Source organism: Abramis brama (assembly GCF_963993115.1).
Source record: "Abramis brama genome assembly, chromosome: 20".
Lineage (NCBI taxonomy): Eukaryota > Metazoa > Chordata > Actinopteri > Cypriniformes > Leuciscidae > Abramis > Abramis brama.
Window position 1 is genome coordinate 31,396,058 of NC_139982.1, and position 72,089 is coordinate 31,468,146.

At 39.0% G+C, this 72,089-nt stretch overlaps 3 protein-coding genes and 1 long non-coding RNA gene across 10 annotated transcripts; all 4 read left to right on the top strand.

The window, feature by feature from the left end:
* Positions 1 to 14,998: 14,998 nt before the first annotated feature.
* LOC311071551 (uncharacterized protein) lies at positions 14,999 to 20,166 on the top strand. Of its 4 annotated transcripts, none has more exons than XM_084095949.1 (4): positions 14,999 to 15,180; positions 15,360 to 15,446; positions 17,836 to 17,943; positions 18,632 to 20,160. In XM_084095949.1, the coding sequence occupies exons 2-4, from the start codon at positions 15,368 to 15,370 to the stop codon at positions 20,083 to 20,085; spliced, it is 1,641 nt and encodes a 546-aa protein (XP_083952075.1). In that variant the 5' UTR covers positions 14,999 to 15,180; positions 15,360 to 15,367; the 3' UTR covers positions 20,086 to 20,160. The 4 variants fall into 4 exon arrangements, 3 of the variants coding, with proteins under 3 accessions (XP_083952075.1, XP_083952074.1, XP_083952076.1); XM_084095948.1 differs by having other exon boundaries at positions 15,005 to 15,180; positions 15,336 to 15,446; positions 18,632 to 20,166; XR_014603891.1 differs by lacking the exon at positions 17,836 to 17,943 and having other exon boundaries at positions 15,019 to 15,180; positions 18,632 to 20,166.
* A 6,597-nt stretch (positions 20,167 to 26,763) lies between these two features.
* LOC311071552 (uncharacterized protein) lies at positions 26,764 to 34,274 on the top strand. 2 transcript variants are annotated; one of them, XM_084095951.1, is made up of 3 exons: positions 31,682 to 31,802; positions 31,891 to 31,977; positions 32,400 to 34,274. In XM_084095951.1, exons 2-3 carry the CDS (start codon positions 31,899 to 31,901, stop codon positions 33,926 to 33,928), a joined length of 1,608 nt encoding a protein of 535 aa, XP_083952077.1. In that variant the 5' UTR covers positions 31,682 to 31,802; positions 31,891 to 31,898; the 3' UTR covers positions 33,929 to 34,274. The 2 variants fall into 2 exon arrangements, with proteins under 2 accessions (XP_083952078.1, XP_083952077.1); XM_084095952.1 differs by lacking the exons at positions 31,682 to 31,802; positions 31,891 to 31,977 and adding an exon at positions 26,764 to 26,914.
* Positions 34,275 to 39,073: 4,799 nt separating this feature from the next.
* LOC311071549 (uncharacterized protein) lies at positions 39,074 to 50,287 on the top strand. Of its 3 annotated transcripts, none has more exons than XM_084095940.1 (3): positions 39,074 to 39,140; positions 39,229 to 39,315; positions 47,464 to 50,287. In XM_084095940.1, the coding sequence occupies exons 2-3, from the start codon at positions 39,237 to 39,239 to the stop codon at positions 48,882 to 48,884; spliced, it is 1,500 nt and encodes a 499-aa protein (XP_083952066.1). In that variant the 5' UTR covers positions 39,074 to 39,140; positions 39,229 to 39,236; the 3' UTR covers positions 48,885 to 50,287. The 3 variants fall into 3 exon arrangements, with proteins under 3 accessions (XP_083952066.1, XP_083952065.1, XP_083952067.1); XM_084095939.1 differs by lacking the exon at positions 47,464 to 50,287 and adding an exon at positions 39,740 to 41,711; XM_084095941.1 differs by lacking the exons at positions 39,074 to 39,140; positions 39,229 to 39,315 and adding an exon at positions 46,807 to 47,057.
* On the top strand, positions 42,188 to 44,751 carry LOC311071557. Its single transcript, XR_014603893.1, has 3 exons — positions 42,188 to 42,377; positions 42,515 to 42,601; positions 42,780 to 44,751. It is a non-coding gene; the product is annotated as an uncharacterized lncRNA (long non-coding RNA).
* Positions 50,288 to 72,089: the final 21,802 nt, after the last annotated feature.

Here is a 72,089-nt window from a genome sequence, read left to right on the forward strand (position 1 = left end):
CGTCAGGTCGTGGTCAGATGTGCTCATCGCGTGTCACGCGGCTCCTGGAGTCACAGCCGGGGCTTATGCATTCATATTTCACCATGGAAAGAAGAGTATTGAACCTCCAGTCTTTGTGCTCGGGTCATTTCTGTGTTGTATCATTGGGGCGACACTTTCAATGGGGTTTGTGACTGTGTTTGCTCTACTTGGTGAGAAGATGACAATAATGCTGCTAATATTAGGATTTTTAATGGCATATTGGCATTTAAAGCCTGAAACTCTAGAGAAAGTGATTGGTTTAACAGTTTTTGGTCTAACAGTAACACTGTTTTTTTCACGTGGTTGTGTGCTCATTGGTTCAGTCTTTCTTATTTTAGGGTGAATGATGAGTTTTCTCAAAGTACTTATTGAAAGCTTAGTCAGTTCTTGTTTTATGCAGCATTACTGTTAATAGTAATTTGTAGAAGGCAGACTGCATCACTTCAAGTCACAAACAGTGACTAAGTTATAATTGTTGCTAAAGCTCTGGATCAAAACATCTATTAAACATCTGAAAACATTGCTTTTGTATTATGTGTTTTTAATAAAATATCTAGTTTACATTTTAGCAAATAATAAGCTTAAGATTTTCTTTTATATAAATAAGCTTTAAAATATTTGATATAATATTTGAATATTAAGCCTTTGAAATCACTAGGATTACATGTTTTTTAAGTTTGTTGTGGACTTATACAAAATATCTACTATAGTGCATTTATATATTCAGATATTTTCTTTCAAACAGTCCTCTCATATTCCTTCTTGCTGAGTTAATGTATTTAAATCCTTCATATTTTTTCAAAATATCTCTAGATCTTCATCAGTGAACTGAAATAAGCTGAATTATGTTTTACCATCTCGATTGGCTGTTCTCTTTAAACATCACATCTTCATGTGAACACGATCCAGAGTTAGTCACACATTTGGAATATCAAACATGGAATTGACAGAATGTTTGAGATGAGCAAAATATGTGCAGAACCGATCACCCTTTTGCCCATACAAAACCTGTCACACTGGTTTAGTGTCTAGTCGAACATTTACATTATTGTCGAGTACAAGAGTCTTAGCAAAGCGAAAGACAATTACAGTGTTTCTAAATAAACTGACTGTAAGTAAATATATATATATATATATATCTGTCTTGCCATTTACAGTTTAGTCAATCTGGGTAATCTGAGTTACAGATGTTCAAAGTTACATTTGGTTACATGTATTCTTTAGGCTGTATGATTAAATTAACAAAACCCAAGTTGCTTTTTACACTGATTTTGGCATTTCACATCATATCTGCACAGGCAGAAGGTAATGTACCTGCTCTTTAATGTTTAAATTTTTTTAATAAATATCTATAATAACCCATGACTGTCTTCATTTGCTCACTCTAATGTCATTCCCAAACCTAAATGACTTTCCTTCTTCTGCATCAGAATATTGGTCTTGTTTTCCTGTATAAATCCCTAAAAAGAAAAGCAAAATTAAGTGCGATAAGGCTTGTTTTCAAAGAGCATATCTTTATTACCCCATTGTTCCTTCTTTGCATTTGCATTCCTTCTTTCACTTTGTTTTTTTGTTTGTTTTGTTTTTTGTCAAGTCGAAACCAACTCAATTACTTGCACACTTCAGAATCTCGCTGGAAGTAGTAAGTCATTTGGGTAATTTATGGCAGAGAGGACGCTGGCGCTGGCTGTTCGCCGCTTCTCTGCAAATTCGCGCAAATCCGTCCTACCGTACTATTCTTACTGTAGTTACTGAAATCGCTACAGCAATTACAGCAATTGACGGATATTGCAGTAGCCAACTGATTGCTACGTGAAGTGTTACCTGGCACATACCTGTTACTAAGCTGAATCCGGCAAAGTCAGAGTGTATTCTCCACTCTTTGGCTTCAAATCCCTGAGCCCTGGAACCAACTTTGGGTTCTGCATCGCCTCTGCCTTCAAGCGGATGTCTGCATGTGGAATACCATCCCTGTGGAAGCTGTGGATTACCTTGGCTTGTGTCGCTGTCTTTCACCGGTACTCGCCTGGATATCGGCTAGCCGCTAACACATCACGCATCATGTTGTGGTCCGACACCTCGATGCAACATCTCCAAGCTCTCAATAACAACAACCGAGCTCCCCTGCAGCAACTGGATCTTCCGTACCGACCTCGATATATCCATAGGGGATCAAGGCGCCGGTTTGTTGTGTCTAAATCCGGTGACCACAGCTCCATCTCATCCCTCTGGTCGGCATCGCGTCCCGTTGCGCAACTGACACGTCACCGTTTGCGTCATCAGAGTACCGCCACTCCTGGCATAGATAGTGCTGGGTGTAAACGGTGCACTGTAAAACCTGGAGTGGATCGCAGGGTTCTCCGCCCTGTCAATAAACTGGATTTTAGAGCTCAAATGACATTTGAGCTGCTGAATGTACAGTCCCTGTCAAACAAATCTGGACTTATATACGACCACATCCTGGATAAGGGGATAGACATTCTCTGTCTTACAGCTTGTGGATGCCCCCCGCACACAATAGGGGGCATACACTGGACCTTGTCATTACAGACTCCCTCTCAGTTTCAGGCCTTCAGGTGTATGATGTGGGTGTCTCCGATCACCTGGCGGTTACATTTGAAGTCCCAATATTAGTTCCTCCCACCAAACCAAAACGCCATATTACCTTCAGAAACATCAAGAACTTGGACGCCACCTCCCTCAGTCAACATCTCCAGCATCTCTCCCCCTCTCCTCACTCATCAGTTGACGACTTCATGGACTACAACAACACCAGCCTCACCTCTATTCTGGATTGTCTGGCGCCATTAAAAACCCGGACAGTCACGTTTACCCGCTTTGCCCCCTGGTTTACAAACGAGCTGAGAGGGATGAAGAGGTCTGGCCGTGTCCTGGAGCGTGCCTGCAAAACATCTGACCTGACGGTGCATAAGTTGGCCTACCGGGAACATCGTAGGGCTTATGCCAAAGCACTCTCCAAGGCTAGGTCAGAACACTACTCAACACTTATAAACAACAACCCAGGTAACTCCAAAAAATTGTTCTCCACAATAAATAACATCATCAAACCACAGATCTCCTCATTCTACAGTCCAACCGATATAAATTGCAACCGGTTTCTTGACTTTTTTACATCAAAAATTGACATTATTCGCTCCTCATTTCCACTTCTAAATAGCACCTCACTAGACCTGCCCGCAACACCCATCCCTCAAACCCAATCACAACTGTCCCCCACAACGCAGCAGGAGGTCGAGAACATCATTCGTAAATCCAAAACATCCACTTGCCGCCTTGATCCCCTCCCATCTCCTCTGCTTAAAACTCACACTAACTCTATCAGTTCCCTCATAACCAAAATAATAAACATGTCCGTAGAGACAGGCTATGTTCCCACCTCCCTCAAAACTGCTCTCATCAAACCCCTCCTCAAAAAACCCACCCTGGACCCTACACCACTGTCGAATTACAGACCAATTTCTAATCTCCCATTCATCTCCAAACTCCTGGAAAAAGTTGTTTCCACCCAGCTCCATAATCATCTCAAATCCAACAGGCTATATGAGAAATTTCAATCTGGTTTTCGTCCCTCCCACAGCACAGAAACAGCTCTTATCAGAGTCACCAGCGATTTGCTGATGGCTTCTGATTCCGGTTCCACATCCCTCCTCATTTTTCTCGACCTCTCTGCTGTGTTTGACACTGTAGACCATCATATTCTCCTGCACCGACTTCAGCACTACACAGGTCTCTCTGGTACTGCCCTGAATGGTTTCACTCCTATCTCACTGATAGAACCGAGTATGTAGCTCTGGGGGATATAAAATCTAGACCCCACACTGTCACCTGTGGGGTCCCCCAGGGCTCCGTACTCGGTCCAACCCTCTTCACCATTTACATGCTCCCCTTGGGTCGTGTCGTCATCAGGCATGGAGTTAATTTCCATTGCTATGCTGACGACACACAACTCTACCTTCAAGTCACTCCCTCTAGCTCCCCCTCTGCTACGGCTGCCCGCCTTAGCTCCTGCCTGGAGGAGATAGAGGCGTGGATGAGTCAAAACTTCCTGCAGCTGAATGGCTCCAAAACAGAGGCCATTCAAACTGGAACCATTCATCAACTCCGCTCCTCTCCAATCACCACTGTTTCACTCTTTGGACACACCACTCCCCTCTCTTCCTCTGTTACTAACCTAGGGGTAAAATTTGACCCCCACCTTTCCTTCGACAGTCATGTCACCTCCATCTGCAAAACTGCATTCTTTCACCTCCGCAATATTTCCAAACTGCGCCCCTCCCTCTCCCTTTCTGCTGCAGAGAAGCTCGTCCATGCTTTTTTCTCCTCCAGGCTGGACTACTGTAATGCACTGCTCATCGGGATTCCTGGCAGGAGCCTTCAAAAGCTCCAGTATGTTCAGAACAGCGCTGCCAGGGTCCTGATGAGGGTGCGAAAACATGAGCACATCACCCCCATCCTCTGTTCACTGCACTGGCTCCCCATTCAGTCCCGCATAGAATATAAGGTCCTCCTTCACACCCATCACTGTCTGCACGGTGCGGCCCCCACTTACCTCACTGAGTTGCTCACACCAAATTCATCAACCAAAACCCGGTCAGGCCAACAGCACCGTCTGGTCATGCCCAGGACACGGCTCAAAATAATGGGCGACAGGGCCTTTCAAGTTGCTGCTCCCTGCCTGTGGAACGCCCTCCCAGACCACCTCAGGGCCCCGCAGACAGTGGACACATTCAAAAAAGGACTAAAAACCCACCTTTTACACAGGCTTATTTTAACAGCTAATGCTTGTTTTTAGTCCCTCTTTTAACATGTTGTGTTTTTATTGTATACTGTATTGTTTTTAATTATGTTGTACTGTAGCACTTTGAGATTTGGTGTCAAATGTAAAGTGCTTTACAAATAAAATTTATTATTATTATTCATGAGACAAAGGATAAAAAAGATGAAATTATCCAAAGGAAAATTAAACTGGCTCCTCATATTGATTCTTGTGTTTCACATCTCATCTTCAGAAGGTTAGTATCTGCTCTCTTCTACAATTTAACCAAGAATTCAGATGTTTTTATTAATTTTACTATAATTTAAACTTCAGTTCCTGCATAGACGTCAATCACAATGCATTGACATTTATGCATTTGGCAGATACTTTCATCTAATATGACTTATTTTTATCAGTTTCTCTTGGATTTGAACTCACAATAATGGCATGATTGTTCCTCTGATCAAAATATACAGCCTTTAAGTCATTTAGAGCAAATATGTAAACAGAGATATTGTAAATCAACAATAGATGTGAGAAATATTGAGATATACAATTTATCTTTATATTGCCCAGCCCAAATTTACACAGATAGTTTCATTTCCCCTTTCAGCTTTTATCAAACTTGCCAAATCAGATTGTTGTTCATGAAACACAGTATACAAAGAATACAGCGTCTTTTTAAAGCCGATATACACGACAATATCAAGACAGTGTTAGAGTTCCTCCCAAACGCAGGAACATTTGGAGTATCAATTTATAATAAGTAGCATAGATACATAATGTAAATAATTACTTCACAAGTAATTAGATGTTTCTTGGTCTTTAGACATAAGAATAAACTATCCAATTACTGGAGAGATTCAACATTGTTCGATCATCTACTGCAGAATCAGTTCAAGATCTTTATTTTTTTACATCACCTGCTCATAACAATGACTGCACACTAACTTATCCGCTACGTAAAACAAATCTGAAAGCAATAAAATGCCTAATGAGATTTCTCTACTCTAAACTTTCTCTAAGTTTATGATCTTACCGTAAATATGTTTATCTTAGTCAACCATAAAAAATTGTAACTGTGGCTTTCTCTTCAGATTGTCAAATGAAATTAACCAAGACTAAACCAAACCGGTCTGCCTTCTAACAATCAATAGCTATCCTTAGAAAATCTTTGAACATCAGTGGAGAAAGGCATTTAGTTCATTATAACATCATAATTAGGGGTTGCACGACTACTGATTTCTGCTAGTCGACTTCTTATCAAAACAATACTCGAGTTACTCGACTACTCGTCGTTCATGCTACTGTAAATGAAAAGACATGAAATAGCTAGATCTTATCAATAAACATTTATTAATTCATAGCCTAATGCAACAATTACACAAGTAAACTCTCAAAACATTATAATTATGACATTTCATTTTTAAATTTTCATGTAACAGTCTAAAGCCAAATAAATAGCCGTTCTTGCCTTTCATTTCAGACGTCTGCTTCTAGGGGCCGTTCACATATCGCGTCTTTTCCGCGTTCAAGTCCGTTATTTCAAATGTAGGCGCGCGGCGAGCGCGCTCATTATGAAAGCAACGGACGTGGTGCGCTAGTTTTTCCAGGCGGGTTTTTCCTTCTCATCTCCAGAAATATATCTAGTAGTAAAGCTAATGCAAGGGCTAGAAATAAATGAATCCTTTGCTGAATGATACTTCTTCGTCGTCATCATGGAGAGCGCAGTTTGGTTGCATAGCAACGACAGACGCCACGGGAGCGCAAGCGCTTGTAGGAGACAGCGGCACGGCCGCGCGCTTACCACACGTTTTTAGACGCAATATGTGAACGGCCTCTTTCAGAGTTGGCCAATTACAATATTTTTGTCATCCTTGATGAAATACTTCCACACATCTGACGTGTGGTGTCTGTTGGTGACGTTCGCCATTTTTAATTCATTTATGGTTCAATTCAATTCATTTAAAATTCATTTATGGACGCTCGAGTAGTCGATTGTTTCCGACAGCGTCGACTAGTGGTTGAAGTAGTCGATCTATCGACTACTCGACTAGTCTATGCAAGCCCTAATCATAATATACATCATATAAATAATTAATTCGCTATATTCCGCTTCCGTTACGAGTGCACGCTGGCGTGTTTGTCTGCCGCTGCTCTTTCGGGTTCTCAAGCTGCATGTTTCCTTGTTAACATCAACGGAGGACGAGAGCGTGTGGAATTTAAATCCGAACCTCTCTGAAAGACGCGCTGAGAATGATTTGTCTCCTGCTGCTTCTTCTGGTTTTCTGGAATTTTGCCATCTGTCCTCGTCAATCTCAACAGAGAACTCCTTACTTGCCTGATATGGTCCTATTCTACTCTTCTTTGGAGTTATGGAGCTTGAACGCCTCGTATCGTCTGCCAGACGGAGTGTACAATCATTGCGCTGCACTTGGAATCGCACGCCGCCGTTATGTTCATCGAGGATCAAAGCGCCGATACCTTTACAAATCACAGTCTGGCTATCCTGATAACAACGAAATACCAGTCATCTGGTCTTCATACCGGCGCTCACAAACTGCCGAAAGTAATCTGAAGTGGGGCGGCGGCCTCTGCGCACTGAAGCGGACATCTCTTCCCCAGAACAACACGGAGAGCGTCAACATTAAAATGGCTCTCATTAATACGCGTTCAATATTGAACAAGTCCTTTATTCTCAATAACTTTTTTATTTCACAATCTCTGGACTTTTTATTCATAACTGAGACGTGGATAAATCACGGTGAACAAATGGCTTTCAGTGAATTGACCCCGCCGGGCTGCAACTTTCTGAACTCTCCACGGACCACAGGACGTTTATGGTCTTACATACCGTAAATATGTTTATCTTAGTCAACCATAAAAAATTGTAACTGTGGCTTTCTCTTCAGATTGTCAAATGAAATTAACCAAGACTAAACCAAACCGGTCTGCCTTCTAACAATCAGTAGCTATCCTTAGAAAATCTTTGAACATCAGTGGAGAAAGGCATTTAGTTCATTATAACATCATAATATACATCATATAAATAATTAATTCGCTATATTGTTAAAAGTACCCCATTTTTCATATCAACAGGGATAACCTGGCTACTCTTGAGACTCTCCTTCTTCGGAGAATAGTAATGATATGCTAAAGCTCCGCCCCCCTCATGATCTGATTGGTTACAAGGTAGTTTGTGACGTCAGAAACACCAGCGATTTCAAAGCGTGTTTTTGAGACTGTCTTTGGTTCACTGCAGTTTTAAGGAGAAAATACTCAGCAATGCTGTCGACTTATGAATTTACACATGGTTTGTCTTAAAGCATATTATAAACACCACATAGACATAACAACATTAAAAACTGGATTTTCACCACAGGAGGACTTAAATCTTTTAAATTGGGTTATGTAGCTTGATGTAAATTGTAGCTCTAATGCCACATTCGCGCCATGAGCTTTTCTATTCCATAAACTAATTTGTTCAAAGAATTCACATAAGGTCCCAAGAATATGCTTTTTTCCTAGAAATAAGTTATATTTAAGAAAAAATGTATAGTAGGATCAAAATGGTTTTTATGGGAAAACCATGTAATGCAAGAATAAATGCTAATAATGTCTAAATATAAAAATAAAAAAAAAGAATAATGAAGATTAGGTGAGAGGTGTGAAAGGTTTGTCGAGTGAGAACTCTAGAAACATGAATGGGGCAGTTCGCCTCACCAGACCTTAGATAATAGAGTGCAAGTGGGTTTACCGGACAATTAAATATTTGATTAGCATCTTATCAGCCTTCTCTAAAAACTCAAATGATATGGTCTTAGAAGATGTTTCATAAAATTCATAGTTTTAGAGATAACATCCTCAGATTTGAAATGGAGCATGACCACGCTTGTGACTTCAGTTTCATTGTGTTTATAAGTTGCTACATTACGGCCACATCACATTTTTATTTAAAATATACACTCACCTAAAGGATTATTAGGAACACCATACTAATACTGTGTTTGACCCCCTTTCGCCTTCAGAACTGCCTTAATTCTACGTGGCATTGATTCAACAAGGTGCTGAAAGCATTCTTTAGAAATGTTGGCCCATATTGATAGGATAGCATCTTGCAGTTGATGGAGATTTGTGGGATGCACATCCAGGGCACGAAGCTCCCGTTCCACCACATCCCAAAGATGCTCTATTGGGTTGAGATCTGGTGACTGTGGGGGCCATTTTAGTACAGTGAACTCATTGTCATGTTCAAGAAACCAATTTTAAATGATTCGAGCTTTGTGACATGGTGCATTATCCTGCTGGAAGTAGCCATCAGAGGATGGGTACATGGTGGTCATAAAGGGATGGACATGGTCAGAAACAATGCTCAGGTAGGCCGTGGCATTTAAACGATGCCCAATTGGCACTAAGGGGCCTAAAGTGTGCCAAGAAAACATCCCCCACACCATTACACCACCACCACCAGCCTGCACAGTGGTAACAAGGCATAATGGATCCATGTTCTCATTCTGTTTACGCCAAATTCTGACTCTACCATCTGAATGTCTCAACAGAAATCGAGACTCATCAGACCAGGCAACATTTTTCCTGTCTTCAACTGTCCAATTTTGGTGAGCTCGTGCAAATTGTAGCCTCTTTTTCCTATTTGTAGTGGAGATGAGTGGTACCCGGTGGGGTCTTCTGCTGTTGTAGCCCATCCGCCTCAAGGTTGTGTGTGTTGTGGCTTCACAAATGCTTTGCTGCATACCTCGGTTGTAACGAGTGGTTATTTCAGTCAAAGTTGCTCTTCTATCAGCTTGAAACAGTCGGCCCATTCTCCTCTGACCTCTAGCATCAACAAGGCATTTTCGCCCACAGGACTGCCGCATACTGGATGTTTTTCCCTTTTCACACCATTCTTTGTAAACCCTAGAAATGGTTGTGCGTGAAAATCCCAGTAACTGAGCAGATTGTGAAATACTCAGACCGGCCCGTCTGGCACCAACAACCATGCCACGCTCAAAATTGCTTAAATCACCTTTCTTTCCCATTCTGACATTCAGTTTGGAGTTCAGGAGGTTGTCTTGACCAGGACCACACCCCTAAATGCATTGAAGCAACTGCCATGTGATTGGTTGATTAGATAATTGCATTGATGAGAAATTGAACAGGTGTTCCTAATAATCCTTTAGGTGAGTGTATATTGTTATTATTGTAGTTTTTTTATGTTTGAGCTTCTCCATATTAATAACTGAGCAATTCTGAGTCTGTGGACTGTGAACTCTCAAGTGTTGGCTTTTTAAATATATGTTGGAATTGTGTCTATTCTGAATTATTTATAAACAGAAACATTTTTTATTTTGGGTCATTTATGCCCCACTTGACAACATGGGTGGTGCTGGAGAAGGGGTTAAGTTTGTGAAATGGACTGATGACATTCTTGTGATGTCATCAGCCAATCAATAGGCTCGTTTTAGATGAGCAAAATATGTGCAGAACAGATCACCCTTTGCCCATACAAAAACACCTGTCATACTGGTTTAGTGTCTAGTCGAACATTTAAATCTTTGTCGAGTACAAGAGTTTTAGCAAAGCAGGAGACAGGACAGAACTACATTTACAGCGTTTCTAAATAAACTGACTGTAAGTAAAAACTTTTTTTTTTAATCTGTCTTGCCATTTCCAGTTTTGTTGATGTGGGTAATCCGAGTCACAGATGTTTAAAGTTACATTTGGCTACATGTATTCTTTAGGTTGTACGATGAAATTAACCAAGATAAAACCCAAGTTGCTTTTTACAGTGATTCTGGCATTTCACATCATGTCTGTACAGGCAGAAGGTAATGTACCTGCTCTTTAATGTTTCTACATTTTTAAATAAATAGTATAATAACTCACGACTGTCTCCATTTGCTCACTCTGATTTCATTCCCAAACCTTTATGACTTTCCTTCTTCTGAATCAGAATATTGGTCTCGTTTTCCTGTATAAATCCCAAAAAAGAGAAGCAAAATTAAATGCGATAAGGCTTGTTTTCAAAGAGTATATCTTTCTTACCCCATTTTTCCTTCTTTGCATTTGCATTCCTTCTTTCTCTTCAGCTTCTCATGATGATGATGATGAAGTGAGGATCCTGATAGTGGGAATGCGAGGCGACTCCAGATTCAGCGCTGCAGATATTCTGTCAGGAAGGAAGGACGGTGGACAGGAGGACAGAGAGATTGTAAAGACTCCAGTAATTACAGACGAGGGGCGTAGAATGATGCTGGTCACTGGACCAAACCTCTGTGAGGACGACACAGCGAGACAGAGCTTCACAACAGCGCTGTTTCTCTCGTCTCCTGGACCTCACGCCGTTTTAATGCTCCTGAATCTGGAAGATCAAGAATCAGAAGAGTGTGATGTTGTGAAGCGAGTCCAGGAGCTGCTGGGAGCAGAAGTTCTTCAGTACTGCATTGTTCTTCTGCACCAAAATCACCAGGAGCGTTTGACAGGAGCGTCCAGAGGGATCGCTGGAGAAATGATCAACGCATGTGGAGGCAGATTTCACATGATCAGAGACTCTGAACCCAAACCTGCTCAAACAGCAGCTCTCGTAGCGGAAATAGACAAGCTAGTTCGGCTCAATGCTCACGGATTTTACTCAGAATTGACACAAACGTTAAAAACAGAAGAGACGAGTCAAGATGTGCATGAAGAAAATCAGCTCTTGTCTGTAATATGTGACACTTTAGGAGGAGCGGCTGGAATCATAGGATGGATTTCCCTTGTTTCATTTACAGCTCTTGTTGTTTACACTGAAGGAAATTACAAAATCTTGAATTTTGGGGCGAAATTTGCAGCGCTTGAATTGTTTATGGTCTATCTAAGACATCGTCTGAGTCCAGATATTGCTATACCGCTAAATTTGGCCTTGATAACATCAATTGCAACAATATTTACAAGAGACATTTACAAGAGACAGGAAAGTGAAGAATTTCAGCAAAAGTTTAGCAGCAGCACTCAAAACATCATAAATATCTTAGCGTATGCAATAGTAATTGGTTTAATTGAAATATTGTTTATGTGCATAGCAATTATGTCCATACCAATTGTTCTGGGTTCAGCTCTGGTCTTTGGGACAATCATCAGCGTCAGGTCGTGGTCAGATGTGCTCATCGCGTGTTACGCGGCTCCTGGAGTCACAGCCGGGGCTTATGCATTCATATTTCACACTGAAAAGAAGAATATTGAATCTCCAGACTTTGTGCTCGGGTCATTTCTGTGTTGTATCATTGGGGCGACACTTTCAATGGGGTTTGTGACTGTGTTTGCTCTACTTGGTGTGAAGATGACAATAATGCTGTTAATATTAGGATTTACAATGGCATACTGGCATTTAAAGACTGAAACTCTAGAGAAAGTGATTGGTTTAACAGTTTTTGGTCTAACAGTAACACTGTTTTTTTCATGTGGTTGTGTGCTCATTGGTTCAGTCTTTCTATTTCAGGGCAGATGATGAATGATGAGTTTTCTCGAAGTACTTCTTGAAAGATAAGTCAGTTCTTACTTGTTTTATGCAGCATTAATGTTAATAGTAGCCTAATTTGTAGAAGGCAGACTGCATCACTTCAAGTCACAAACAGTGACTAAATTATAATTGTTGCAAAAGCTCTGGATCAAAACATCTATTAAACATCTGAAAACAATGCTGTGTATTAATATATGCTTTATATATATATACTATAAATATATATATATATAGTCTACATTTTGGCAACAAACAAGCATAAGATATTTTTATTTAAATAAGCTTTATAATATATTAAGCCTTTGAAATCACTAGGATTACATGTTTTTTTAAGTTTGTTGTGGACTTATACAAACTATCTACTATAGTGCATTTATATGTTCAGATATTTTCTTTCAAACAGTCCTCTCATATTCCTTCTTGCTGAGTTAATGTGTTTAAATCCTTCATATTTTTTCAAAATATCTCTAGATCTTCATCAGTGAACTGAAGTAAGCTGAATTATGTTTCACCATCTCGATTGGCTGTTCTCTTTAAACATCACACCTTCATGTGAACATGATCCAGAGTTAGTCACAAATTCGGAATATCAAACATGGAATTGACAGAATGTTTGAGATGAGCAAAATATGTGCAGAACAGATCACCCTTTGCCCATACAAAACCTGTCATACTGGTTTAGTGTCTAGTTGAACATTTACATTATTGTCGAGTGACAATAGTAGCAAAGCGAAAGACAGAACAGAACTACAGTGTTTCTAAATAAACTCACTGTAAGTAAAATATATATATATATATATCTGTCTTGCCATTTACAGTTTTGTTGATCTGGGTAATCCGAGTTACAGGTGTTCAAAGTTACATTTGGTTACATGTATTCTTTAGGCTGTATGATTAAATTAATAAAACCCAAGTTGCTTTTTACACTGATTCTGGCATTTCACATCATGTCTGCACAGGCAGAAGGTTATGTACCTGCTCTTTACTGTTTAAATTTTTTTTTAATAAATAGTAATAACCCACGACTGTCTTCATTTGCTCACTCTAATGTCATTCCCAAACCTAAATGACTTTCCTTCTTCTGCATCAGAATATTGGTCTCGTTTTCCTGTATAAATCCCAAAAAAGAGAAGCAAAATTAAATGCGATAAGGTTTGTTTTCAAAGAGCATAATTTCTTACCCCATTTTTCCTTCTTTGCATTTGCGTTCCTTCTTTCTCTTCAGCCTCTCATGATGATGATGATAAACGAATTAGCAGTGATCCAAACTTCAGAGATTTCATAGGGGATTTAATAGCAAATATTTTCATTATTCTAATACTTATTTGCACAGCAATTATATCTTTACCATTTCTTAGGTTCAGCTCTGGTCTTTGGGACAATCATCAGCGTCAGGTCGTTGTCAGATGTGCTCATAGCGTGTCACGCGGCTCCTGGAGTCACAATAGGGGCTTATGTGTCTTCACTTTGCAATCTTCTTCACCAGTCGCCAGTCTTTGCCAGTTTTCTCAGGTCATTTCTGTGTTGTTCAGTGGGGGCGACACTCTCAGTGCGGTTTATGAATGAGTTATTTGCTCTGCTTGGTGTTAAGATGACAATAATTCTGTTAACATTAGGATTTACAATGGTACATTTCAATTTAAAAAACAAACCGCTGACTCAGTTCCTAATTGTTATTATACTGGTTTTACCAGTTGGTTGTGTGCTCATTGGTGCTCAATCTTTCTTATTTTATGGCTGATGCTTGTGTGTGTGTGTATGAGTGTTTGTGTGCTTGTATGCATGCGTGCGTGAGTGTTTACGTGTTGTATAATATACACAGAAATACATAGCCTATTATTTTACATTACTAATATGAAAGCTATTGACCACAAAATGGCTAATAATAGTGATGTGTTATAATTTTATGACGTCAGCAAAGACATTAAGCATAACTTCTTTTCATAAGTTCATAAGAAGCATAAGTTCTTTCAAAAAGACTGCTGTGGCAGTAATATGGAACAGAGATTGCAATACTGTGGTTTACCTAGATATAATTGATCACCTGGTTATTCTGGTAGCATGGTATTTATGTCTAAAACATGTCATGGTATTTTAAATGCTTTTGTGTACTTAAACTGTTCTGTTTGAAAATGTCTTTACATGCAGGAGTCATTCAAAGAGCCATGCATATGTTGAACTTGATAAAGACCTTCATCGCTGGCTTGGATTGTATTGGATTGTAGTAGGTAAATATTCCACTTCATCCAGGGATATTAGTGCCCTACAGTATCCCGTTAATGTTCCGAGTATGAACCTCTTACAAACGATTCAGCTCGTGAGTGAGCAATCCAAATGATTCAGACCGCATCAGCATCCGAAAGAGATCATTCTGATATTCAATAGAACCGACTCAAAAGAGTCATTCACTAGCGAATCGTCACCGCTAACTTAGTTCTGAAAACAAACATGCGTCAGAAAATACACGACAATACAGACAAAATATTGTAGATGACTGTGTTTCCCAGTCAGTATACAATAATATTGATCGTCAAACAAGGATATTTCCGTAATATTTTACCAGGGTACAGCAGTATTTTTCTGAGGCGCGCTCATTGAGTTCAGTTAGACTTGATTGACAGCGACACGTTCAAGTCCCGCCCATTTTGCTGAAACAGGAAATATGATTGGTTAGGAAACCGCCGCGAGGTTGAAATTAAAGTTCTGATTGGTTTTTGAGTAGGCTATACCGGTAGTATATAAAACTTGTCGTGCGTGCGTGCCGGTTCTGATATGCGTTGTATACTAAACTCACTGAAAATGCTGTTTCAAAACTCATCTCTTCCAATCTGTTCGACCTTGGTTGCATTATATGATTACTTATTATAAGTGGGCATACGACTCAATGGTAAATATGTCTGGGGAATCACTCGATCATTATCAAAAGTGAAAGCAAACAAATAGGATTCAACTTCACTGTCAGTGCTGTTAAATTAAACGATCATACTGTAAATATGCTTCAGAATTTTGGATATATGGTAAGATTACATTTTAAATTCACAGATTAACAGTGGCTTTACTCTCCAGTTTGAAAAATGAAACTAAACACGACAGAACCAAAAAGGCTCTTCACACTGATCCTTGCTCTTCACATCACATCTATACATGTTGAAGGTAATGTACAATGTAAAGCAAATGCAGAACTATACTGTTCTGATGCATGCATTACTGTCTTTTTACTTAAAACAACAGTATAATTAGTCTTGTACATAATGTTTTTAAAAATATTATCATATTTGTTGTAGTTTACTTTCAATAACTAAAAATAAATCTGACCCACTATAGTGGACACCATGCATTTAGGGATTTAAGTCAATAGAAATTTGTAAGCAAATATTTTCTTTAAAAAAATAAAATAAACATAATGTAATTAATTACCATGCATTAGAGTGTTAAGGCAAAAATGTTTTACATGAGCAATTATATCAGAGCGAGTCGAGACACTGTATATAGTTCACTTTAAAGGGTCATGAAACCCTAAACCAAATTTTCTGAGATTTTAGCAGAAGTATGTGTGTTGAACACCATTAAAGACAATGTTAGCATCTGTTAGATTTAATAGTAGGTGGAAAATGGTTAAATTGTTTTTTTCAGCTATTTTCATCTTCCGGGTTTAAAATCTTCATCGTGTCCACGTCACAGGCTATGACGTGGCAGAGCACTATAGTACTTTGATGACTCATCAGTGTCTCATAATTATTCATGTCCTGAGTCTTCTTATCCAATGAGAAGACACTTCTCTTAATTATTCATGACACCACGTGGAACTTTCCAATGACGGACATGTCAAACTGTGATATCGCGTATTAGATGAGAGAGGCAATGATGGGACGCGCGTTTGTTTTCGTGGTGCGAAAGTTCCAGTGCATCTTTCCCCGCGATGCTGCCAGGGCTGGACTCCATCAGCCACGGACACATCTAAACTATGTGTGTGTAGCAAGCAGTGGCGGATCTACGGGGTGGCAAAGGGTGGCAGCTGCCACCCCTGGGATACAGTCTTGCCACCCCTGTTGCCACCCCATTTATAAATCAGATGATATTTTTTAAGTATATTTTATGTTCATAGCTACACGTTGAAGGCCAAGGAGACCCGCAACAAACTCCTCTCAAACAGAAATCGCCGATTTAGAATCCCCTCCCCCTCACAATGGTTTCACCCATCACCAGCACGGCAGCGACCCCCGCGAAAATGAAATTTCACCAGTGGCAGCAGGGCAGCCTGGGCAGGCAGCAGAGTGCATCTGTCTGCAGTACGCAGTGTCTTGCAACCCGACTGGAGAGACTGAGCTGCCCCAGAGCCTCTGAAGGTGAAGTGAGTTTCCCCAGGTGTAGTTTAAATACACGTTTAACTTAAAGTTACATTTGTAATGACTGTATTGTATGCTAAAGACGATTCAGCATCAGCAAAAACAGCGAGTCTATTACGTTAGCCAAAATCAGCGGTCAAATCGCTCCCTCGTGATTTGTAAGAGCACTCTTCCCTTTGATTAGCCTAATTTTTATTTTAGTAACGACAAGAACAGCTTAATAAAAAATATAAAATATTGTTTGTATCCATAACATTTACTGATGGTCGCCGTTACGCCGACGTTACGTTACAACACACAATACAGTGCCAGTTAGGAGATCGATCATTTGATTAGCTAAGCAGTCCTATTAAATCCAATTCCTCTCAGATATCACAGCAATGAAACCAGGTTACAACTGGGGAAATAACAAATACAATAGGATTAAGTATGGGCGTTAATAGTTGGGAGAAAATATGATGCGTAATAATGATTAGATCTGCATTTGGTCTTAAAGAGACAGCAGTCTAATAATCCTGCTGACGATTGCTCCATTAATGTGAATCAAATAACAAAAGGCAAAGAAAAAATCAGTCGCAGCTCTTGAATGATATAAGCTTTAATCTATCTATGATAAACTATGCAGTGTTATTTTAAATCTGACTTTATTAGATGTCTTTTTAGCCCATATTACTCCTGAACAGTAATGTCAGTAGACATTACTGAAATTAAAGCACTGGATATACTGTATAATTTGTATATTTGTTTAATAGTATACTTTTGTTTTGTTTGACCATGTGTTTGTACTTTGTTTTTTGGTGTCCTATGTCTTCTGAATATAAAACACAAAAGCCTGCACCCTTCTGCATAACGTATGTTTTATTTGTTTTGTTAAAGCATTGCTTTTTCTTTTGCTATAGATCTTAATTTTACATTTCAAAATATAAAACAATATTAATTGTGTTCTAAATTCCCCCCCCCCCCCCCCTTTTTGATATAACAAAAAGAACCGATAAGAATACCGTTAAAGTACCGGATCGATAAGGAGTATTGGTAAGAGTAGTAATAACGAATGATACCCATCCCTATTGGCAGCAACAAATAAAAGTTATGGCCAATTTAACTGTGATTAAATTCAGTATATATACGTCTGCCATATTTTGCCACCCCTCAAAAATTCCTGCCTCCCTCTCGCCACCCCATAAATATTTTTCTAGATCCGCCCCTAGTAGCAACCATTCAACGGGAGAATATGGTGGACTTCGGCCTCGTACACCAATGCAGGTTGCGTCTGCGGTCCCGAGGACATTTCTATCGCTTCAGAGGTGTGTAGTGTGTGTGTGTGTGTGTGTGTGCGTGCGCATGCGTGCGTGTGTCTAAAATGGAACCCTGACCGTTTTACTTGCTTTTTATTAAATAATCATTCGTTATTAAAATTGAGATACTTCGATAATACCTCAATTGTATGGAACGTAGGCTATATGCTAAATTTCTATGTCACTGTTCATCTTTATTATGTGGGTTTAGGGGGCGCGTAGATGTAGATGTAGGCTATGTACCAAACGTTTTTTTTTTTTAAGCGGAAAATGTATTATTTTCAAACATATGCATTTATAGTGTGTATAGAAACAATTTATATGTTTTAAATACAATTATGATTACTGTAGGCTATATGTAGCAGGGCATTCAGTTACTTTTGAAAGGACAAAAAAAAAGGTGTCCGTGTATTTCATTAGACTTTAACTTTTTTTTTTTAAAAATCTAGCATTTCCTCACATTTTACCACTGATTTTTAGTGACAGTCTATATGCATGGGCCACTGCCGATGACAGTCCCCCCTGCCGTGCCATACCACACCCACGCCCCTCCCTTCTTCTCACAGTCACCACGCCCATTTAAGTTGCATTTTTCAAAAAGATTGTGAGCTAGACTTGAGCTGAAAGAGGGGGGTGTCATGACCCTTTAAATTCAAATAATATTTTCTGATATTTTCATCTCTAACTTTCTCTTCAGCTTCTCACGATGATGATGATGAAGTGAGGATCCTGATAGTGGGAATGCGAGGCGACTCCAGATTCAGCGCTGCAGATATTCTGTCAGGAAGGAAAGACGGTGGACAGGAGGACAGAGAGATTGTAAAGACTCCAGTAATTACAGACGAGGGTCGTAGAATGATGCTGGTCACTGGACCAAACCTCTGTGAGGACGACACAGCGAGACAGAGCTTCACAACAGCGCTGTTTCTCTCGTCTCCTGGACCTCACGCCGTTTTAATGCTCCTGAATCTGGAAGATCAAGAATCAGAAGAGTGTGATGTTGTGAAGCGAGTCCAGGAGCTGCTGGGAGCAGAAGTTCTTCAGTACTGCATTGTTCTTCTGCACCAAAATCACCAGGAACGTTTGACAGGAGCGTCCAGAGGGATCGCTGGAGAAATGATCAACGCATGTGGAGGCAGATTTCACATGATCAGAGACTCTGAACCCAAACCTGCTCAAACAGCAGCTCTCGTAGCGGAGATAGACAAGCTAGTTCGGCTCAATGCTCACCGATTTTACTCAGTATTGACACAAACGTTAAAAACAGAAGAGACAAGACAGCTCTTGTCTGTAAAATATGACACTTTAGGAGGAGCGGCAGGAATCATAGGATGGATTTCCCTTGTTTCATTTACAGCTCTTGTTGTTTACACTGAAGGAAATGACAAAATGTTGATTTTTGGGGCAAAATTTGCAGCGCTTGAATTGTTTATGGTCTATCTAAGACATGTTCTGAGTCCAGATGTTGCTATACCGCTAAATTTGGCCTTGATAACATCAATTGCAACTATATTTACAAGAAACAGCAGCGAAATAGAAGATTTTAATTTTAACAGAAGTAGCAGTGGTCCAAACTCCAGAAATATCATAGGGGATTTGATAGCATATATTTTTATTCTTCTATTGTCTACGTGGATAGCAATTATGTCCATACCATTTGTTCTGGGTTCATCTCTGGTCTTTGGGACAATCATCAGCGTCAGGTCGTGGTCAGATGTGCTCATCGCGTGTCACGCGGCTCCTGGAGTCACAGCCGGGGCTTATGCATTCATATTTCACAATGGAAAGAAGAGTCGTGAATCTCCAGTCTTTGTGCTCAGGTCATTTCTGTGTTGTATCATTGGGGCGACACTTTCAATGGGGTTTGTGACTGTGTTTGCTCTACTTAGTGTGAAGATTACAATAATGCTTTTAATATCAGGACTTACAATGGCATATTGGGATTTAAAGCCTGAAACTCTAGGGAAAGTGATCGGTTTAACAGTTCTTACACTGTTTCTTTCATGTGGTTGTGTGCTCATTGGTTCAGTCTTTCTTATTTTAGGGCTGATGATGAGCTTTCTCAAAGTACTTCTTGAAAGCTTAGTCAGTTCTTACTTGTTTTATGCAGTATTACTGTTAATAGTAATTTGTAGAAGGCAGACTGCATGACTTCAAGTCACAAACAGTGACTAAGTTATAATTGTTGCTAAAGCTCTGGATCAAAACATCTATTAAACATCTGAAAACATTGCTTTGTATTATGTGTTTTTAATAAAATATCTAGTTTACATTTTAGCAACTAATAAGCTTAAGATTTTCTTTTATATAAATAAGCTTTAAAATATTTGATATAATATTTGAATATTAAGCGTTTGAAATCACTATGATTACAAGTTTTTTAAGTTTGTTGTGAAATTAGACAAACTCTACTATAGTGCATTTATATATTCAGATATTTTCTTTCAAGCAGTCCTCTCATATTCCTTCTTGCTGAGTTAATGTATTTAAATCCTTCATATTTTTTCGAAATATCTCTAGATCTTCAGCAGTGAACTGAGTGAAGACAGCCTTCGCTCCAACCCTTCTTGCAGGAAGGAAAGCACGACACTGATCGGGCATTACGTGGGGTCTTCACAATGGGAAGAACCCCAGTTGATGAAGAGGTTCCACTTCAACGCATAGGCATATCTCGTGGACGATGCTCTAGCGGAAGTGATGGTAGTCACCACCGCTGGTGGTAGGGTACTCAAACCTGCCTCGTCCCATCCAGGAGCCACACGTGGAGGTTCCAAAGATCAGGACGAGGGTGCCACAGGGTGCCCCGTCCCTGAGAAAGAAGGTCCTTACTCAGGGGAATTGGCCAGGGAGCTGCTGTCGCGAGGAGTACAAGTTCGGAGAACCAGGTCCGGGTGGACCAGTGTGGCGCAACCAAAATGACCTGCTCCTCGTCCTCCCTGATCTTGCACAGGGTCTGTGCAAGAAGGCTCACTGGGGGAAACGCATACTTGCGGAGGCCCTGTGGCCAGCTGTGCGCCAGTGCATCCGTGCCGAGCGTGCCCTCGGTCAGGGAATAAAACAGGTCGCAATGGGACGAGTCATGGGAGGCAAACAGGTCTACCTGAGCTTCCCCGAACTGATCCCACATCAGCTGAACCGTCTGGGGATGAACCGTCTCCATTCTCCAGGGAGAGGCTGAAACCGTGAGAGCTCGTCGGCTGCACAGTTCAGGTCTCCTGGAATGTAAATGGCTCAAAGCGACCTCAGACGCTTCTGACTCCATATTAGGAGGTGGCGGGCAAGTTGCGACATACGGTGGGAGCGTAGACCACCTTGTCGGTTGATGTACGCTACTGTCGCGGTATTGTCTGATCGGACTAGTACGTGCTGGTTCTTGAGCAACGCACGGAAGCGGTGCAGAGCCAGACGTACTGCCAGGAACTCGAGGCAATTGACATGCCAAAGGCGCTGGGGTCCTCTCCAGGAGCTCGCGGCAGCATGTCCATTGCACATGGAGCCCCAGCCCGTGGTTGAGGCATCTGTTGATACAACAACATGCCTGGAAACTCGTTCTAAGGACACTCTGGCCCGTAGAAAGCTGAGGTTCGAGGTCTGATGGCAGGCTGGAGTCACTGGGACTCGGAGCGTGCCGTGTTGCCATGCCCACCTCGGGACTCGATCGCGAAGCCAGTGCTGAAGCAGTCTCATATGAAGCAATCCGAGCGGCGTTGCTGCGGCTGCGGATGCCATATTCCCCAGGAGCTTCTGAAATAGTTTCAGTGGAACCGCACTCTTGCCCTCGAATTGACGAAGGCAAGTCAGCAGTGACTGCGCGTGCTCGCTCGAAAGCTGCGCGCACATGGAACCCGAGTCGATTTCTATATCGAGAAAAGAGATCCTCTGCACGGGGCAGAGTTTGCTTTTCTCCCAATTGACCCGAAGGCCCAGACAAGCTAGGTGCCGGAGCACTAGGTCCCTGTGTTCGCAAACCTGGTCTCGAGAGTGAGCTAGGATCAGCCAATCGTCGAGATAGTTCAGGATGCGAAAACCCGTGTTCCTGTAGAGGAACAAGGGCTGCCTCGAAGGCCTTCGTGAAGACGCGAGGAGACAGGGCTAGCCCGAATGGGAGAACCGCATACTGGTATGCCTGCCCCTCGAAAACATACCGCCTGTGTTGAGGTAGAATGGAGACATGGAAGTAGGCGTCCTTCAGGTCGATCACTGCAAACCAATCTTGTGGCCGCACACATTCGAAAATGCGTTTGGCCGTGAGCATCTTGAACGGCATCCTGTGAAGGGAGCGGTTCAAGACGCGCAGGTCCAGGATTGGTCTTAACCCACCGGACTTCTTGGGTACAATGAAGTAGGGGCTGTAGAAGCGGGACTTCATATCGGCTAGAGGGACAGTCTCGATCGCACCCTTCGCCAGTAGGGTGGCGACCTCCGCTCTCATGACAGGGGCATTGCCACCGACCATAGTGAAGTGGACTCCCCTGAAGCGGGAAGGAGACCACGTGAACTGAATCGCGTAGCCGAGCCTGATGGTTCTCGCGAGCCTGATGGTTCTCGCGACCCAGCGTCTGGGAAGTTCTAGCCAGGCTCCCAAGAACTGTACCAGCGGGGTGTGAACCACAGACGTACCCTCGGTGGTGCAGCGAAGCGGAATGACCGGCCCGGACGTGGGCGGCATAGAGACCCGGTGTGGGGGCACGGTCATTAGCCGCGTCCTGTCAGAGGAGGCCAGGGAAGGACCAGCGTTCCACGGGGCGTGCTCTGGCAGGGGTCTGGCGACAGAGGGGAACGAGAGTGGCGAGGCTCGTGAGCGGCGCGCACTGTCATCCATGAACTCTGTGTGCTCTGAGATGGATGTGTCAGTTCTTTCTTTGACCAAATTAGGGTGCTGCTCGTCGTGAGAAAACCAAGGATTCTCCCCCGGCTCTCCACTGGGGGAAGGAGTGCCCCTGCTACCATCTCCTGGGAAGAACTGATCGCCATCTCTGAGCAGACCGTCTCAGGAGCAAGGACCGACCGTCTCAGGACCGTCCCCAGCAATCGACATTATATCGTCCTCTGGAGCGCCGAAAGAGACCCGCGGAACGCCAAAAGACGATGTCGCGGGCTCAGTCGGGACGCTCTCGGGTTGCATGGCTTGAGAGGAGGGTGTGGAGCACCGTCACCCTCAGGTCACCCTGGCCACCAGCCGAAGTACCAGTGTGGATGAGGGGACTATCCCTCGAAAGGGATCACTGAGTCTTGACCGAAGCAATGCACAAATGCTGCCTTAGCGTGGTCAACGCCCAGACACGCAAGACAGCGATTGTGCCCATCAGAGTCGGATACAACGCGACCGCAATCAGAAGTGCACGGGCGAGGCATCTTTAAAAAGACGTGCTATGTGCAAGCTCATTTGTGAGAGAATAAAGACTCCGCAGAGTGTTGAAGCGACTAGGGAGATGAACACACAAACACTAGCAGATCACTGCACAGATCAGCAGGGAATGTGCACTCGCTGTAACTCGCTGTCACACCAACACCTGGAGAGAAGCTCATTTCGAAGACTGAAGAGAAGATCTCAGACTTGGCTTGTGGAGTGAAGTGAATACTTGGCTCCGAAGCGAAAACATATCTGCATGTTGTCGGCGTACTTCCTTGTATACCCACAAGGTGGGGCGGAGTTACGCTATGCAAATTCCGCAGACCCATGGCATTTCTTTGCCATTGGCTCGTTTTATATACTCGAAGGTGATAGGCTTTCTAAGCGAAACCCCATTCGTCGTCACTGACGTAACTCGTAGTGACCAAGAAAGGGAACTACAATTACAGTGTTTCTAAATTGACTGCAAGTAAAAAAAAATATATATATAACTGTCTTACCATTTCCAGTTTCGTTTATCTGGGTAATCCGAGTTACAGATGTTCAAAGTTACATTTGGTTACATGTATTCTTTAGGCTGTGCGATTAAATGAACAAAACCCAAGTTGCTTTTTACACTGATTTTGCCATTTCACATCATGTCTGTACAGGCAGAAGGTAATGTATCTTCTCTTTAATGTTTCAAAAATTAAGATGCTAAGATGACAATAATTCTGTTAACATTAGGATTTACAATGGTACATTTCAATTTAAAAAACAAACCGCTGACTCAGTTCCTAATTGTTATCATACTGGTTTTACCATTTGGTTGTGTGCTCATTGGTTCAGTCTTTCTTGTCAGTTGTCTAACAAATACAACTTTTGATTTCAATAATGTTGGCTAGGCTAGCCTATTAGTAGCCTAAATATTAAAATTAACATTAACAATGCAGTAGAAATGCAGTTTATTAATAGTATGTTAATTAATGTAGTTAACTAGAGTTTAATAAATGTAACATTATTGTTAAGTATTAAGGGCCGTACACACCGGGACGAATATCGGCGCGTGTTATTCGCCGGCGTTTTTCAACGCGTTTTTTGTGTTCACACCCAAGGGATTTTTGCTGACGATGAGCCGAGTGAACATGCAAATTCATTCCCTGACATTAGATGGCGCTTAATGTAGAACAGAAATACCCCGGTACACAAGGTTTTTGTAGTCGCTGTGGCGTTTGTCATATAGTTCTTTATGTTCTGACACCAACGAGACCAGCAGCTCTACATTCATCTTGCCTTGCATCTTCCTCGTCTTGGCAGTGTAGACGCTACTTGGCGTATATCTTCTTCGCCGTTACGTATGTGTGCTCGGCAAGACCGTTTTGTGTTTGAGCGCCCCCAAGTTGTGTTTTACTGTAACTTCAGAAGCTCCAGACACGTGAGCAAAAGCGCCAATCTCATTGGTCGGATAGTTTTTGACGCGGTGCGTCAAACCAAAAAAACGAACCCGGGGCGTTTTTTTTTAAATGACGCTTTTACGGGTGGCGTTTTTCGTGTCGGTGTGCACACTCACATTGGCGTCCTTTGTTTAGTCACGAGGCGTTAAACGTCGTCCCGGTGTGAACAGGCCTTTACCCTACTGATTTTCTATACACCGATTCAGACGTCTCGTGAGCTCAGTGTTGGACAGAACAGTTGTTTTAACCATTCATTAAAGTGAATGGTTCAAAGGACTCATTCGTTTGCGTATCGAACGTGTCATTAGTGGACGTGTAGCCTACGCGTTGTGTGATTATCTTGGCAGATTAGGACATCACACAAGATTTGTGTCAACACAGAAAACATTTCATCACTGGATCGTTTTTTTCGTTTACTGAACCTGTGGTTTATGTCAGCTGAATGGGCGGAACGGTTTTTAGAGAAGATAAGGCAATTTTTTTTTTTTTTTGCACAATTCACACCTCACGGTAATTCAGGAAAAAAATCTTCAAATGCTCCACGTGAAACTGCGGTCTTCCGACCTTTTATTATCGTGTCAGTTGATTTTGATTAATATGCACGAGGAAGAAAGAGCAAGACAGCGCTCGACGTGGTGTTGTTTGAAGACGTGAGAGTGCGCGCGTGCGGCCGGGGCGCTCTCTCTGCTCGTAGTCCAGAATTCAGTTAGACGTGATTGACAGCGACACGTTCAAGTCCCGCCCATTTTGCTGAAACAGGAAATATGATTGGTTAGGAAACAAACCGCCGAGCGGTTGAAATTAAAGTTATTGTTGTTTTTTAAGTAAAGAATATAAAACTTGTCGTGCGTGCGTGCCTTTGGTTCTGATATGCGTTTTATAGCCTACTAAACTCACTGAAAATGCTGTATCAAAACTCATCTCTTCCAAGCTCGACCTTGGTTGCATTATATGATTACTTATGTTATAAGTGGACATACGACTCAATGGTAAATGGGGAATCACTCGATCAGTATCAAACCCCCCCCCCAAAAAATTTATTTTTCTTACCCCATTGGCAGATCATGTTTTGCTTGTTTTAAGCAAAAACTCAATTTTTATTTATTTCCCCAGAAAACAAGACTTAATATCTTATGTCATTTTACTACTTTAGTCAAATAACGTTACATCTTTATTTAAGAAATGTTTGATATTTGGACTGGAAACAAGACAAAAATACTAGGCTAAGTAAGAAAAGCATTTTTTGCAGTGTAATAACTGAACTTGTAACAGTTTTGTTGCAAAGCACAATATTATGGTGAAATTAGATCTCGTGTTTGAGTTAAAACCGAATTATTGTTAAGCATAGCAAGAATCATAGCAAAAAGGCTAACAAATAAGAGTTATACCCACCAATTAATATTGCCCCTTCATTCATGACATGGATACCGTAATCATACAGAGAAAACAGTTGCTTTATCTTTCGCTCGTTTCTAAATTGGGCATCTGATGGCTTTGACCTTTCTTGTCCATCTCTTATTTGGCACTCGACATCGACAATCAACAGATTTCCCCTGATCCCCCCCATAACAACTGTCACTCACGACGAGTCCACAAGTCAAGACTAAACCAATTCACCTTGGTGGTGGTGACCAAGTAATCGTTTTGTATTACCTATTTTTATTAGCCATTCAGACAATTCAGAAAAACAAAAATGTGCAGGAAATATAGAGGCCTGTATTTATAATATTATGAATGAAATGTGCGCTATTTGAAAGAAAGTCGAGGTGTGGCTTACTTAGATAACTATATGGATCCGCGCCTCCGCACCCCTCCCCTTTCCCCTTCTCAAACAAACAGCTTATGTGCACGGCATCTTCTCAGCAAGCAGGGGCGCAAATTTGCCAATTCCCCACACATTGAAATGATAGATAATATAATTTTTTTTTTTCTGCTCGTGCCGGCGGCGGCGCTACTGCAAAAGTGAAAACAAACAAAGAGGATTCAACTTCACTGTCAGTGCTGTTAAATTAAACGATCATACTGTAGGTAAATATGCTTCAGAATTTTGGATATATGGCAAGATTACATTTTAAATTCACAGATTAACGGTGGCTTTACTCTCCAGTTTGAAAAATGAAACTAAACAAGACAAAACCAAAAAGGCTCTTCACACTGATCCTTGCACTTCACATCACATCTATACATGGTGAAGGTAATGTACAATTTCAAGCAAATGCGGATCTATAGGCCTACTGTTCTGATGCATGCATTACTGTCTTTTTACTTAAAACAACAGTATAATTAGTCTTGTACATAATGCTTTTATATGCAAATTTTTAATATTTGTTGTAGTTTACTTTCAATAACTAAAAATAAATTTGACCACTGTAGTGGACACCATGCATTTGGGGATTTAATGTAAGTCAATAGAAATTTGTAAGCAAATATTTTCTTTAAAAAAATAAACATAATGTAATTAATTACCATGCATTAGAGTGTTAAACCAAAAATGTTTTACATGAGCAATTATATCAGAGTGAGTCAAGACACTGTATATAGTTAGTAGATCATTTAGGCTACTTTTTATTCAAATAGTATTATCTGATATTTTTATCTTTACCTTTTCTCTTTCAGCTACTCAAGATGTGCATGAAGAAAATCAGCTCTTGTCTTTAATATATGACACTTTAGGAGGAGCGGCTGGAATCATAGGATGGATTTCCCTTGTTTCATTTACAGCTCTTGTTATTTACACTGAAGGAAATGACAAAATCTTGATTTTTGGGGCAAAATTTGCAGCGCTTGAATTGTTTATGGTCTATCTAAGACATGTTCTGAGTCCAGATGTTGCTATACCGCTAAATTTGGCCTTAATAACATCAATTGCAACTATATTTACAATAGACAGCATAAGTAGCAGTTGTCCACCAAACGTCAGCAATACCATATGGGATCTGATAGCAGATATTATCATTCTTCTACGTACGTGGATAGCAATTATATCTTTACCATTTCATCTGGGTTCACCTCTGGTCTTTGGGACAATCATCAGCGTCAGGTCGTGGTCAGATGTGCTCATCGCGTGTTACGCGGCTCCTGGAGTCACAGTCGGGGCTCATGCATTCATATTTCACTATGAAAATATTAGTCGTGAATCTCCAGTCTTTGTGCTCGGGTCATTTCTGTGTTGTATCATCGGGGCGACACTTTCAATGGGGTTTGTGACTGTGTTTGCTGTACTTGGTGTGAAGATGACAACAATACTGCTAATATTAGGAGTTATAATGGCATATTGGCATTTAAAGCCTGAAACTCTGGGGAAAGTGATCGGTTTAACAGTTCTTACACTGTTTCTTTCATGTGGTTGTGTGCTCATTGGTTCAGTCTTTCTTATTTTAGGGTGAATGATGAGTTTTCTCAAAGTACTTCTTGAAAGCTTAGTCAGTTCTTACTTGTTTTATGCAGTATTACTGTTAATAGTAATTTGTAGAAGGCAGACTGCATCAGTTCAAGTGACAAACAGTGACTAAGTTATAATTGTTGCAAAAGCTCTGGATCAAAACATCTATTAAACATCTGAAAACATTGCTTTGTATTATGTGTTTGTAATAAAATATCTAGTTTACATTTTAGGAACTAATAAGCTTAAGATTTTCTTTTATATAAATAAGCTTTAAAATATTTGATATTATATTTGAATATTAAGCCTTTGAAATCACTAGGATTACAAGTTTTTTAAGTTTGTTGTGAAATTAGACAAACTATCTACTATAGTGCATTTATATATTCAAGATATTTCTTTCAAACAGTCCTCTCATATTCCTTCTTGCTGAGTTAATGTATTTAAATCCTTCATATTTTTTCAAAATATCTCTAGATCTTCATCAGTGAACTGAAATAAGCTGAATTATGTTTCACCATCTCGATCGGCTGTTCTCTTTAAACATCACACCTTCATGTGAACATGATATTTCACGAGTTAGTTAAACACGGAATTTACAGAATGTTCATAGAATTGTGAAACAATGGAATGATTTTAGCTCAACTTGCTTTATGAAACAGACCTCGAGTTACAAAATGAAATTAACCACGACAAAACCAAAAGCTGCTCCTTATATCAATTCTTGCATTTCATATGATATCTTCAGATGGTTAGTATCTGCTTACCTCTATGTAGTTTGGTGATTTTTATAAATTTTCCTTTCATTTAAAGTTTATATGACTAAATGTATGCTGTTAGATTCACATATTCAATGTGACATACATTCAGATTAAAGGATTAGTTCACTTCAGAATGAACCTCCACAACATCCAAGATATTCATGTCTTTCTTTCTTCAGTCGAAAAAAATTAAGATTTTAACAATCCAGGTTTTTTTCCACATATAGTGACTTCAATGGGGTCCAACGGGTCTCTACACGATCCCAGCCGAGGAATAAGGGTCTTATCTAGCCAAACCATCGGTCATTTTCTAAAAAAAATATTAACATTTATATACTTTTTAACCACTAATGCTCGTTTTGCACATCCACGACTTCACACACTGATTCACTGATTGTGAGAATCCTTCGAGTGTGGGAATCTCTCGTCTCCTGGACCTCACGGCATTTTAATCGTCTTGAATCTGGAAGATCAGGAATCAGAAGAGTGTGATGTTGTAGTTTACACTAAAGCAAGGCACAAATATTTGAATTCTGGGGCAAAATTAGCTGTACTTGTATTGTTTTTTGGTCTATCTCACACACATACACACACACACACACATATATATATATACTATATATATACACACCCACACACTTTAATTTACTAAAATGTCAAGCATTTATATACTGAGTGCCTCTAATAAATCTAGTCAGTCAGCAGTAATGACATTTCCTTTGAAAATGATCCTTTGATCATGTATTATCAGGACCCCTTCCAGACCCAGCTGTCCGTTGAAGATTAAGTATTTGCAAGATCTTGTGTGGCCTTTCAGACATGACTTTAGTGGATTTGAAATTTGGTTCAGTTCCTCATGGCTCAGTTTTCTCTTATCAGTGTAGTATCTCGAGAAATTTGCATCCATCCTGAAGCCCCCTTACTCCCTCAACTTCCATTATATGGCTATAAATTAGCAAGACACGTAAATTATGTCCCCAGTTATCATCATATTGAGAGTTTGGTGGTCGCTCGTGAATTATCATACCCTGGAAATCCAGAGTTCTCGTGAGAGCACAAGTTGAATTTGCTCAGCGAGTTTACTCTGGTGTCGAGTAATGATGCTCATTAAATATGCCCTCGTATCCGAGCTGCACCAATCGCATCGGGTTATCTGATATAGCCGGGGTGACGACAGTGCTGTGACGTTGAAGTCATTAGTAAACATTGCTGGCTATGGATGAACACCAGTTGTTTGAAACGGCTTTGGCCGCTACAATGAACGAGTTAGACTTGGCTTTTTCTCTAAAAGAGGAGCAGAAGACGGCGCTCGAATCGTTCCTTTGCAAGAAGGGCGTTTTTGCTGTTTTGCCGACCGGATACGGCAAGAGTCTAATCTACCAGTTATCTCTGCTGGTAGCTAAGCGTATGGGGCTTGTTGTGATTGGTCGTAGTGTTATCCAATTGCGTGCAGTGAGATTTTCAAAAGCATGCTTGGTGCCGCCCCTCGAGCTGGCCGATTTTCATTAGTCGATGCCAAACCGTTAATCTTTCAGATTTAGGTCTGGATTTCCAGGCTAGAATTATCATGCATCATTAAGAAGAACACAAGAGAGCAAATTAGAGAATCCACTCTGGAAGCAAATGCATTAGCCACGCTTAACTATGAGAAGTATACCAGCCAATCACAGCGCACTCCTTCTCCTGAATACTGATCACACACACCTGCACCTCATCACCACCCTCATCACTCCCACTATATATACACACACTTCACCCCAGCTCATTGTCTGGTCTTGTTTCTATACGAAGTGGACACTTACCTTGTTTCCTCCTGTGATCATACCGATATCTCCGGTGAACTTCTTCCAGTCTCCTCTCCAGTGTTTCCTCGTCTCTCTCTCCTGTATCCCTCTCCAGCGTTCCTCTGTGTCTCCGTTCTGTGTCTCCGGCATCAGCTCTGCCATCCATCTCTTCATCTACCTGTCATCACGCCTGTGAGAAGGAACATTCCCGTTCACCGCCAGTATCCCGCTCTGCAGATTATCATTAAACTTCTCACTTACTTGTATTCCGCTCATTGTCAATAAAGATCCTATTAACGTCCATCTTCCTCTCCTGAGTCCTGCTTTCATAACATCTGCCATGAAAATGGATATTGACCTTGAGCCAGAAGTCCTACACCAGTACAGTGACTTTTGTAGTGTAAATGCGTCAGCTTCTGGGTTTGTTACACACCCTGATGTGCCATACCTTGGTGCTAGCCCTGACACTAAAGTGTATGATCCAACTGAAGATCATCCCTTTGGGTTAGCTGACCCAAATGTCCCAATGTTGACAAACAGAAGCTACACACATTAAATTCAGAAATGGTCAGGCTAAACTGAGAAGAAATCATAAGTATTTCTGGCAAGTTCAATGCCAGTTGGCAACAACTGGTTTGCCTTGGTGTGATTTTATCACATCTACGCAAAGGGACATCACAGTTGAGAGAACGTGGCGAGATGACTCCCTGATCTTGGAAAACTTGACCTTTTCTTTTTTTAATACATATATTGAAACTTACCTTAAAAAACAATAAGTTCACACATGTAAACATGCACACACATATTGGTAATGTCCTCCACACTGAGTTTATTAAAAAGGGACATATCTATATACACTAAATGTCACTATTAAATTCATATATGTACATGTACAATCTATACTTATTTTATACTTGAAAAGACCATTTCACAAACATTCTTCAATAGAAAGAAGAACTGGAGCTGACGCACTCTCTAGTTGCCTCAGGATGGGCATTCCCAGATAAAGCAGAACTAGCTCTGACTGCGTTGCGATAGTATCGGAAGTAGCAATACACTGGTTCGATTACGGGAAATAAGTGTGATTTCAAAAGTGATAGCATAGAAACAGGATTCAACTTCATTGTCAGTGCTGTTAAATTAAACGATCATACTGTAAGTAAATATGCTTCATAGTTTTTGGTAGGATATATGGTAAGATTACATTTTAAATTCACAGATTAACAGTGGCTTTACTCTCCAGGTTGAAAAATGAAACTAAACACGACAGAACCAAAATGGCTCTTCACACTGATCCTTGCTCTTCACATCACAGCTATACATGTTGAAGGTAATGTACAATGCAAATGCAGAACTATACTGTTCTGATGCATGTGCATGCACTACTCTCTTTTTACTTAAAACAGCAATATAATTAGTCTTGTATATTATGCTTTTAAAAATAATGAACAGATTTGTTGTAGTTTACTTTCGATACCTAAAAATAAATCTGACCACTGTAGTGGACACCATGCATTTAGGGTTGTAATGTAATGTACAGTAAGTCAATGTAAATGCGTAGGCAACTAAATATTTTCTTTCCAAAAAATAAAAATTGTAATAAATTACATGCATTAGAGAGTGTTAAACCAAAAATGTTTTACATGAACCATTATATCAGAGTGAGTCCAAACACTGCGTATAGTTTGTAGATGGTTCGATTTGAATTCAAATAATATTTTCTTATATTTTCATCTTTGACTTTCTCTTCAGCTTCTCATGATGATGATGATGAAGTGAGGATCCTGATAGTGGGAATGCGAGGCGACTCCAGATTCAGCGCTGCAGATATTCTGTCAGGAAGGAAAGACGGTGGACAGGAGGACAGAGAGATTGTAAAGACTCCAGTAATTACAGACGAGGGTCGTAGAATGATGCTGGTCACTGGACCAAACCTCTGTGAGGACGACACAGCGAGACAGAGCTTCACAACAGCGCTGTTTCTCTCGTCTCCTGGACCTCACGCCGTTTTAATGCTCCTGAATCTGGAAGATCAAGAATCAGAAGAGTGTGATGTTGTGAAACGAGTCCAGGAGCTGCTGGGAGCAGAAGTTCTTCAGTACTGCATTGTTCTTCTGCACCAAAATCACCAGGAGCGTTTGACAGGAGCGTCCAGAGGGATCGCTGGAGAAATGATCAACGCATGTGGAGGCAGATTTCACATGATCAGAGACTCTGAACCCAAACCTGCTCAAACAGCAGCTCTCGTAGCGGAAATAGACAAGCTAGTTTGGCTCAATGCTCACGGATTTTACTCAGCATTGAATGAGAAAAAACAGTTAAATTCAGAAAGGCTGGAGCTTTTGAGAAAACTACAAGAAATAGAGAAACTCTTTACAGATCAAAATGTAAATGAGGAAAATCAGCTCTTGTCTGTAAAATATGACACTTTAGGAGGAGCGGCTGGAATCATAGGATGGATTTCACTTGTTTCATTTACAGCTCTTGTTGTTTACACTGAAGGAAATGACACAATTTTTTATTTGGGGGCAAAATTTGCAGCGCTTGAATTGTTTATGGTCTATCTAAGACATTTTCTGTGTCCAGATGTTGCTATACCGCTCAATTTGGCCTTGATAACATCACTTGCAACAATATTTAAAAGAAACCCCACAGTACTCGGAGATTTTGAGTGTAGCAAAAGTAGCAGCGGTCCAAAAATAGAAAATATCATAGGGGTTTTCATAGCAAGTATTGCAGTGTTTTTCATTTTATTTATGTCCATACCATTTGTTCTGGGTTCATCTCTGGTCTTTGGGACAATCATCAGCGTCAGGTCGTGGTCAGATGTGCTCATCGCGTGTCACGCGGCTCCTGGAGTCACAGCCGGTGCTTATGCATTCATATTTCACAATGAAAAGAAGAGTATTGAATCTCCAGTCTTTGTGCTCGGGTCATTTCTGTGTTGTATCATTGGGGCGACACTTTCAATGGAGTTTGTGACTGTGTTTTCTCTATATGGTGTGCAGAATACAATAATGCTGCTAATATTAGGATTTATAATGGCATATTGGCATTTAAAGCCTGAAACTGTAGGGAAAGTGATTGGTTTTACTGTTCTTACACTGTTTATTTCATGTGGTTGTGTGCTCATTGGTTCAGTCTTTCTTATTTTAGGGCCGATGATGAGTTTTCTCAAAGTACTTCTTAATAGCTTAGTCAGTTTTTTCTTGTTTTATGTAGCATTATCTTTAGGAGCATTAATAATTTGGAGAAGAAACAGCAACAAAAACAGCAAATGACACTGTGTGTGTTTATATAATATACACACAAATACATAAGCCTAAATATTTTACATTCGTATCTTATAACAGGAAAAAAGGAAAACTAGCTACTGTGCTACAATTTTATGATGTCAGCAAAGACTTTAAGCAAACAATTACTTTCAAAAAGACTGTGGCAGAGATGGCAATAATTGATCACCTGATTATTCTGGTAACATGGTATTTATGTATATGTCCAAAACATGGTAATGTCATGGAATTTTAAATGCTTTTGTGAACTGAAACTGTTTTGTTTAAAAATGTCTTTAGCCTACCTGCAAGAGTCATTCATAGTCATGTAGATGTTGAACTTAATAAAACAAGGACCTTCATCGCTGCTTGGATTGTATTCGGTAAATATTCTATTTGTCTATTCTATTTATTTAAGTAATATTTTACCAGGTTATCGCAGTATTTTTGTGACGCGTGTTCAACAGTCCAAAGTTCAGTTGGACGCCAGTGATTGACAGCGACTCTCAAGCCCCGCCCCTTGAGCTGAAACAGGAAATATGATTGGTTTGGAAATATGCCGCGCGGCTGAAATGAAAGTTCTGATTTGTTTTTGAGGATATAAAACTTGTCTATTTTGCCCGTGCCTTTCGGTTTTAATATGTTGTATAAACTCAGTAAAATACTGTTTCAAAACTCATCTCTCCCAAGCTGTTTGATCTTGGTTGCACTTTATCATTACTCATTATGAGTGGACATACGACTCGCTGCTAAATATGGCTGGGGAATCACGCGAGTATATCAACAGTGAAAGGCTTTCACTGAAAGCAAACAAACAGGATTCAACTTCACTGTCAGTGCAGTTAAATGAAACAATAGTACTGTAAGTAAATATACTTCATAGTTTGCGTTATTGGTTATACATTTTAAATTCCAAGATTAACAGTGGCTTTACTCTCCTCCAATTTAGTTTTCTATAATAGAAAATTAAGTTAATAAAATAAAAATAAAGTTAAATTAAGTAAATAAATTTATACAAGAAGTGTGTTTTCATGGCAGCTGTTTATAATTCAAGGTGCACCTTTTCAATATGCAAAAATACAGGTTATAAGCATTTTGGGTTTATAACTTTGCATTGGGAATATCATGATATTCTTAGCACAGTATTACAGAGCCACTAAAAGGGCCTTTGCAAAATTAAAAAATATACAGACTTTCGTGTATGCATGATAAACCATTAACTTAGCATAGGCAATGCACACTGAGTCACCTATTGCAACATCAGCCCAATTCGCGGTGTGGTTTCCTGGCCGCCACTGAGTATGCGTTCAAGCAGAACTAAGGCCTTGAAATATGATGTACTGCCCTAACGAAAGCCTTATTTTGACTACTTTTTTTAAAAGTACCAGTCTTTTTATAGCCATTTCGTGTGATGGTTTATCGATAGTTTATGATATTAGAGGTACTACCAAAGAAAGCCAAATTTTGAGCAAATAGGCCTAGATTTCTATTAATTCATGTGCATATGTTCTCTTTTTCTTCATAGTAAGATGGTAGGGATGCACCAAGGAAATACAGTAGGTTGTAGTATATATAAAACATATCGGTTACGTATGTAACCCTCGTTCCCTGAGTAGGGAACAGAGACGTTACGTCAGTGACGACGAATGGGGTTTCGATTAGAAAGCCTATCACCTTCGAGTATATAAAACGAGCCAATGGCAATGAAATGCCATGGGTCTGCGGAATTTGCATAGTGTAACTCCGCCCCACCTCGTGGGTAAGTAAGTACGCCGGCAACATGCAGATATGTTTCTTCGCTGAGGAGTCGAGACTGAACTAGGTGATCCCAGCGCTACAGCGGAAGTGGCAGGGAGACGTAACGTCTCCGTTCCCTACTCAGGGAACGAGGGTTACATACGTAACCGAGACGTTCCCTTTCATGGTCCCTACGAGTTACGTCGGATGACGACAAATGGGGTCCCCAGTCTAATCACGCCACCTCGGCTGTCTTCCAGTGCCCTGCGCAAGTCTGAGCTCCCTGTCGTGAGACTAGCTCGGACGAAGGACTCCTACTTAACACAGGAATACCAAGGTACACTGGGAAGCATATCTCAGTGGAAATATGCAATTATGCCCAGCCCGAAAGGGGGGGGGGGGGGACTTGGAATACACATATGACCCCAAGGGGCTGAATATGGAGTATTACTGGGGTGTCCAGCTGCAGGTGGAATATTTCAACCCCAGGGGTGGCAAGGTGGCTTGCCAAGAGAAAGACACATGTTCAGAGAGGCTTACAGTGGAAATACACACATGGGGGTCGCCCAGAGGGGGAACCATGCACATGGAGGCACCTAGCCAAGCGCGAAAGCTGCCAGTGGCATAACTCTGGCGTTGACGTCGACAGTGCTGGAGGAGACTCAGGGCTTAGGCTCACCTGAGGATATATCGCAGGTATCCCGTCCGTGGAGAGGAATGGCGAGCAAGCGAAGACACCTTAGCAGAATCTAGTACCGGCTAGGGTGAGAGGACACTGGCTCCACTCAGAGATTATAGAATCTCGCGAATGTGTTCGGTGTCGCCCAGCCTGAGGCTCTACAAATGTCTGTTAGCGAGGCGCCATGCACTAGAGCCCAAGAGGAGGCAACACTCCGAGTGGAGTGGGCCGTCACACCAAGGGGGCACGGTCGACCTTGCTGCTGGTATGCCAAAGCAATGCGTCCACTATCCAGTGAGACGACCTTTGCTTGGAGAGAGCCTTTCCCTTCAGCTTCCCATCATAACAGACAAAGAGCTGGTCTGAGGTCCTGAAACACTGCGTCCTGTCTACGTAAGCACAGAGGGCGCATACTGGACAGAGCAAAGCCAGGGCTGGGTCTGCCTCCTTCAAGGCTTGCAGGTTCACCACCTGATCTCGAAAGGGAGTGGTGGGAACCCGAATTCCAGGCACACTTCGTCAACCGAAAATGCCTGCAGGTCCCCTACCCTCTTGATGGAGGCCAATGCAACCAGGAGCGCTGTCTTCATTGACAGGAACTTAAGCTCCACTGATTGCAGAGGCTCAAAGGGAGCACTCTGCAGGGCCGTTAAAACCACTGAGAGGTCCCGAGAGGGTACGAGAGGAGGGCGAGGAGGATTCAGTCTCCTCGCTCCCCTCAGGAACCTGATGATCAGGTTGTGCTTTCCCAGAGACTTACCTTTAACTGCATCGTGATGTGCGGCAATGGCGGCAACATACACTTTCAGGGTGGAGGGAGACAGCCTTCGCATAGGAAGAGGAGGTGGCGAGCGAGTTGTGCCATACGGCGGGAACGTAGACCACCTTGACGGTTGATGTACGCTACTGTCGCGGTATTGTCTGATCGGACCAGTACGTGCTGACCCCTGAGCAACGCACAGAAGCGGTGCAGGGCAAGACGTACAGCCAGCAACTCGAGGCAATTGACATGCCAAAGGCACTGGGGTCTTGTCCAGGAGCCCGCGGCAGCATGTCCATTGCACATGGCGCCCCATCCCGTGGTAGAGGCATCTGTTGAAACAACAACATGCCGGGAAACTCGTTCTAAGGGCACTCCGGACACACACGAACGCCGTGCTACGTTAGATTTCACAAATGTAATTCCTATCGACCAGCTCACGTAGCACAGCATGCGTGGCTCGACTAGTCGAGACTGTTTTCCAAGATGACTCCTGCCTGTAAACGCGTAATGTACTGTCTTTATAAAGTATCTTCTTATTACACTTACAAAGTTCTCAATGCTTCGGTTTGCATGTAGGGACCCCTCATTATGCTACCGTGTTAGTGTGAGGGTATTTTGAGCCTTGTTAGTGGTATTAACTAGCGATTTACTAGTGAAAACATGAAAACACATCCAAGGGAACGATCGATTGGTAACCATGTGTTAATTACCCCTAGGTTCATTTTTCACCGGAATTGTCCTTTAAAGTCATATCCAAACATTTTTATGATTAACCCCGATATTTACATTTTTACCTTTCCCGTCCAGCTTCTCAAGATGATGATGTAAGAATCCTGATTAATTACATTTAATTAGTGCTTTTCTTGACACTCAAAGTGCTTTACATGGAAGGGGGAATCTCCTCAACCACACCAATGTGCAACTCCACCTGGATGATGCGACGGCAGCCATATTGTGCCAGAACGCCCACCACACACACACCAGCTTACTGGTGGAGGGAGATAGAGTGATGAAGCCAATCAGTATATGGGGATTATTAGGAGGCCATGATGGACAGGGGCCAATGGGCAAATTTGGCCAGGATGCCGGGGTTAAACCCCTACTCTTTTTCCAGAGGACATCCTGGGAATTGTAATGACCACAGAGAGTCAGGACCACGGTTTAACGTCAGAAGGACGGTGCTCATTAGACAGTATAGTGTCCCATTACTACACTGGGGTGTTAGGACCCACACAGACCACAGAGCGCCCCCTACTGGCCTCACTAACAACACCTCCAACTGCAACCTGGTTTTCCCAGGAGTCTTCCATCCAGGTACTGACCAGGCTCAGCCCTGCTTAGCTTCTGTGGGCAAACAGTCTTGGGCTACAGGGTGATCTCACGCCGTTTTAATGGTCCTGAATCTGGAAGATCAAGAATCAGAAGAGTTTGATGTTGTAGTTTACACTAAAGTGAGACACAAATATTTGAATTCTGGGGCAAAATTAGCTGTACTTGTATTGATTTTTGGTCTATCTATACACACACATACACACACACACATACATATATACACAGTGTCCTGCACTCACTAGTAAAAAAATATAAAAAAATATATCTGGTGTCTGAATAATTTTTGGTTTGACTGTATGGAAACCTACCTGAAAAAATAATAAGTTCAAACATGTACACATGCACACACTCATACTGGTAATGTCCTCCACACTGACTTTTTTTATTAATTATTTATTTAAAAAGGGACATATCTATATACACTTAATGTCACTTTAAATTCATATACGTACATGTACAATCTATACTTATTTATACGTGAAAAGACCATTTAACAAACATTCTTCACTAGAAAAAGAATTGGAGCTGATGTTGCCTCCGGATGGGCATCCCCAGATAAATCAGAACTAGTTCTGACTGCGTTGCGATAATATCGGAAGTAGCAATACACTGGTTTGATTGCAGGAAATAGGAAGTGTGATAACAAAAGTGAAAGCAAAGAAATAGGATTCAACTTCACTGTCAGTGCTGTTAAATGAAACAATCATACTGTAAGTAAATATGCTTCATAGTTTTTGTTAGGCTATATGGTAAAATTACATTTAAAATTCACAGATTAACGATGGCTTTATTCTCCAGGTTGAAAAATGAAACTAAACAGGACAAAACCAAAATGGCTCTTCACACTGATCCTTGCACTTCACATCACATCTATATATGTTGAAGGTAATGTACAATGTCATGCAAATGCGGAGCTATACTGTTCTGATGCATGCATTTATCTCTTTTTACTTAAAACAGCAATATAATTAGTCTTGCATATAATGTTTTTAAAAACAATAATCAGATTTGTTGTAGTTTACTTTCGATACCTAAAAATAAATCTGACCACTGGTGGAAACCATGCATTTGGGGATTTAATGTAATGTACAGTAAATCAATGTAAATGTGTAGGTAACTAAATATTTTCTTTAAAAAAATAAACATTGTAATAAATTACATGCATTAGAGAGTATTAAACCAAAAATGTTTTACATGAGCATGAGCAATTATATCAGAGCGAGTCAAAACACTGTGTATAGTTCGTAGATTGTTCAATTTTAATTCAAATAATATTTTCTGATATTTTCATCTTTAACTTTCTCTTCAGCTTCTCATGATGATGATGATGATGATGATGATGAAGTGAGGATCCTGATAGTGGGAATGCGAGGCGACTCCAGATTCAGCGCTGCAGATATTCTGTCAGGAAGGAAAGACGGTGGACAGGAGGACAGAGAGATTGTAAAGACTCCAGTAATTACAGACGAGGGTCGTAGAATGATGCTGGTCACTGGACCAAACCTCTGTGAGGACGACACAGCGAGACAGAGCTTCACAACAGCGCTGTTTCTCTCGTCTCCTGGACCTCACGCCGTTTTAATGCTCCTGAATCTGGAAGATCAAGAATCAGAAGAGTGTGATGTTGTGACGCGAGTCCAGGAGCTGCTGGGAGCAGAAGTTCTTCAGTACTGCATTGTTCTTCTGCACCAAAATCACCAGGAACGTTTGACAGGAGCATCCAGAGGGATCGCTGGAGAAATGATCAACGCATGTGGAGGCAGATTTCACATGATCAGAGACTCTGAACCCAAACCTGCTCAAACAGCAGCTCTCGTAGCGGAAATAGACAAGCTAGTTTGGCTCAATGCTCACCGATTTTACTCAGTATTGAATGAGAAACAACAGTTAAATTCAGAAAGGCTGGAGCTTTTGAAAAAACGACAAGAAATAGAGAAACTCCTTATAGAAAAGGCAGATCAAAATGTAAATGAGGAAAATCAGCTCTTGTCTGTAAAATATAACACTTTAGGAGGAGCGGCTGGAATCATAGGATGGATTTCCCTTGTTTCATTTACAGCTCTTGTTGTTTACACTGAAGGAAATAACAAAATGTTGAATTTTGGGGCAACATTAGCAGCGCTTGTATTGTTTATGGTCTATCTAAGACATTTTTTGAGTCCAGATGTTGCTATACCCCTAAATTTGGCCTTGATAACATCACTTGCAACAATATCTATTATAACAGACCACAGATTAGCAGAATATTTCGATTTTAGCAGAAGTAGCAGTGGTCAAAGCTTTAAAGAAACCATAGTAGTTTTAACATTATATATCTTTTCTCCAGTACTTTTTTGCATAGCAAAAATTATGTCCATACCATTTGTTCTGGGTTCATCTCTGGTCTTTGGGACAATCATCAGCGTCAGGTCGTGGTCAGATGTGCTCATCGCGTGTCACGCGGCTCCTGGAGTCACAGCCGGGGCTTATGCATTCATATTTCACAATGAAAATATTAGTCGTGAATCTCCAGTCTTTGTGCTCGGGTCATTTCTGTGTTGTATCATTGGGGCGACACTTTCAATGGGGTTTGAGACTGTGTTTGCTCTACTTGGTGTGAAGATGACAATAATGCTTCTAATATTAGGATTTACAATGGCATATTGGCGTTTAAAGCCTGAAACTCTAGAGAAAGGGATTGGTTTTACTGTTCTAACACTGTTTCTTTCATGTGGTTCTATGCTCATTGGTTCAGTCTTTCTTATTTTAGGGCTGATGATGAGTTTTCTCAAAGTACTTCTTGAAAGCTTAGTCAGTTCTTACTTGTTTTATATAGCATTATTTTTAGGAGCATTAATAATTTGGAAAAGAAACAGCAACAAAAACAGCAAATGACAACGTGTGTGTGTGTGTTTGTGTCTGTGTGTTTATAATATAGACACAACAAATACATATATATTTTACTTTCGTAAATATAACAAGTAAAAAGCTATTGACCACAAAATGTCTAATAATAGTGCTGTGTTATAATTTTATGACATCAGCAAAGACTTTAAGCTAATAAGTTCTTTTTAAAAAGACTGTGGCTGTAATATGGTACAGAGATGACAATATTGTGGTTTGGGAATAATTGATCACCTGATTATTCTGGTAGCATGGTATTTATGTATATTTCCAAAACATGGTAAAGTCATGGTATTTTAAATGCTTTTGTGTACTGAAACTGTTTTGTTTGAAAATGTCTTTACCTGCAAGAGTCATTCATAGTCATGTAGATGTTGAACTTAATAAAATAAAAAAAGACCTTCATTGCTGGCTCGGATTGTATTAGGTCAATATTATATTTGTGTCCTACAGTTGAGAACATGTTGCAAACGATTCGGTTCATAAGTGAGCAATCCGAATGATTCAGACTGAATCACCAACCATACAGATCATTTTACTACTCAAAAGAGTCATTAATTAGCGACTCTTCATCGCTAGTTCTGATTATAAACATGCATCACAAAATACACGACAACACTGGCAAAATATTGTAAGTGACGGTGTTCCCCAGTCAGAATACGCCAAAATCTACAGTCAAACAAAGGTATTTCAGTAATATTTTACCAGGTTATCACAGTATTTTTATGACGCGTGTTCAACAGTCCAGAGTTCAGTTGGACGCCAGTGATTGACAGCAACTCTCAAGCCCCGCCCCTTGAGCTGAAACAGGAAATATGATTGGTTAGGAAACATGCCGCGTGGCTGAAATTAATGTTCTGATTGGATTTTAAGAATATAAACCTAGTCTATTCTTCCCGTATCTTCGGTTCTGATATGTGTTGTATAATAAACTCAGTGAAAAATGCTGTTTCAAAACTCATCTCTCCCAAGCTGTTCGACCTTGGTTTCACTTTATCATTACTGATTATGAGTGGATATGACTTAGTGCTAAATATGGCTGGGGAATCACGCAAGTATCAAAGGTGAAGGCAAACAAACAGGATTCAACTTCACTGTCAGTGCTGTTAAATGAAACGATCATATGCTTCATAGTTTTGGTTAGGCTATATGGTAAGATTACATTTTAAATTCACAGATTAACAGTGGCTTTACTCTCCAGGTTGAAAAATGAAACTAAACACGACAGAACCAAAATGGCTCTTCACACTGATCCTTGCACTTCACATCACAGCTATACATGTTAAAGGTAATGTACAAATATCAATGTCATGTAGATGTGTATCTGCTCTGTACTGTTCTAATGCATGCATCAGAGGGTTAAACCAAAAATGGCTTACTTGACCAACCAATGTAAAGTTAGTAGATCAATCAACTTAAATTAAAAATAAATGTTCAGGTATTTTTATCTTTAACTTTCTCTTCAGCTTCTCATGATGAAGATGATGAAGTGAGGGTCCTGATAGTGGGAATGCGAGGCGACTCCAGATTCAGTGCTGCAGATATTCTGTCAGGAAGGAAAGACGGTGGACAGGAGGACAGAGAGATTGTAAAGACTCCAGTAATTACAGACGAGGGTCGTAGAATGATGCTGGTCACTGGACCAAACCTCTGTGAGGACGACACAGCGAGACAGAGCTTCACAACAGCGCTGTTTCTCTCGTCTCCTGGACCTCACGCCGTTTTAATGCTCCTGAATCTGGAAGATCAAGAATCAGAAGAGTGTGATGTTGTGAAACGAGTCCAGGAGCTGCTGGGAGCAGAAGTTCTTCAGCACTGCATTGTTCTTCTGCACCAAAATCACCAGGAACGTTTGACAGGAGCGTCCAGAGGGATCGCTGGAGAAATGATCAACGCATGTGGAGGCAGATTTCACATGATCAGAGACTCTGAACCCAAACCTGCTCAAACAGCAGCTCTCTTAGCAGAAATAGACAAGCTAGTTTGGCTCAATGCTGACGGATTTTACTCAGTATTGAATGAGAAACAACAGTTAAATTCAGAAAGGCTGGAGCTTTTGAAAAAACTACAAGAAATAGAGAAACTCCTTACAGAAAAGGCCGATCAAAATGTAAATGAGGAAAATCAGCTCTTGTCTGTAATATATGACACTTTAGGAGGAGCGGCTGGAATCATAGGATGGATTTCTCTTGTTTCATTTACAGCTCTTGTTGTTTACACTGAAGGAAATGACAAAATGTTGAATTTTGGGGGGAAATTAGCAGCGCTTGTGTTGTTTATGATCTATCTTAGACATTTTCTGAGTCCAGATGTTGCTATACCACTAAATTTTGCCTTGATAACATCACTTGCAACTATATTTACAATAGACCACAAATTAGTGGAATATTTTAATTTAGACAGAATTATCAGAAGTGTAAAATCCTCAGCGGTTTTAGCATTACTTATCTATTTACCAATACTTCTTAACATGGCAACAATTCTATTTTTACCAGTTGTTCTGGGTTCATCTCTGGTCTTTGGGACAATCATCAGCGTCAGGTCGTGGTCAGATGTGCTCATCGCGTGTCACGCGGCTCCTGGAGTCACAGCCGGTGCTTATGCATTCAAATTTCACCATGAAAAGATTAGTCGTGAATCTCCAGTCTTTGTGCTCGGGTCATTTCTGTGTTGTATCATTGGGGCGACACTTTCAATGGGGTTTGTGACTGTGTTTGCTCTACTTGGTGTGAAGACGACAATAATGCTGCTAATATCAGGGCTTACAATGGCATATTGGCGTTTAAAGAGTGAAACTCTAGGGGAAGTGATTCGTTTTACTGTTCTTATACTGTTTTTTCCATGTGGTTGTGTGCTCATTGGTTCAGTCTTTCTTATTTTTGGGCTGATGATGAGTTTTCTCAAAGTACTTCTTGAAAGCTTAGTCAGTTCTTACTTGTTTTATGCAGCATTATCTTTAGGAGCATTAATAATTTGGAGAAGAAACAGCAACAACAACACTAAATGACAACGTGTGTGTGTGTGTGTGTGTGTCTGTGTGTTTATAATATAGACACAACAAATGCATATATATTTTACATTCGTAAATATAACAAGAAAAAAGCTATTGACCACAAAATGGCTAATAATAGTGATGTGTTATAATTTTATGACATCAGCAAAGACATTAAGCAAATAGTTATTTTTAAAAAGACTAACTCACTGTGGCTGCATGAAACAGAGATGACAATACTGTGGTTTGGTAATAACTGATCACCTGATTATTCTGGTAACATGGTATTTATGTATATGTCCAAAACATGCTAATGTCATGGTATTTTAAATGCTTTTGTGTACTGAAACTGTTTGGTTTGAAAATGTCTTTACCTGCAAGAGTCATTCATAGTCATGTAGCTGCTAGATGTTGAACTTAATAAACAAAAGACCTTCATTGCTGGCTTGGATTGTATTAGGTCAATATTATATTTGTGTCCTACAGTTGAGAACATGTTGCAAACGATTCGGTTCATAAGTGAGCAATCCGAATGATTCAGACTGAATCACCAACCATACAGATCATTTTACTACTCAAAAGAGTCATTAATTAGCGACTCTTCATCGCTAGTTCTGATTATAAACATGCATCACAAAATACACGACAACACTGGCAAAATATTGTAAGTGACGGTGTTCCCCAGTCAGAATACGCCAAAATCTACAGTCAAACAAAGGTATTTCAGTAATATTTTACCAGGTTATCACAGTATTTTTATGACGCGTGTTCAACAGTCCAGAGTTCAGTTGGACGCCAGTGATTGACAGCAACTCTCAAGCCCCGCCCCTTGAGCTGAAACAGGAAATATGATTGGTTAGGAAACATGCCGCGCGGCTGAAATGAATGTTATAATTGGATTTTAAGAATATAAACCTAGTCTATTCTTCCCGTATCTTCGGTTCTGATATGTGTTGTATAATAAACTCAGTGAAAAATGCTGTTTCAAAACTCATCTCTCCCAAGCTGTTTGACCTTGGTTGCACTTTATCATTACTCATTATGAGTGGATATGACTTAGTGCTAAATATGGCTGGGGAATCACGCAAGTATCAAAGGTGAAGGCAAACCAATAGGATTCAACTTCACTGTTAGTGCTGTTAAATGAAACGGTCATACTGTAAGTATATATGCTTCAGAATTTTGGTTAGGTTATATGGTAAGATTACATTTTAAATTCACAGATTAACAGTGGCTTTACTCTCCAGGTTGAAAAATGAAACTAAACACGACAGAACCAAAATGGCTCTTCACACTGATCCTTGCACTTCACAGCTATACAAATACATACCCTCAATACATTTACCTTTTACATTACCGACACATACAAAAAAGAGGTACTTAAAAGAAAAATAAAGATTTAAACACTACGGGCAGCACTTGGGTCGTCAAAAGACACTAACAGGGAAAGAGAATCCTGCCCCGCCTCAAACGGTAATCACTCACTACAACCAACCACTCACACTGGTGTTGCACACTAGAAAGGGAATGAGAAACTCACTCAATTGTTAAACCTACACCCCAAAAAGAGAGGTGGGCAAAGTACCCTCTTTATCATTGGCCACAGGAGACCCGAGCGCTTACATTAATTACAAATAACAGAAAAAAAGAAAACTTTATAAATCAACAGTTGCTTATTCTTCAGTAGACTTCCTCAATGGGAAGCACTTCGTCTACAAAATACAAATTATATAAACAAAGAAAGAAAATCAAATCACACAGATTATAACAATTACTAATAAAAGAAAATACCACAAAACAAGAACATTAATGAAAATAAAACAACATGCAAAATAGAAACAAAACAGCAGCGTAATCCGGGGCCGTGCGTCTTGCCATTAAAGATAAGCTTACACCGCTCAGAGCTGGAAGCAAGCCTGTCATGCACGTTCCTTCCGACCTGCACGCACACACAGCGGTGAAATTTACTTTTTTTATAAACATGAAACGATCCACCAGAAAAGAGATCAGCGTTCACAATGATTCTAACACGACTGTACAGGTTCTCGCTGCACTCGAATAGTGTAGTGACTGCAGGACACAAGCTTTAAATTACACACTATTATAAAAATCACACTCCATATTCCACTCATTCACATACCTTATCAAACAATGAGCAGAATAAATGCCCCGAACCACACGACTCCACTAGGAACAGGCAACCATGATGCAAAAAGTAACACATCCCCAGCCATTTGAAGGCTGCATTTTTATTTGGAGTGCAATCATGGTAATTAGTCACCAGCCGGTTACCTGACACCGAATGTTCTGATTGGATTTTAAGTATATAAAACTAGTCTATTCTTCCCGTACCTTCGGTTTTGATGTGTTGTATAATAAACTCAGTGAAAAATGCTGTTTCAAAACTCATCTCTCCCAAGCTGTTCGACCTTGGTCGCATTATATCATTACTGATTATGAGTGGATATGACTCGGTGCTAAATATGTGTGGGGAATCACGCGAGAATCAAAAGTGAAAGCAAACAAACAGGATTCAGCTTCACTTTCAGTGCTGTTAAATGAAACGATCATATTGTAGGCCTAAGTAAATATGCTTCATATTTTTGGTAAGGCTATATGGTAAGACGTTTTAAATTCACAGATTAACAGTGGCTTTACTCTCCAGTTTGGAAAATGAAACTAAACACGACAGAATCAAAATGGCTCTTCACACTGATCCTTGCACTTCACATCACAGCTATACATGTTGAAGGTAATGTACAAATGATGTCATGTAAATGTATATCTGCTCTGTACTGTTCTAATGCATGCATTATTAAATCACATGTGTCTCTCTTTATTTGTTTTTCTGGGGGGGGGGGGGGGTATTGTGCATAATTTCTTAAATAATATCATAATTTGTTGTAGTTTACTTTTGATAACTAAAAATAAATCTGCCCACTGTATTCAGGGTTGTAATGTAGGCCTAATGTAAGTCAATGGCATTTTGTAAAAGCAAATATGTCCTTTTAACCACAAATACATGCATCAGAGGGTTAAACCACAAATAGCTTACTTAAGCAATTATATTAGAGACCAACCACTGTAAAGTTAGTAGATCATTCACTTTTAATTCATATAATATTTTCTGATATTTTCATCTCTAACTTTCTCTTCAGCTTCTCATGATGATGATGATGAAGTGAGGATCCTGATAGTGGGAATGCGAGGCGACTTCAGATTCAGTGCTGCAGATATTCTGTCAGGAAGGAAAGACGGTGGACAGGAGGACAGAGAGATTGTAAAGACTCCAGTAATTACAGACGAGGGTCGTAGAATGATGCTGGTCACTGGACCAAACCTCTGTGAGGACGACACAGCGAGACAGAGCTTCACAACAGCGCTGTTTCTCTCGTCTCCTGGACCTCACGCCGTTTTAATGCTCCTGAATCTGGAAGATCAAGAATCAGAAGAGTGTGATGTTGTGAAGCGAGTCCAGGAGCTGCTGGGAGCAGAAGTTCTTCAGTACTGCATTGTTCTTCTGCACCAAAATCACCAGGAACGTTTGACAGGAGCGTCCAGAGGGATCGCTGGAGAAATGATCAACGCATGTGGAGGCAGATTTCACATGATCAGAGACTCTGAACCCAAACCTGCTCAAACAGCAGCTCTCGTAGCGGAAATAGACAAGCTAGTCTGGCTCAATGCTGACGGATTTTACACAGCACTGAATGAGACACAACAGTTAGAAGCTGAAAGGCTGGAGCTTTTGAAAAGACTAAAAGAAATAGGGGGCAAACTTGAAGAAAATCAGGTTTTATCTGCAGTGTCTGATACTTTAGGAGTAGTCGGATGGAGTCTGATCATTTCACTGATTGTAGTTGTTCTGGCTACTGAAAGGAAGGTCAAAATGTTAATTTTTCAGGCTACTTTAGCTGGACTTGTGACATTTATGGCATCTACCAGAAATGCTTTGGGTCCACATGTTGCTTTTGCACTAAATTTGGCTCTGTGCTCCACAGTTGCGACTGTCTTTATTAAGTATCTACCGATGCGCAAGTTAAATAACATGGGAAATATCAGAACAGAGTTTTTATTTACAGTGGGTTTAGGAGTGACGCTTGGATCAATCGCTAGCATAAGGACTTTTTCTGATGTTTTCATAGCATGCTTTGCTTCTATTGGAGTCGCAATCGGCGCTTTTGCATTTTTAAAGTTATCATTTGAGCTAAAAGAAATGAACGTCCGAGAATTATTCCTGTTGTTCTTGTTTTGCGCAGTTGGCGCAGAACTCGCGATGTTGTGTGTGATTGTGATCACCGCTCTTTTTGGAGTGACGCTCACAATAATTCTGATCATAATCACGGTTGTAATTGCATCTAACACTTTAGATCCCAACAAGCAGAAGAATGTAGTTGAGTTACTTCAACCTTTAGTGTTTTTTCCATGTGGTTGTGTGTTAATTGGTTCAGTTGTTCTGACGTTAGAGATGTTGTTGAGTTTTCTTAGAGTATGTGTAGAATACCTTTTGGGTTCGTACTTGTTTTATCCAGCATTACTGTTGGGTTCTTTAATGATGATGGGACATAACTGCGAATAGCATTTTTCTCCACTGACAAGTAGCTGTGGATTCAGCCAATCATTGTTGCTCCTGCAGTGTCATTAGTCACATGGTGTATACGGCTCAGGTGATTGGCTCAATCTGGCTGCAGAACTCAGTGCCCATGTGCAAAGATGGCAGATTTCAAGCCATGTCCGTCCAACTGGTCCTGCGCCAGATGTGATAAATGTTCTTGATTAAAAACACTTTAAGTGTTTCATAATGTGAAAATGCTTTTTGCACTGTTGCCAGACAGAATTATTATTCATTTGTTATGCATAAACATTTGGTTTCCGTCTATGAAGTGCCAAAAATAGTGATAAATGAAGTCTCTTTCTTTTAATCATTTAAGATTAACTTGTATTGAACCCGTAACGTTCCTTTGATATTTATTTAATATTTGTTCTTGCCTCATTGGAAGTTTTTTCATTACATTTTGTTAGATTTATGCTTAAAAGAAGAAGAGAATTTTTGCCAATGGAAAATAAAATAAGTAAACAATTTTTGTTTTCTGTTAGAGAGGCCTCTATTAATATTTCACTATACTTCATGAATATGCATTATATTTGGCAAATATCTTTGATGTTATTCCAACTTTATATTGATTTTCCTCTCTGGTCAGTTGTTACAGTTTGATGGTTATAGATGAGATTTTATGGCGCTTGACATCTTTACTACATTAATGTTTGTTTGTTTTTTACAGTAAATTGGTCATAAAGACATTTACTGAGGTTTAGGGCACTACAGTTGGCTGGTAAAACCAGCAAACCACTTTGGGTTAACCTGTTTTCTCAAGAGTTAAATGAACCTTGTCCAAATCGGAAGTTGGAAACTATTGCGCAATCATCTTTTACGAACTGTTGTCTCACTGCACGTGCTTGTGTTTTCACACAGATCTCTGAGTTAAACGCTAAATAGACTCTGTGATTTACAGAAGACACATGAAGATCTATGGCTTTTATAAAACTCTCAGCTCCCGAGAGCCGCGTAAAACAGAAAACACTTCTTCTCACACACAGGATCCGTTTTCTGCAGCGACTCTGAGGCCGAGAGGTCGCTCTGAAAGAAACCAAAAACTGTCAAACCATAATGGATTGTCGAGGCGGTGCAAAAACCAATGTTCAGAGGTGAGCTACAAACCGTGAGATTATTCCCTCCTTTGTCTCGGGTGCCTCAGGCGTTTTTAATATTGAAGATTTAAGATATTAGAGATGTTTATTATGACTCATTAAAGTAACATTCAGGGCCCAGAGCAACAGTGCAGAGAAACAGATTGGGGCTATTAAGCTTAACCCTCTGATGGTCCTCGGTCATTTCTGACTGAATAATTTTCTGTTTTGAATTTTTAAAAATCACAGCTTCATCGGAAGGTTATGATACTTGGTGACTTTTATGGAATTAGATATGTGAATACAAAAAAAAAATTGAGGTCATGATCCGAGCATGCTAAGTGGTCGTAAAAAAAATAGTCACACTCGTGGGTCTTCGGTCAAAAATGACCGACCCATAGGAAATGAATGGGAAATTTACAAAAACACACACATTTGTACAATCTACAAATCAGCCACGATTCTAAAAAAAAGTACACCGCAGTAAAGGGGTGACACTCTACAACATCAAGAGTGCAAAAAATTCAAACCTACCCACACACACACACATAGAAACACACTTTTATACACATAGACACCAATAAATTCAGATTACAAAAAATCTGTTTTGAATTTTTAAAAATCACAGCTTCATCGGAATGTTACGAAACTTGGTGACTTTTCTGGCATTTGGTATGTGAACACACAAAAAAAATTGAGTTCATGATCCGAGCATGCTAAGTGGTCGTAAAAAAATTTGTCATGATTTCGGTGTTCGGTCAAAAACGACCCCCATAGGAAATGAATGGGAAATTGACAAAAACACAAAAATTTTCTACAAATCGGCCACGATGCAGAAAAAAAGTGCTCAGCAATGAAGGGGTGAAACTCTAAAACATCAAGAGTGAAAAACATAACATAATTAATAATTATAATTAATATATATATATATAATTAATATAATAATTATTACAATTATTAAAATAATAATTAATAAAATGTTATAAACCTTGGCAAAAAGTATTATTTGAGAATTTCTAAAAAAATACATTCAATCCACATCTTAAAAGTAAGTAATTTGGTCCAAAAACAACTAGAATTCACAAGCATCTCCATTTAGAGCTATACAGGCATCTAGTGGTAAACCCATGCAATAACATGATTTATTTAATTTTATGTTTAATAAATTGATTTATTTTTTATTTATTTTTATTTTTATTTATTTATGAAAGCCTAGTCTCTATTTTAACCGAAAATACTGCATAGAAAAAAAAAAAGAAAAAAAAAATCATTATTTTCAATGGCAAAAAATGGACTATAAATATTGCATAAATATTAATAAGTTCAATCAAATTGTCTCAAAATACTAAATAAAAAAAAAAATATATTATAGATCAAAAATAAATTGCATTGGTTTTTACTGGGATGGAGGAAGTTTCATTTTTAGGTGTCCGGTCACTTCTGACCGGGAAGGCCACGAACGTGACTCCTAAACGAAGACCATCAGAGGGTTAAACAAAAGTGTAATGTTCTTGTTCTTATTATAATTTCATATGTACCGGTAATACAAATACAGTGGATTTTGAGGTATATTTAATGAAACTACAGTTTTTTTGCACTTACCCTGGTAACACTATGTTACCTTGAAGTAAAAATCCCATATGAATATGGAAATCAATTGCTGACATTCCCATTAAGTTATGAAAATGTTATTTCTGAATATCCAGTTTAACATCTCAGTGTCTTCTGTGGAAACTTCCATGTTTTTTTAAGCTGATCCGCAGGTGTTTGCTTTTCCCGTGTTACTCGGTTTTCCTGCTTTAAGCACCAGTCCATCCTGGGCTGGGTTTCCCGAAACCTTCTTAACGCTACGTCGTTCTTAAGTTACACCTTAAGCTGTACCTTATCATTAATACGTGTTTCCCGAAACGTTCTTAGTTAAGTATACCTTCTGTAAGTCATACTTTCGGAAGGTTGGTCTGGACCACTCTTAGCTTTACCTTATCACTGTTGCAGGTCTATACGAATGAGTTTCATAGTTTCAATGAGTTTCTCTATTCTCTTATGAGTTTTAATACACCCAGACAGTGTTTAGTTAAGCTAATTCAAGTGTTTTCATGCAAAGAATAAAATTGTCATTACACTGATTGTTGTTAGAATTTTAATTATATTACTATATATAATACAATTTTATACATTTATTTTAATTAAAGAGCGCTTTTAAAGGCCAGTGAAAGCATAGGCTACTGTCAGTTAAGTCCTATTCGGACGCTATATTGTTTATCATGGGCTCGTACAGTATTTAAAACATTTACAGGGGTAAGTCGGTTATTTTAGTGCCGTCCGAATCCATATCAGTGTTTTTTCTCACCCAACCCACGTAAAAATCCCTGGCCAAATTAGTACCTACTGTTTTTTGACAAACAGGTCGTGTGGTGATTTAACTGCCGTCTGAATCCACATCTCTGCGTTTTCAAGAAGAGATTCAAAATTCACTGTTTAAATCCTTTTTGATCACTGCCGAGCACCGTAAGTGACGTACACTTTTATTACTGAAATGCTTGAAAGTATTTACAAGAACAATATTTCATCGCAGCTCCACCTCAGCGAACAAAAATGGGAAAGTTTACAGTATGGCAGTATGGTACTGAAAGCACATAAAAAATTATATGGTTATTATGGCAGCAATATGTGATACAATTTTAAAATATGTAGACAATGCTATTATAGGCTATTATAGTTTGGATTATTTTTATAATATCCCATGAGTCCTAGTAAATGCAATTTCAACTATTTCTTAAGTGCTTTTTTTTATAAAGAACACCGCTTTCTCACATAAACAGCCCCTGGACAAGAGAATAACTGATTCTCGAGCCATCGATATCAACAAATTCAGCACCATCGCCACGGACAGCGCTGGGTAACGTCGCACGTAAGAAGGTATATCTTAAGCGGCTTCCTAAGGTATAGTTCGGGGAACACACCTAGAAATGGTATACCTTCAGTTAAGTTATACCTTAAGAGTCTTCGTAGCTCGCTAAGAGACAACGTTATCGGGAAACTCAGCCCTGAGCATTAAACACCAACTGTCCTAACAGATGAATGTCGCAAGATGTTAGTTTCAGGATTATCTTTCTCCATCATTTCATCTCATGTGATTTATTCTGACAGAAATGACTCGGAAACACTTGAATCTGAGGAGACGGAGTTCATTTTAAAGTCATCTCGCATTAGAAACAGATTAACAGATTAGATCTGAAGATGTGAAGATCTGCTCATGTTTTTCAGCCCCTGCTGGTCGATGTCGTAACTACACTATCATGCAAAGCTTTTTCTCCATCGACAGCCAATCAAAAGTAGCCGTGCATTCTGATTAAATACATTTCTTTTGGCATTAATTGTGCAAAAATGTGCTTATATATATATATATATATAAAAAACAAAAAAACAACGTAATCATCTTTGAGGAGGTCTTTAAACAGCAGATGTGTAACTTTGCTTGCGTGTTTTTGTTAAAATGTGCTGAGTTCCTTTTGGCAAAGAATTTATTCCACTTCCAGAGCCAGAAGCTTCTGATTATTAAAGCAGAAACGCGGCGAGAAGCCTCTCGCTGACAGACTCCATGCAACATTACGGATAAATCAAATAAACATCAGGATTAGCCTAATTCCATAAAGACAAATGTCGGTCAGACATTTAGCGAGTTTTAATGGAGCTCAAATGCTTTCTGAAGTTAGTCTGCCTTTTAAACCATGCACATTATTGCTGCTTTGAACCAAAATGTATAATAAAATACTCTAATTTAGCATTTTAAGGTAGAAAATGGATATATTTGCTCAGGTTATTGATTACATAAAAAATTGCACACATTTTTTCTATTACAAGGTTTATTAATACTATGTTTAAATATGCAAATTCTGCATTATCTAGTTAAATATGCACTAATTTGCATAATTTTCCAGAACCAAAATCTGAACATTGGATAAAGCCAGATTCAAAACTATTGTTTCATTTTGCTGAAAGGCTTTTTAAGTAAGGATTTGGGATTTTTCCTGTAGTGTCTCACCCTTAAACCTTTGATTTGAAAGCACACTTAGAATCTCTAATTTAGTTTGAGATGTGATATGTGTCTGGATAAAAAGTATTTGGAAGATTTATGGGACAAATTTCTTTGAACACCTTTAAAAGTGATTCTTCAGAATGTGTATTTGAGTTTATGCCTTTCTTTGAAGTCATAATTCAGGGTAAGAGGGAATTACATAACATCTTCAACACTTTAGGATGAGAGGGGGTTCGGGAATTCATCTACACAATGCAGACGGGAATTTGCCAGCCGCTCTGGATACACCACACAGCTGGAAATGTGTTAGGCATCGTGTTTACATATCTGTCCGTCACCGTTCTGGGGAATATAATATTCCATAAGCTTACTCTCAACTTTAGTCTCCATCTGGAATCAATCTTTTGCTGCAGTGCCGAGCTTCATATTCAAATTGAGCTAATTGTTGATACAAGTTTTTATTGTTGTCCCTAAGCAGCTCCTGCATGTTTACTTTGGGTTTCACAGCATTATTCACTCTTTCCCTTAGGATGCATTATTATTTCAAGTGATGCAATGTTCTGTATGATTTTTTTAAGATTTGCACGGATGGAGGAACCTAAACTCAGACCGGAAGATCACAGAGAACATTCTTCATTGAATATTTGTTGAATATATTTAATTCATGTTATTATTGTGAATGAATCATCGGTGCACGTTATATCGTCCAAAAACAACTTTCATTTTCTGCTGTTTCATCAGTACCTTTTTATTTATTTTTAACTACACTTTAACTACACTTTCAAAAAAAAATGCCAATGGAAAATAAAATAAGTAAACAATTTTTGTTTTCCGTTAGACAGGCCTCTATTAATATTTTACTACTTCATGAATATGTATTATATTTGGCAAATATCTTTGATGTTATTCCAACTTCATATTGATTTTCCTCTCTGGTCAGTTGTTACAGTTTGATGGTTATAGATGAGATTTTATGGCACATTTATCTTTACTACATTAACGTTCAAAAGTATGTTTTTTTTATTATTATTATTATTCAGCAAGACTACATTAAATTGGTCAAAAGTGGCCATAAAGACATTTATAAATGTTACAAAATAATTACATTTTCAATAAATGCTGTTCTTTTGAACTCTCTATTCATCGTAGAATCTTGAAAAATAAAAAGTATCACAGTTTCAACAAAAATATTAAGCTATTTTCAACATTGATAATCATCAGAAATGTTTCTTGATCATCAAATCATCATATTATACTGATTTCTGAAGGATCAAGTGACACTGAAGACTGGAGTAATGATGCTGAAAATTCAGCTTTTTGAAAGAAATTTGAATATCAGACATAATAACTTCTTAGCTAGGCTATATGACTGTCATTACTTACACACTCACCTCTGACACAGAATCGTTTTCAATTTAATTGATCTGAAAATGCAATTTCAGATTGACTTTAGGCATTTATTTAGGCTACTAATTGCTCTGTTTTGTGTCATAAGGTGCGGTCATTAGCTAGCAAAACTTTGCTAATGTTCAAAAGCGGTCCATTGTGTAATGATGAATGAAGCTCAGCTCACACATAAAGCAGCTTTCTGTTGGTCAATGTGGTGAATTAAAATTCTGTCAATTTTATTACAAAATTCAATTAATACAATTTTGGCGCTCTTTAATGTGGCATGACAGATCGCTGTAGCTCCTCAAGCCTCACGTGAATCGATCTGTGTTCCTCTTTATTACTACTAGTTATAGCACCAAATAAACATGAATGAACATCAGAAGGTATGTTGAAGGAACTGACTGAAATGTGTCATTGTTCAATGAGTGTTTCAACTGCGGAAAGACGTGAATGAAAGCGCTTTTAAATGTCGCTTAAAGCCTTGACCACACAGCATGTTAGTTAGCTAGAAAAATAACTCGAGAGACAAGCATTTTGCTAAATATATGCACTATATTACATATTTATTATATTTTTACTCTCATATCATTAAAAAAAGTATTATAACATTATTATAAAAAAGCATACTAATTGTATAAGAATGAGAAATTTTAACCTTTAATAATAATAATAATAATAATAATAATAATAATGGCAGATGACAGGTTTCCCTGTATGTTTACAGCATTAGTTGACAGAGATTTGAATATACTGTACCATGATATTTAGCCAAATTAATTGATTTTCGATATTGAATCTAGATCAGAATCCCCCCCATCCATAATTCTCACTCCAAGCATAACTCAAAAGTTGTTAGCCCTGCCTTGAGCCAACAAAATAATAATGTATTTTGTACATTAACATGTGTTGGGCAAATTCATTTGATAATATCAGATTTTGGCGGGACGCTGGTGTTTATTTGTGAAACTGAACCGCATATCTCTTGAGAAGTTTTGATCATAAATCACAGATGATCGTGATTTATTTGACCCCCTTGACAAGCTTTTCCTCAACAGGCTTTTGTTTGTTCACAATTTGATTTATTGTTTATATTTATTCTGGGTTTTAGTTCCAACCCTCAGAAGGAGACGTACGGTGGGAAATCATAGCTTTGTGTTTACACAGCAATTCAAACATGAGCTGTTGTATAGTTAATTTATATATTAATATATATACAGTCAAACCAAAAATTATTCAGACACCAGATATAATTTTTGATATTTTTTTACTAGTGTGTGCAGGACACTATAGTCCATTTATGTAAGTGAGGAGAGCAAAATAAAGTAAACTGTGACATATTATACCCAACAATTCTTCATACAGTGACTACCAGTGACATTTATACAAATTTGGGACCAAAATGATTCCGACACTTTGAGCTGATCATGTTTTGCTGAAGTGTTTCTTCTTTAATTGCTAATGCTCTTTTTACACACAGACTGAACAAAATGAAGCATTGCTTGGTCACTGGTTGAGCTAAACTGGTATTATCTAATTGTGTAGTTAAATTTAACAGCTGACAGATATTCAACATAATTCATGTGTGAGACAGTCTAACAGAAGGACGGACAAAACCAGTCAAATATCAACTGAGTTCTGCTCATATTTTATTACCATTTTCTAAACTATAGCGAATAAACTGTGAGAAATGTTGAAGGTGTCTGAATAAATTTTGGTTTGACTGTATATATATATATATAAATATGTTAATATTTAAATTATATATATATATATATATATATATATATATAAATGTACTTTACCTACAGTTCTTAAAAGCATGATAGCTTGTAATAAGATACAGTTCTTGCCAGTTTTCTCAGCATTGAATGGGAATAACATTCCTTTGGGTTTTCCATCCATACAGGATAACGTCCTGCTAATCGTCTCCTCATGTGAAGTCTTTAAGAACATCATGCAGAGTTGGATTACTCTGCAAAGCCCTGTTTAACGTATCATTGCCCACTGAATTTCCTTCAGATGTTCACACACATCGCTGAAGCCCAAGCTCTCGTGCTTCTTTATATGGCTTCTTAATTCTTACAATCTTTCCCTCCCAAATTCATTCCAGGTTCCTGCACAAATCAAAGCGCATTACGGTCATTCCTCTGAAGGACATGGGTTGTAATTCTGTTTAATGGTTCAGAGAATTTGACGCAACCTTTCATCAGCTCAAGGCACTCACACACTACAAGATAATCGGACGATTTTGGGCAATCCGACAATCCTTATCTGGATGGTTCTACTGATTATCTTATCAGATTTTCCTCATAATGTGTGTTAAGAGTGATTGCATTGGGGACGCACAATCTCAAATCGTGAATATCCAAAATGGTGAATATTTACGATCAGAAATCCTGTTGTGTTGTGTAGGTTTGTGGATCAAAACCCACCCAAAAAAAAAACTGCTGTAAAAATTGCATTCCAGGGTATAAAAATTAACACAGTTATAGACTCTTATTTTGATATTCTGTTCTGTTTTCTTTAGTTCATGTTTTCCTGCTCTGTTTAGTTTCGGTGTTTATGTTCCTGTAATTATCATCAGCTGTATCTTATTTCATTTTTGATTATCCCCTGCATATATACTCCGTGTTCAGTTTAGTCCTTTGTTCATTATTTTCTTATGGTTGTGTGGTTGTATAACTCGTGTTACGTATTAAAGTCTATACAAAGATAATTATTTGTTTGTGTGTGTTGCCTACACTGTAAAAAAAAAAAATCTGTTAAATTTACAGTAAAAAAATGGCAGCTGTGGTTGGCAGAAATTTACAGTAAAAAATACGGTAGCAACATTTTAGATTTTCAGACTTTACTTAAATTTACAGTAATAAACCGTATTTAATTATCTGATATAATGTTAATTTACTGACCTATTGAAATATTAATAAAAGCTGTATTTCACTGTAAATAATACAATGACTGATTCTTTTTCACTTCCAAAAACTGTAAATTTAACGGTATTTTACAGTAAAATTACATTTAATGTACCGTTAGATCTATCACAGTTGTTTACCGTATATAGTAAGGAAACTTTCTGTTAACCAATTAACAGTTTTTCACTGTAGCATTTTTACCGTATTTGACCATTAAAATCACGATCATTTGAGCGTCACAATAACCCCCGTCATGATGTTTTAAAAACGTTCCATTAAAAAACAGAACATGACGTGCACATATTTCGATGACTAAAATATGATCAATATCAAACTGTAACTTTGAGAAAAATTGCATTTTAGTTTCAAATATGTATACAACAATTCAAAATATGATGGTGGTCGATGGTTTCTTCAAGTAACCTCATGGTGAGCTCAATATGAAATGGATTTTTGAAATACAAGACAAAAATGTAGTATGGGACTTGATTTTCTCCATGAGGAACTGACTGGATGGTCAAAGTGTCTCTATGAAGGTGGTTAAGAAAGATTGATGACATCATCGGAAAAGGAAAGTTGTTTCAGAGGCGACGCATTTAGATGACATATTATGAAGACAAAAATGTGTTTGTTTTTTCTGGAATAGCAAGCAATGATGAAACGATGCATAAATGTGTTGATTGATTTCACATCGACTCTAAAATGAGCACAGTAAAATAAACAACCAGCATAAAACAGTATCAAAATAAATAAATAAATAAATCATGCATTATAGAAAATGAGATTCCGGTTTCATTATTGTGATCGACGGGGCAGAACTTTTATGTAAACACATTTGATGTTTTATTTTCCTATCTGAGCCCAAACAGAAGCTCCTCTGACAGAATGGCAGTCTGGAGCGGATCAAGCCCCATGAGATGCTAAACTAGGTTAGCGGAGATGCTTGATCAGCCAAACAAATGTCTAATTTCAATGAAGCAGTGATGCTCTCTGAGATTATGAGCACTTCAGATTTGCTGTTTTCGGGAAAACCAAAAGTGCTCTGGAGGACTCGTACTATGACATGTAGCCTGGAACAAACATCGTTTGTTTGATCGTTGCATTAGCTTTGAGTTTTGCAAGTAAACTACTTGGTATCGCTCTAATAGGTCTAGAACAAATTTATCAAACCAAATGCCTTAGTAAAGTTATGAAAATCATATGGCATCCTCTGTTTAAAGTTTGAGAGATTACCATCGGGTCGGAGATTTACACCGTGGCCTAACTACACGTGACGCGTGTAAAAGGTTATTGTCCGTGTTAATCAGAGTGTTTGTCCTAACCAGGCGCGACATGCGACGATTCTATTCAAGAAACGGGTTCTATTTTTCTGCTAAGTCGCGCTGGAACAACAAACACAAAGTGTGGCGATGATAATCTCAGGCACTGTTTATGTGCTTTATTTAATGTTAAAAGCGTGTAATGTGACTATGAATATCATTTAGTGCTCCAGCTTTGAAGCTGTAAAAGCAACAATGGATAATTCACCTCAGATCTTGAAATTAAACAAATGGAAACAAGAACGTTCAAACTGTGAACAAACAAGTGTATTCTTTGACAAAGATTGTTTTAGTAACTCAGCCTATGTATTTTTAATAATGTTTAAATGGTGTAATATTTGTGCATTTGATTATGTAGCTACTTATTCATTTTCTTGCGAGTGCCGTCAAGATTACTCTCTGGTGCAGCGAGACTCCGCCCACACGCTGTCCTGATTGGCTGACTCCGCCCACACGATGTTCTGATTGGCTGACTCCACCCACACGCTGTTCTGATTGGCTGACTCCGCCCACACGCTGTTCTGATTGGCTGACTCCGCCCACACGCTGTTCTGATTGGCTGTGGGTTTTGACAGATTTTGACGCATCTCAAAGTCGCGTCGCATCTAGTGTGGACAAACAAATTATTTGTCGCTGGAATCTTATCGCATCACGTCTGGTTAGGACATGGTGTTAGGATTGCTAGCGTTTTTAAAAAATAAGGAGGAAAATCCAGTAAAATGCTTAAATGAAAGGTAGTGTTTATTTGTTGTTGTTTTTAGTAGAGTTTGCTGAGCAGGTCTCAGTGATGATGAATCTTTTTTTTGTTTTGTTTTTGTTTTTTGGAGGGGGGGGGGGGGTTATATTTATGTATATTGTTGGTTCTTTGTGTGTATGCATGTTGAAACACAAGTAACAAAAAATTCCCCATGGGGACAATAAAGTAATCAATCAATTGCAAAATATAACTCATCAAGGGTTGAAATGTAACCTATAACATGTTCCTGACAGGCTTTATTAGATTGACCCCTGATGTGAAATCCTCATCTCAACTACTCATTCCCTGGTAAACTGATGTTTTATTTTGCACAGTGGACATGACGTTGGACATTGAAACGTCCACTGAGGACGTGTTTCTCCGAGGAGGTTTGGGCCAATCCAGATGCTTCTTTGAAGTTCAGACGCGGTACAAATGCTCCATGGGACACTGTCAGTTCCCAGTCGGTTTTTACACATTTTTTACTTTTTCCATCTGTTGAGCATATTTTCATCCATCTGTGTGCATGTCTTGCTCATGTGGCGGCTCCTACTTTATACTTCTTTCCATGTGGAAATGGTGAAACTGTCTCCTGGGTGTTTTGCATGCATGCAAGGGGGACGTCAGGTCATATTAATGATATTTTGTTATATAAACACTATTGTGGTGTTAATCTGCCACATATTGAGTGGTCAGCTTACATCCCTTAATAATTTCCCCCAATAATATAAAGAAAAGCATGGCTATTTACTATTGACGACACCAACTCCTGCAAAGACTTCAGATGATGCAACTCTGAATCAACATGCACCAATGCTTCATTTTTCTAAATGTCATAATCATTTCTTAACAATTACCTCAATGAGCTCAATGTTTCTGCCTTAAATTATTACATTGTTTAAATTAATATATTTTTAGCTAACTGTGATTTTGTGTACATTTCAGAAATACATAACTAAGACAGTTTCCTCTGATAACAGATCACTCTATTATAATGTGGACTCAATGCATTTTCTGTAAAGCTGCTATGAAACAATGTGTATTGTGAAAAGTGCTATACAAATAAATATGAATTGAATCACACATCACAGGGTAAAAAAAAAAAAAACATGCAACCCGTTAAAAAGAAAACCCACAGACTTACATTGACGATGGGATCTCGTGTGTCAGTCTCGTTCGGTCTGGCATTAGCCATCTGCTCTGGGTTTGTTTTGGTGATCAGAGGGCAGAACGTTTCATGCACCTGCTTGTTCCGAACATCATGTCATATTAGCGCTAAACGCTCAACCATTAGCATCATGTCCCGGAGACAAATTGCAATGTCATATGAAATGTCTGCTGGGAGTCCAGGGACGTCAAGCTCTGGTGCTTGATGAGTTTTTCCATGCATTAGTGTTTTAGATGACAAATCGAGGTGTGTTTATGAGAGCAAAGGGTTGTGCGATATTCTATTTGAATTTGATGGATGCAAAGAAAGAATTTATTATTCATATATTTTTTTTGGGGGGGGGGGGGGGGGTCGGTAATATATATATATATTGTTTGTAAACTTTATTTAGTTTTCTAATATGACATTTGTTTTTTTCTGAAAAAAGGTCCAAAAAGGAAACAATAGCACAGTATACCAAAGTGAACTCTAGATACAGATAAATATCCCTGATAAAAGATAAAAAGAAATAGGAATACTACCATAACAAGATACCAAGAGTTAGGTAAATAAATTAAGAGTTACAAAGATATAATGCAATATAAAAACCAGTATAAAGTTATCACATTCCCAAGTGATCTAATACAGGCTTCCAAATTTTCCAAAATATATCTAGCTTGTCACTGTTAATAAATCGTAACTTCTCAATATGATTAATGCTCAATAATATTGGCACAATGTCCAGTTTCCACCATTGAAGAATCAATCTCTTTGCAAGGACAATAAATAAAGAAATACACTGTCTTTCAAATTACCTAAAAGAAGGTACAGAAATCACCACTTTATCATATTTTAGTACTTTTTTTTTTTTTTTTACCTTCATATTACAAACTCAAAGAAACAATATCAAACCATGTGATTTACCCAAGTGCTTATTGGTGTTGGTAAAACAAAAACAAGCTTCTGAGGTCACTGGTTTTGGTCGCTTTCATCATAATGCATAAATGTCTGAAGTCTAGGAAACATGAGCAATTGAATCAGGGAAAAAATGCACAGATCCTCAAAACTTCATTGAGATGGTTGTGTAATAGCCTATAGCATATGACATGGAGAGGCTCAAATAGACTGCTGTGTATTTCTGAGAAATGGGAATCTATTACTACCTGATTGATAATCTGTGAGCGATAGTCTAACCTGACTCAGCGGAAGGGCTCGCGGTCATTCGGATTGCCTGTCGGAGATAAATTAGATTTGCGTTTCCCTCGGAAAGCTCTCGTTTATCATGCGCTGTCTCATAAAGCAACGTGAGAAAGCTCATGATAAAGTCCACCTTGAGGCAGAGTCGGGGAGAACTCGGTTATACTTATGCTAACGCTGAAAGAAACACACACACATTTTTCTCACAGTGTAATATATGACGTCCATCTCACTACCTCGACAAACAAACCTAAACTCCGTGTTAAAAAATTATCCTGCTACATTTCACACGCGCAGCTGTATATGAACGGCATGATTTATGAGTCAATGTGCAGCACATTTCATTCAGCCGGCATGAGAACATCTGCACAACTTTCTTTCTGCTGAGCAACTGCGATCTGTTATTATGTAGGCTACTTTTAATTTAATTTCAACCAGAAATATGTTGTTATTGTTGGTGCCAATATTAAATAAGTAATCATATTGTACTTTGAGGTTAGGTTACTTTTATTCTTTGGTTCTGTAATCAACACCAACATCATTTTGAACACAAAGATGGACGATTAAAACAAAGATGGACGATCCTTCACTCTCTTGCATTGGTGAAAATTGAAGCCGCCAAAGTCCCTAATATGGCGCTGACATCATGCGATGATATGGCACCTGATTCTGCGCAGTGAGTGTGTGTGGAGTCGTGATATAAAGGTCCCGCACTCACTCCCACAGAAACGGTTAGCACAAAGTTTACTGTGTGAAATAAACAGTAGAAATTAAAGGATTAGTTCACCTCAAAATGAAAATTTCCTGATAATTTACTCGCCCCACTGCCATCCAAGATGTTCATGTCTTTCTTTCTTCAGTGGAAAAGAAATTAAGTTTTTTGCGGAAAACATTTCAGGATTTTTCTCCACACAATGGACTTCAATGGCAACCAATGGCTCTGCACGATCCCAGCTGAGGAATAGGGTCTTATCTAGCGAAATGATTGGTCATTTTCTAAATAAAATTAAAATGTATATACTTTTTAACCACAATTGTTCGCCTCATGCTGGTCTGCGACGTGCCGGGCATTACGTAATCACGTTGGAAAGGTCACGCTGGACGTAGCGGTCTCCTCCATCTGTGTAAGGTCTTCATCTGTGTACTCTGGTTCAAAAAGGTCGGGAAGGGCGAAAAACTCCTTATTGTTTTACCTTTTTTGTTAAAGGGCTTTTGTATTAGTCTTCGCACGTTCGCTTTGTAAACAATGGGGCGGTACTTCCGCCTATGTCCAGCGTGACCTTTCCAACGTGATTACGTAATGCCTGGCGCGTCGCAGACCAGCACAAGACGAACAATTGTGGTTAAAAAGTATATACATTTTTATTTTATTTAGAAAGTGACAGATCGTTTCGCTAGATAAGACCCTATTCCTCAGCTGGGATCGTCCAGAGCCCTTTAAAACTGCATTGATTTGGACTTCAACACTTTGGTTGCCATTGAAGTCTATTGTGTGGAGATAAATCCTGAAATATTTTCCTCCAAAAAATTAATTTCTTTTCCACTGAAGAAAGAAAGACGTGAATATCTTGGATGGCATTGGGGTGAGTCAATTATATGGAAATTTTAATTTTGAGGTGAACTAATCCTTTAAAGTTGAAGCTCCAATCTCCGGCGGGGTTTATGAGCTATACTGGGACCAGCCACCGGGGGCAATCGATACGCTTTGGATTCACTTTTCAGCACTTGTGCGGCACGCTTGTTTTGAACGGGTAAATACAGATTTAAATGGTTGACTATGTAACTTATTTTGTTTGAAATATAAAAAAAAGTTATCAGTGCTCATCAATGTCAAAATAATGACCAATCAGATCAAAGAAGGCGGGGTTTAATGTTCACTGAAGATGAATGTGAATTCCAACACAACACTTTTTTTTTTACAATGAAAGAGTGTATGCGTGGTAGCTAATCATTTAAAATGTATTTAATTTTTTTATTATTTATTATTGCCCATTCAAAACTTACCATCATCATGCAAGAGTGTTGTGGATGGTTTTCAAGACGTTGCTATGGTATTCTGGGTGGTTGCTGAGGTGTTCTGTGTGATTGGCCCTTGTATTGTTTTCTCTCATTTTCTTCGGCTGTCTCACCTGGCTGTCCTGTCGTTGGTCACATGGTTTGCGAATACTCATCTGTGGCCGGTTAGCAGACTTCTACACATCTGCAAAGGTTGGTGTACACAACTTTAGCCAGTTGAACCTCATTCTCAGAACACCACATGACTAGCAGACACAGCTGTTAATATTCACTGCACACGTACTGTATCCCAGCATGCCGCAGTTGCTAAGTGCCTCTCTGAGGAACATTGACCTCACCGTGGAATGGGGTTTCGTGCTTAGAATAGTCATTACTGAGGCCAGCAAACGCAAACAGAGAAGAAAAACAAGGCGAGCGTGAGGAAACGAGTGTTTATTGTGTGATTTCATGGTTGACTGAAAGAGGACACGTGGCATCAGCTTTCTGTCTCTCACAATTTGTCAGTATTTATAACTTTTGGGTCCAGTCTGCATCATTTCTGTGGTATCTCTGAGATTTAATGCAAGACACTAAATCTGTCTTGTATTCAGTTTTTTTTAATAAACTTTTTTCCATTTTCACAGAATGAAAGTTCAAAGTGGATTTATTCAGTCTTATGAGTCTGGATTCATACTCAGACTCAAATTAAAGTCATTTTCAATGGCAATCGATTCCCTCAACCGAAGCTATAGTAGCCTACATGTTAAAAAATGCTGCATTCATATTTTTGCACCAGACGTTACACTAAAACACCTTTATTTTGAATAAGTAACATGAATAAAGTAACATAAATCCTCAAATAATGTTTGGTCATAAATGCTCTTTTACAAAATGCCTTTATACCGGGTCCTAAAGTAAAACTTTGCTGAATAATTCCAATGCTCATAGCTCAATACTCACCATAATGTCTTGAAACTTGTGAAGATGAATATTTGTATTCTCTTGGGAATGTTTGTTTGCGTCTTCAGCATGGCTGGTTCGGTTTCACTCGCTCTCCCGCGCATCCGCATTTGAATTCTCCGCACCAACGGTTTTCCTCATCTAGCGCATTGTGCGCATGCGTAGCCTACACAATTGCTTTGGATGTAGTACTTGTTCTGCAAACAGATTTTTCACTTCGACTTGAAAGAGTGACTGAGCACAATTAAATATTTTCGGTGAATGTACATTTAAAATGTTAAGTGAAGACATTAAGCTATGATTAGTGCAATCATCTTTTTGCATGGGGATATTATTTAGTAATTTATTAATTAAGCCAATAATTGTGAGTTTCCACAATTTTCCTAAATTAATGTTTACAGCATTTATCTTGCTTTGTCCTACATGTTGCATGATTTTTGCTATTTATTTATTTTTCCTTATAATGAGGAATCAAGTTTTCATTGATCTTATGAGGCAAGAATTGTACAACTTAACTTAAATTGTACGTTAAATTAAGACCCAAAATCTTGACTAAGTAGATAGGCCTACATTTTATATTTTAATATTTAATTAATATTCAATACATTTTCCGACCCTAATAAAATAATAATTAAACAATAAAAATAAATCACAATATGACTGCTTTAATATTACAAAATGGCTTTGGATGTTTTAGTGCAATGAAATTCAAGTGTTTATAGCTGTAGGGGCACCAGAGTACTCAAATCGAATTGGCCAGCATGTTTTTAATTGTTTGATTATCAAAAATGCCTATACAGCCTATGTAGGCAGCTACTACAACACATTGTGCAACATCACTTTACTAATACCGAAGACGCCGCTGAAATCACTTCTGCCCCCAGTAAGACTAAGAGTATCAAAATTATCAAAAGTTTCAATCCATTTTTATCTGCTTGTGTTTGTCGCCTCACTAGGGTTTATGTCTCACCTCAGAAGCTGCATTGATTCTGTATTATAATGCAAACATGGCTTTTTTGCAATAACAGGTGTTTCGTGGCCACTTCAGACTCGATCTCATCAGCGTTTTGGCACAGTGGTGATTGATAGACTCGTCTGCTACGCCCAGCACAATTTTCCTCCCCTGCAAAACAGCATCTGCATGTAAAGCATGCTCTTTTCTCCTCCGTGGCCAGCATAATAAATCACAGGCCCCCTCACCTCCGTAAATCACAGCTGGAGCTCCAGGCTCCCCTTATTTCATTTTGCAGGAATCAACTGCAAGTAATCATATTATGTTCTCCTGTTACGGCGTGATATATCAGTGAGTCTGGTGTAAAAGCAAAGTGTGAATTTTAAATGCCATTTACATAAGTTAACATGAATTTAAATGGATTTTTTTTTTTCATATAACAAGGATTTCAAATTGTCCTTGATCTTTTGAGGTAAGATTTCACACTAGGAAAAAAAAAATCTGAACTTTCAAACTTCCTTCCAGTTAAATTAAGACTGTTTTTGGCCCAAAAACAAAATACAATACATGATAATAAATATTAATTTAATTATACATTTTTTAACCCTCATAAATAAATCAATAATAATAATAATAATGAACTATTGGGTGGCATGTTTTTAATTATTGAATATTTTAATGAAATACAACTAATGTCCCTGGTACAGTGTGAACAGGAATATCAGAATGGATTGCTTCACTATTGAAATGAATAAGCCTTGACATGTTTAGAGAAATGAACTGGCACTGGCAGCAGCCAAAACCCCCTTTTTTATTAAATATTAGTATTTGATTATAGATAATATAAAATAGATTAACAGAGACATTCCGAAATGGTCCCATAAAACTTCCCCAGCTCATGTTGCAATATTATAAACCAAACTGGTGAAGTTTGCATAATAATTCACAGTTGAGTGACTTGAAAATGTCCAAAAGTTGATGCATTTTTAAAATGCACAGCTTCAAAACCTTCAAATAAACAGGAAAACCGGAGAAGTTATTTTACTTAAAAGAAATGTTGACGTGCTTAAACACATGAAGTGCTCTCTTCCCTTTTATATTATTGAAATCCAACTCGTCCCTGGTACAGTGTGAACAGGAACATCATAACTGATTGCTTCAATATTGAAATGAATAAGCCTTGACATGTTTAGAGAAATTATCTGGCACTGGCAGCAGCCAAAACCCCTTTTTATTAAATATTAGTATTTAATTATAGATATAAAATAGATTAACTGACATTCCGAAATGTTCCCACAAAAGCTCATGATGCAATATTACATCCCAAAAGAACACGCTGAGGTCATAAAATGCACCGTTTCCTATCAGACTTGAGTTTTGCCATTTTATACTTTGGACATTGATTAAAATCAATAGCACATCTATGAACGAGCCACCAGCCACAAAAGAGATCTAACAAAGTTATGAAAGTGCATTTGAAGCTGTGCCAACATCCGCTCAGGACTTAATGAAGTTCAGAGAGGTTATTAGGACGGACGATATCGATTCAACAGCGCAAACTGTAGAAGACACAATAGTGGCCACTGGACAACAATGTCAGTCCGTGTGTGTGAAACTTGGAATGTATATTCTTGGTTAAAGGTACATCCTTCCACACATTCTTGAATTCAAAGCGAACGCCGTCAAGCACAATGCCTGGAAAAAGGATATTTCAGGCCTCACTCCCTGTTCATCCGATGTCATCATGTCGAGGTCGACACTGTGGAATCGACTCGACCTTCAAGAATTCCATTTGGAATCTGATTTCCTCTTGATTAGAAAGTTAAAAGACATGAGAGAATTCACTTCTGTAAAAATTTAATTCACACAGTAAAAAAATGAAAATGTCAAAAAGTTTTAAAATGCGCCGCTTCAAAACCGTCAAATAAACAGGAAAACTGGAGAAGTTCTTAAAGGAAATGTTGAGCTATATGTTTTTACATGGAAGTGCTCTCTTCCCCTTTTGGACTTTCCTAGAATGTGAAATACCGTGGCTTATGTAACTTAAACTTTGTAAAAAAAAACAAGCCAAGAATCAACACATAACCTTGTTGGACAACCAAACATTAAGAGATGGTTGCCAAGAAACATAAAATTCAAAACATTTCTCTAGTCTTAGAGTATCAACCTACTGAGAAATTCCTCAAACAGCCTGTTGAACTCGACTTGCCCTGTCCTTCTTCCTTGGCTGTTGAAAATATTCCCAGTAAAACCTTTTCGCACCTCATAAACTATTTTACACAGTGTCAAGCACCTCATATTCACTTTTAAGACAGGTCTGCTGAACGGCCTTCAAATAAACCTAAAGATGGTTTGCTAATAATGCAAGGGGTTACGAGAAAGTATATAAACTTTAAATGCAAGTTGAACAAATGCATGACATTTTAACTCCACGTCTCAGAAATGGCACGGCTAATCAAATCAGAAAACTCTGAGAACATTTGAATCAAACTACAATCAAATTAAATGACGCGCAACCGTCATTATTTCATTAGCTTGTAATTTGAAGGCGGTGAGATGACCTTTATAGGCTCATATGCAGATATAGATATGTGAAATAGTAGGAGGAAAGAACGACACGCATGATAACGAATGTGGAAGTCAAGAAAAGAATGTTTGTGCAATAGATTTTAAAGGAATTGTTCTTTAAAACAACTTAAAGAAGAAAAAGTAACAAAAATAACTGCATAAAATATAATGCTTATTCCTTTTATATTTCATGTATTGTTTTTCGCATTAGATTGATGAGGCAAATTTTTATTCCCAAGACTGAGATGACATTAATCTTTCCTCCAGCGCCTTCAACAGTCGCTGAGATTGATATTGCTTAAGCTTATTACTTCAATTATGCTGTCTAGCTGGGTCTGAACAGTTTCCCATGATGCAATGCGTCAGTCACTCTGGTCATTATTTCTGCCATTACCAGACGTCTAATGACATTGATAACATTCACATAATCTTCGAACCGGCCGAATGTAAGCAGATCAAGTCACCGACAATCTGGCCATTGCATATTTTCAATAATTTTCCACAGAAAATGAAGTGTTCTGCCTACATTTATGCATGAACAATATGGCTTCGTTTTTTTTTTTGTCCCTCAGAACAGATGAAGCCATTATCCAGACCGTCTCATAACTAAAAGCTGACTAACTCATTACGAAGATATCATGACATCTTCTGCAGTCAAGAAGATCGATTACAGCAATGTAAGTGTCCTTTTCTTGGCCGACAATGATCATATTAACTCTGGAAAGCAGAACAATGTGTGCCTGAGCGACATTAAAGCAGAAACACTTCCAGTTTCTAGCCTTTCATCAATATCCCATTAAAAAGTGCCCCCATATTTAAAGATCAAGCACTGAAGGTGTAATGGCACCTTTTGCAATCGCTAGTGTTTCTATTCCTCTTACTCAGTATTTTTGTCTTGTTTGCAGTCCAAATATCAAAAAATTCTTAAATCAATGCATTTACTAAAGTAGTAAAATACCATGTTATGTCTTGTTTTCTGGGGGGAAAAAATCAAAATGAAGTGAGTTTTTGCTTAAAACAAGAAAAATTATCCGCTAATGGAGTAAGAAAAATAATCTCGCTCTGGAAGTCTATGGGAGCCCATATAATCGCTTGCAGGAAAGTAATGTAATTTGGTGCACAGATAGAGGACAGTCTGAACTGACACCATAGCAAATTTGGAGTCTCTAACTCAATCTCTCTAGCGCCACCAACTGTCCAAACTTGCACTCACGTTTATATTAATAACTTTTGAACCGTAAGCGCGAGAAACAAAATATTTTATTCCTCTGATTGCGTGGCCCAAGACGATTCGATTCCTGCAAAATTGACTAAAATTTAACCAGATCATCTTCAGACCATGCTGACAAAAATTTATGGAATTCAAGTTGATTCGTCAAACCGTTCTTCTTGAATAACGCATGAACGAATTTGGCAAAGAGCACGCCAAAATTAACACGAGGCTATATCTCGGCAACGCTTTAGCGTATCCTGACCAAACTTGGTGTGTGTTATGACAACTATGACCTTAGGCTACCTGCATAGTTTCAGCACAGTGCCACCTAGTGGTCAGGAGATATGGAGAAAAAGAATACAGAGAGTTGAACAATACCCAATTTTCCTATATCGGCCATTTTGAATTCATTGGCGTATCGGTACGAAACTCGGTATGTGTCTTCGCGACCACGCCCAGATACTCAGGTGAAGGGGGTGGATTGGAATCCACTGCTGCTTCAATGTATATGTAATGAGTGATTATAATCAAGGTATTAATCAATATTTTTCCTTCTAAATATCAAATGAATTGAATGACTTCTCTGGAGATTTTACTTTGTTATAGAAGTTACCAGTGTGATCACTGAAATGTTCTCCTCATGTATTCTCTAATGTCTGTATTTGATATCTGAATGCAGTAACAGTGCTTGCTTATTTAGCCCGGCTTTCAGAAATGAAATAGGGACTGGATTTGTGTTTGAGAAAGGTCTTCAACGTGTTAAAACAAATAGGGGTAATTGAAGTCTATAGTTTAAGGGACCATTTCTCAGTTAAAGCTTATATTTTCCATTTAGACTAAAGTTTCCTATCCTTGAGAGAAAGAGCTTGTTATCTTGATGTTTTGAGACGAGACTCCTGTTTATAGTTAGAGCCTGGCCAAATCCATCCTTGGAACCGTGTCGGTGTGTGTGTTAGTCTTCTTGGATACAGGTTAAGGAACCACTGGCATTATTGGAGATTGACTGAGTTGTTGTTCGGGACATGCTGGCGCCCAGAAACCCAAATCTGCGACTTGGAAGGTCACGACGTGCCTGACTTCAGGGTCCGAGTGTTAGCTGCATAATCGATGGAGATATGCTTCAGTCTATCTGTATATGTATGGAAAATTACTATGTTTATGTATTTCTTAGCGTAGCTTAGACCTTGGAAATGGTAACTGCTGTGTCTTGAAGCTGACTTCTGCTGATGAAACTGCAAACTATCTTAAGTAAAACTTTTCTTCAGTTTATTATAATTCTGACTCCGGGTCTTCTTTCAAACATCTGGTCCTTGGGTCCTAAACTCTTAACCCCTAACACAGGGTAGTGCCACCTTGTGGTCAAAAGTTTTAATGAAATTTAAAAAAATAGGCTGCTGATAACTTTTATTTAAATTAGCCTGTTGTAAAGATTGGGTTGTGCCGAAAACATAGATAGGCCTACCGATTTTGCCATAGTTGGCCAAACTTCCTGTCCGCCATCTTGATTTTCTTTAAAAACCTACTTTTTTCGAACTCCTCCTAGACCGTTGGTCCAATTTTCACCAAAATCTAATTGTTTCATCTTCAGACCATGCCAGCAAAAAGTTATGGATTTTCATGTCGATAGACCAAACTGTTTTACCACATATACCACATCAACAAATTT

Excerpts from the sequence above, each read along its gene's own strand:
- LOC311071551 (XM_084095949.1), top strand. The coding sequence starts at position 15,368 with ATGAAACTAAACACGACAGAACCAAAAAGGCTCTTCACACTGATCCTT. Across the intron at positions 15,447-17,835 it reads CACATCTATACATGTTGAAG|ATCCGCCCCTAGTAGCAACC; the intron begins GTAATGTACAAT and ends ATATTTTTCTAG. Across the intron at positions 17,944-18,631 it reads ACATTTCTATCGCTTCAGAG|CTTCTCACGATGATGATGAT; the intron begins GTGTGTAGTGTG and ends CTTTCTCTTCAG.
- LOC311071549 (XM_084095939.1), top strand. The coding sequence starts at position 39,237 with ATGAAACTAAACAGGACAAAACCAAAATGGCTCTTCACACTGATCCTT. Across the intron at positions 39,316-39,739 it reads CACATCTATATATGTTGAAG|CTTCTCATGATGATGATGAT; the intron begins GTAATGTACAAT and ends CTTTCTCTTCAG.
- LOC311071552 (XM_084095952.1), top strand. The coding sequence starts at position 26,836 with ATGAAACTAAACAAGACAAAACCAAAAAGGCTCTTCACACTGATCCTT. Across the intron at positions 26,915-32,399 it reads CACATCTATACATGGTGAAG|CTTCTCATGATGATGATGAT; the intron begins GTAATGTACAAT and ends CTTTCTCTTCAG.